We start from the raw sequence: 72,089 nt of genomic DNA, 5'->3' as shown, positions 1-72,089 counted from the left end.
GGAAAGATAACGACCCCGGGCGGATCGGCAAATTTATATATAAAAAGTTGGGACCATACAAGAGGAGGGAAAACCTCCTAGCCATCAATACAGGAAGTCGTAGCCCTAGAAGGTGGCTGTTCTCTCCTATAAAAGTCAGCTGCAAAATGGCTTTATTCGAAATTGCCTAGACATTTATATGGTGCCCGAGCATGGTCCAAGATTGTCTAGGCTGTATCGCCCTTGATATGTGATCCAACATTGCTGTTGGATCAAATATCAAGGATGGTACTTTTGTCGTACCCATTCATTCATTCTATAGCACCTCACACAGATAGGGTGTTCCTAGCAAACCATCTCCATACCATAATCCTAAATATTCGGTCTATAGCAGCCTAATTTCTAACCATCCATTTTAAACCTCCACAAATCATAACCACAACCATAACCATAATCCTAACCACAACCATAACCATAATCCTAACCACAACCATAACCATAATCCTACCTATAACCTACAGAATGAATGGGTTGGATGAGTCAAACAACTATGGGAGATGGTCTATTTAGAGGGCTGCTCAGGCTGCGCGATACCTCAGAAACCTTCTTTCTCTCTCTCTCTCTCTCTCTCTCTCTCTCTCTCTATATATATATATATATATATATATATATATATATATATATATATATATATATATATATATATAGAGGAAAGTGAAGCTACACCGCCGGCTTAAAATACAATGGGCCCACATTGTTTTGGTGATCCAAAGAATTCATTTGATTGGCCCTCACATAGATAGGGTGTCCACCAAAAATCAGCTCTATAGGATCATCCTAACCCTTCAAACTATGGAGGCAAAAATGGACAAATTTGTGAAGGTTTTTACACGTTCATTTTTGCCTCCACAAATCGTAGGGTTGGGATGGTCCTATGGAGCTGATTTTTGGTGGACACCCTATCTATGTGAGGGCCAATCAAATGAATTCTTTGGATCACCAAAACAATGTGGGCCCATTGTATTTTAAGCCGGCGGTGTAGCTAAGTTAGCTACACTGGCAGTGTAGCTTCACTTTCCTCATATGTATATATATATATATATATATATATATATATATATATATATATATATATATATATATATATATATATGAGGAAAATGATTGTGAGCTTGAAGCTCATATAGCTTATATGAGCTTGAGGGCCCAAACACATGTGGGCCCACATTGTTAGGATGATCCAAAGCATTCATTTGAAAGGCCCTTACATAGATAGCGTGTGTACAAAAAATTAGCTCAATAGGATCATCCTAACCCATCCAAAAGTGGAGGGCAAAATGGACAGACACCGTTTGCCACATATCTGCCCATTTTTGCCCTCCGCTTTGGAGGGGTTAGGATGATCCAATGGAGCTGATTTTTGGTACACACCCTATCTATGATGGGGCCTTGCAAATGAATGGTTTGGATCACCACAAAAAATGTGGGACCCATGTGTTTGGGCCTCAAGCTCATATAAGCTATATGAGCTTCAAGCTCACAATCATTTTCCTCTCTCTCTCTCTCTCTCTCTCTCTCTCTCTATATATATATATATATATATATATATATATATGAGGAAACATTTTCTGCACGATACATCAGATAAGTTATCTGAGCAAGAGCTCAAAAAATTATGTGGGCCCACATTGTTTGGTTGATCTAAAGCATTCATTTGATAGGCCCTTACATAGATAGGGTGTGCCAAAAAAATCAGCTCCATAGGATCATCCTAACCCTTAGATTTTTGGAGGTTAAAAATGGACAGATTTGTGGAGGTTTATACCTATCCACTTTAACCTCCACAAATCAAAGGGTTAGGATAATCCTGTGGAGCAGATTTTTTTGTGCACACTCTATCTATCTTTGGACCATCCAAATGAATGCTTTGGATCATCCAAACAATGTGGGCCAATATGTTTTTTTGAGCTCTTGCTCAGATAACTTATCTAAGGTATCGCGCAGAAAACGTTTCCCCTATATATATATATATATATATATATATATATATATATATATATATATGAGGAAAATGATTGTACGCTCAAGTGTACCAAGCTTATGGTACGCTCGAGTGCCCAATCACATGTGGGCCCACTTTGTTAGGATGATCCAAAGTATTCATTTGAAAGGCCCTTGCATAGATGGGGTGTCTACCAAAAATCAACTCCATAGGATCATCCTAACCCATCCATTTGTGAAGGTCAAAATGGACAGACACTGTTTGTCCACAAATCTGCCCATTTTTTCCCTCCACTTTTGGAGGGGTTAGGATGATTCAATGGAGCTGATTTTTGGTACACACCCTATCTATGTTAAGGCCTTGCAAATGAATGCTTTGGATCACCACAAAAAATGTGGCACGCATGTGATTGGGCACTCGAGCGCACCATAAGCTTGGTACGCTCGAGTGTACAATCATTTTTCTCTATATATATATATATATTATAGCAGAAGAGAAATTAGAGAATTTTTTGAATATTTCCAAAATTCTGTGAGATTTACACATCCATGTTTCATTTATTTACCATCTAGCCCTTTAATATTATAGTTCATCCCATCTATATATCTCTACAATCAAGGGTAAAATGGTCTATTGGTTTTCACCTACTGCAGATATTTATCTTCTCCTTTTTACCACCTCCCACCTACTATAGATATTATCCATCTCGTGGGCCCATGTCTATGATGACGTTTCTGGTTAATATGTGTCTCTCTCCCTCGGTCTTACTCTCTCTGTCTCTCTGTCTCTCTCTCTCTCTCTACACGTAAGAAAATAGAAGCAGGAAGTAGTCTGGCAGCCACCGCCTCTTTGTTGGAGAAATCCAAATCCCATGAAAAAAACACAGAGAGGATGGGCCCCTTTTAGTTATTGAAAAAAAGCTAACTCTCTCTCTCTCTCTCTTCACAACAACATGTATGGCAGCCACCGCTTCTCTCTGACATTTCAAGATCTTTCCCTGCGCAGCGGATAGGTAATTTTTTATTTTGTAAACTCTTTTTCTCAGGTTTTTCTTTATTTTACAAAGATTTGTTTTCCTTTTTTGTGAAGATGGTATTGTTGGATTTTAAGGTTTCCTTCATCTCTCTCTCTCTCGATCCTCTTTTGACAATACCATTTTTTTTTCTTTTGGGCATTCAATTTTTTTTAATTGACAATATAATCATTCATTTCTTTCCTGGATCCAATTTTTTTTAAAAATTTCTGATACTCTTTTGTCAATATAAACCCTAATTTCTTTAATTTCCGTACATTAGAGTTTACCGTGTACTCAATTTCTTATTTTCGGAAGAGTTTATTGACGATATAAACTCTACTGTTTAATTTCTTTTCTGGGTTCAAAATAGATAAATTAGGGTTTTTTTATTTAATTTTTTTAATACTCTTTTGACAATGGATTCAAATTTTTTTATTTCCAATACTCTTCGAGGTTTCTTTCTAGGTTTCAAGACTCAACGGCTGTGAATAGCATAATGGACTTGGCTGTCCCATGTAAAGAAAAGGGACCAATTTATCATTTTCACGGACAAACTTTCCCAGAAATCCAAAAAATCCCTGTGTTTTCCAGGAAGAGATGTGAGCTCTTCACTTCGTGAAAGACTCTTCTTCTCCCAGGTTCTCTTTTATCCTTGTTTCATTTTTTTAAGGCAGTGTTGCAAAAGACATCATGTGCTCTCCACCAACGGCTTCAATGGCTCCACGTCGTCTTTCAGCTAAAAATGGTTTGGTTTTTTAACCCTTTGACAACGAGATTTTGAAGGAGTAGGGTTGACGTGTACTCTAAGTTACTCGAAGTTGGGACTCCACACGCTTTTTCATGGTTACTTTTCAATCCTGGGCATTCCTGGCTGCCATAGCCATGCCCCACTCCATCCATGTTAGAGTAGATATTGATTAAAAATAGCCTGCAAAGCTGTTAGAAATGGTAAAAGTGGATGCAATGGCTTCAAACTGTATGTAATTTGTCTGTCCACACTCCCTCACTTCTCTCTTTAGTGAAAATGTTAGCCCAGTTTGATTTATCTGAAATATTTGAAATTGGTTTATTTTTTAAAGCTTCAGGTGAGTTTAGTTTTGGAGCGACAAAATATATAAAAAGGTAGGGTATCAAGTTTTATGAATTTAAGAGATCGTACATCATTCGATTTAATGATGAGCACCATACTATTTGATCCCTTTGATTCATTTTTTTTCCTCTTGGAGTCATATTAATTTTGAATTTACCTATCCTCTGTGGAAAAGATTGCTTTTTTCCATTCCAATAGCTTTTCCCATTATACTATTTTTTCACAGGCATCTTTGTAGACACCCACATTTTGCCTTACTTTAACCAACAATAACCTAATATATTGATCCGTAGAATTTCATTGGTAAAGTATGCATCCTCAAATTTTTTGAAAAAAACAAAATGATAAAGAGATGTACCTGGTGAGATGATTAGACCCGAAAAATTGAAAAATACCCTGATTGGTGAATTTAGTGTGTTAAATCCATGTGAGAACCCCCTCTATCATTGATTTATATGTTTTAGGTCATTAATATCTTGATCTGACTTTACGGATCATCAATCGGGACAAAATAAGCTAGGGTCACTTCATAGCCCGGACCCTGATTCCATTCCGAGACCCGATTTCCGTAAATCGTTAGATCAATGGCAGATCTCGACCTAGGTCTAACCATCCAAAATCACCTAACCTCTCCTCTCATCCTAACCATCCAAACCTCACCTAACCTCACCTAACCTCTCCTCTCATCCTAACCATCCAAACCTCACCTAACCTCACCTAACCTCACCTAACCACCTAACCTCACCTAACCTTACCTAACCTCACCTAACCTCACCTAACCTCACCTAACCTCCTATCCCATTCTCCTATAAATACCCTCTCATCCCACCATCCAAAGGGGGAGAAGGAAGAAGAGAAGAAAAAAAAGAACCCCTCTCTTAGAAAACTCATCCCTCTCCCTCATCTCTTCAAGGGATCGGCCATCCTTGCCGGATCGGGTGATTTTATACGTTGGGTGATATATATCAAAAGCGGTCATTATCAAGCAAGGAATCATCTTCAAGGAATTAACATCAAAGAAAAATCAAACACAAAGTGGGTTTTCAAAGAGGTAGGCATTTATTTTAATTTTATGTAGGGTCTGTTTTCATGCATATCTTTTACTTTAAAAGAAAAACCATGTTAGGAAGCATCTAGGATCAATCTTTACTCATATTCTTCTTGATGGTAGACTTTGAAGTTATACATGTTTCCCTCTTCTCTTAACCCATCTGATCTTCATTTTTATTTTTCCCTAATGGTTCACACCCTGGTTCCCCCTGGTTAGCCTCTGGTTAGCTCCTGGTTGCACCCAGGTTCGCTGCTGGTTGCACCCAGGTTCGATACTGGTTGCACCCTGGTTCCCTGCTGGTTCGCACCCTGGTTCCCTGCTGGTTCGCACTCTGGTTCCCTACTAATTCGCACCCTGGTTCGCACCCTGGCCAGCCCCTGGTTGTACTCTGGTTCGTACCCTGGTTCACACCCTGGTTCCCCCTGGTTAGCCTCTGGTTAGACCCTGGTTGCACCCAGGTTCGTTGCTGGTTGCACCCAGGTTCGATACTGGTTCGCACCCTGGTTCCCTGCTGGTTCGCACTCTGGTTAGACCCTGGTTGCACCCAGGTTCGCTGCTGGTTGCACCCAGGTTCCCTGCTGGTTGCACCCTGGTTCCCCTGCTGGTTCGCACCCTGGTGCACCCTGGTCCGCACCCTGGTTTGTACCCTGCTTCCTCCTGGTTAGACCATGGCTAGTCTCGGGTTTGCTCCTAACTTAGACCCAACTCACTAAACCCCATACCCATAAGCCTTAAACCCGATAACCGAGTCACATCAACCCAAGCCATACCTTTGTCCACTCACTGAGGCACACCATTTATCCATAAATCTGGTTACATTAAATCTAACCCAGCCAGGCCACCTGCAGCTTAAGTCAAATCGCCCCAATACAATCCAACCAAGTGGGATCCCAACCCAGCTCAACTGAGTCAACTCTAGCCAACCTCCCTAGTCGAGTTGACCCAACTCTCTAGTCGAGTATGCTCAACCTCTTTAACCGATTGGACTCTCCCCTTAGTTGACTCAATCCAATTCCTTAATCAACCCATCCCAATGCAACCGAGTCGCATTCGACCAAGTGGCGGCCTTCCATGTCACAACCGAGTCATTCCCCTATTCTACTAATGCCCGTTTACACCTAATAGAACTTCCTCCCTTTTGCCTAACCAAGTCATATCCCAACACAATCTGAGTCGCATGTCTGAATCCATTTGGCCGAATCTCATAAGCCCGCCCATTTTGAATTCCCAAAATTCAAACCCTTGATGATTCCTATATGCTCAATTCTTTGATGCAAATTCCCAATTCCAAAATCCCATTGATAAATCAATGTTTCTGAATCTCAAGTCCAATGCTCAAATACAAACCCGATTCCTGATCCAAATACCAATTCTGTTTTCCAAAATCCAAGTAACCTCCCCAGCGGAACTACGTGTGGCTTGATCCCCATCGCGGGGTACGTAGGCAATTTGGCACTCCCAAGTTCAGTCGCACCTTTCTCTATCTTTCTCATTCCCTCACACTATTTCATCATCTCTTCCATCCCTTTTTTCACTAACCTCAAGAACTGAAATCGATTCACCTCGTGTCTCTCGGAACCGTTGGATTACGGTTTCCGTCGTAAGGACCCTTAGAGCCCAATTTAGGAACACCGGTGTCGTGTCGTGTCCTAAGTTTTAGGGAGTCTTAGGTTTTAGGGAGTCCTAGAGTTAGGAGTCCAGCCTCATCACGGACGTTTGCTATGTATAGCAACCGTGCCATAGGTCTAGTTACACTAGTCACCCAATCTTTCCCTAGGACAAGCCTAGTAAACTAGGATGTAGGCAAACCTGCATTAGTCTAAGGGACCATTTGCATTTAGATGAGAATCATATAGCATCTTAGATGAAATCTTAAGATAATAAAATCCTCAACTTGAATTAAATAACTTCTCCTAAAACTGTTGAAACAGTCAATCCCGTCTAGGTCGGTGTCCTAGTTGAGTTAGGCATAAGTAGCTTAGCTTAGGTGCACCGAACTACGTCGACTCTGATCCCAGTGAGGCTTGGGTACGTAGGCAGCTTGGATGTCTGATGGCATACCACCCGCGAGTCGGCACCACAAACAAATTGTGGTGTTTTGTATATTAATTTTCTTGTAAATGCTTAATCAAATCACTTAGGACTTTCCATGAAATTAGAATTTTAGGAGAACTTTCACTTAGATTGAATCCAGACAAATTAATAAATCAAGATACACATTTAGGATTCACATTGAAATTAGATCATAGGATGCATGTCACTTAGTTCGCACATTAACATAGAGTTGAATGAGCCATTTAAAATAAATTTAAAAGAGTTAGCTTTTGGAATCGAAGACCGATTATCGGGCAAGAATGGTGCATGTGGTGGATAACTCCCCATACCTTCCATTCTCGTAACCAGGTAGCGAGTCTAGATTTCTGGTTAATTATGGGTCCTAGATCCCACATCTAGGTGGCGACTCTGTCAGTCTCTTTCGTGTGGAATTCGGATTGCCTTAGTGATCCCAAGTTCACATAAAAGACGAATTACAATCAACAATTAAAAAACACACGCCAATCGCGTGGATACGAGAGACCAAGAGAGAGAGCGCGGCGGCTCGCGCCCCACCCCTCTCGCGGGGATCGGGTACCACAGTTTGGCGACTCTGCTGGGGATCACCTAACTTCATTAAAATTTCAAAAGATAATTCATTTGAATTTAATTTAACTGGCTCATAAAAACTCTATACTTGATAGATTACTTTGTCTTGTTTTATTTTCTCATCACATTTTACTTGAACTTAATCTAACAAAACCTGAAGGCATCGTAGATTGCGCAAACATATTGCATACACTTACATCACTTGCATCTAAACCCTTGCATCTCACGTGCACACACATCCTATTTTAGGAACCCGGAGTGTTATCTAGCATGGTTGACTGGGATTTCATCACCTGGTGCCTCTGTGCTAGAGAAGCATTCCACCCTTAGCCTAGTACCTTTATGGTACGTAAACGGATCTCTTGTTCACGTACTGATACGCCGGACACTGGTACAGTATATCGAACATGGATTCGCGCTAAGGGAACTCTTGGCCTTACCCCTAGATTAACCCACACATGCATGTAGTATACGAACACATGTGCATCACGTGTGTGAGCCTAGTTTAGGATATCCTACCTATTTGTGTCTAGATTAGGCCGTAGTCCATCTTCCAATGGCTACGATCGGTCCTTAGATACACGAACAAAGTCATGAGTCGAGATCCTCTCTCCACTCCGCTAGACTAGGATTAGGGTTGATTCCCTCAGGTAACACTGTTAAAATGTGTGAAGATTAAAAACTTTCCCTTTGGGGTTAGGATATAAATCCCATCATTTTCAAAGATCTCATAGGATTAGTCATTCATGATCTATCCGTTGAAAGCAATCTTATGCTATCTCATCTAATCTCTTGATCGTGCGTCTTTCATTCTTCTGTCATACAATTCGATCGTATCTTCATGCCATCCCCTAACTGGCAGGAGCAGAATCTCACAATCTTTCGATTATGCAATCTCATGATCTGATCATGCCTGGTCCAGATGATCCAATCTTACTTGTACCCTTAGTCCTTTCTTACTCTAAGGGCAACCTTTTTCAAGAATATTTTGCTAAGTCCTTCAGAGTTCACTATCATAATCCTTGAACTAGGGGCATTCCCCTATGCGAATCAGTCATCATGGTCAGTACAATTGTTGAGTCCGGTCTTACATTTCAAGGTCAATGCCTAGTCCAGGCAAATCATCTCTCTTTTTTATTTAGAGTTGTGAATCCTGAGCATGTTCAGGATAGGTCGTGTCCAATAATTCACTTGTGTTTGTTTCTTAAGTGTGCTTCTGATCTTAAAATAAGACTCCCTCCTCAAATGAGGACAAAATTGACGAAACTCCACTTGAGTCACAGCAATTACTTGAACAAGAGGAGGAGCGCCAATCCCAGCTTTTCAAAAATGAAATTGAAGTGGTAAACGCTGGCACTGAAACTTTGATTCAGTAAATGCCGATTGAAAATACATTACCCTCTGAAGAGTGTGAAGAATTGATAAAATTATTTCAAGAATAAGATGATTGTCTAGAAAAGCTACAACCGATACCAGGGGCAAGACATAGTTGGAAAGCTCAAAGAAAATGAAGAAAGTGAGAAGATATATGCTATACAAGGGGCATAGAGTGGAAACAACTTTCATATTTCCAATTAATGACCTTGGTTCTCAAATTCATAACATAAAGCCAACAAATTCAAGATAAGAAGTTCAAGAGCAAGCATTGAAAAGTGATCATCAGAACGAATCCATAGATGGAGGATGTCAAAGAACAAGTTTCGCTCTATGAAAGTCGAAAGCACACTTTAGAATCTTGGAAGAAGAAGATCCATTATCTCTTACCTGGAAATGCCGTCAAACTCCGTAAAAAAAAAAAACAAAACAAAACAAAAAAGAAAAAAATAATCAGTACCAGACGGACTCTAGCCAATCTGAACATCGGAAGGCCCCCTTTGGCCGAATAAATCCCAAAATCAGAACCAATGTCAAAAGAATACCGGTTTGCAAACCCTTCGAGCCTGAATAAAATTTTCTTGAAAACCCATCAAACCAGGGGCATTTCCCCAAACTACGCGAGACCTGATCCCTATACTGGGGTAGGTAGGCAACTCGGTTGAACCGAGTTCGGTCGATTCAAAAAGGAAAAGAAATTCAATCATTTCAAAAAAAAAAAAGAGGGACAAGTTCCAGTAGAAGAGAGGTCAATTATTCCAGAAAGAAAGAAAAAAAAAAGGAAAAAATCAATTAACCTTCAAACAATTTATCTTCAAACTAAGGGCATTCGCCCTGAACTACACACGACCTGATTCCTACCTTGGGATATGTAGGCGACCTGTTCACAGGTTCGGTCGAAATCTTTGTTGAGCCTTAAGCCATTCTTTGAAAAGCCCTATCCTACCTATAAAAGTCCTTCTGGTGTTCAGAACTAATGAGCTAGATCCCGAGACACAATAAAAAAAAAAAAAAATGATGAATAAGAAAAAGAGCGGAGTTTGAAGATCTGCTAGACTGAAAACCTGAAAGGGCGGTCTAGGCAAAATTTAAGATCATTCCCCTGCTAAGTTGAAAACCCGAAAGGGCGGCTTAGGCAGAAGCTAAGGAGATAGCCTGCTGGATCAAAAACCTAGAAAGGTGGTTCAGGCAAAAGTTAAGGCTAGCACGGTCCGCCAAGTTAAAAACCCCGAAGAGGTGACTTGGTCACGGTAAGAGAATCAGTATAAGAAGGCTACAGCTGGTATCAAGACTGAAGATCAACTGAAGTTCAAGCAAATTCAAGTGATATCCTCAAAACTGGGGGCATTGAAGCTAAGCAATCTTAGGGGGCGTAATTAAATCCTTGAGGCATTACTGTTTTAAGGAAAAAGTCCAGTGTTTACCAATTGAAAAACTATTCCTCGAAAGGATAGACTTACCAAACAAAATATTAACTAAGTCAGAAGCATCACTGTGTTTGTCAGTATAGTCAGTCAATCTTTGTTATTCTAAGTTCACTCCTTCAGGGCTGCTCAATCCTTTGAGTAGTGCCTTTCATCTAAGTTTTCTCTTTAGAAAGAGTCAATCGTCGTTCCTATGTCCAAATGATGTAACTGTCTTGGTGAAGGAGGCCCGGCCTAGGCAGCTCCCTGCAATTATACCTGAAAGGGTTCGAGAATCTAGTCAAACAGCTACATTTCAAAGAAGATCAACTCAGAAGAGTTCAGAAGTAGAAACATCAGAAAGCCCAGCTTCCGTAAAAAGATCATACCCCAGGAAGGCACCTTAAGCTTGGAAGAGCCCCAGATGCAATGGTGGTTGAGCCAATTTCTCAGAAAGATGAACCATTAAAATTCAGAATTTCCTTCCGGTTAGTTAAATACTATCCTGGTCAAGAAATGTTCATCTAAGCACCTGTCAAAAAACAGATCCCGCTTTTCCATGTTAGAGAGCCGTTGTTCTAAATTACCAATTTCAAGTATCTTGTTCAAGGTTTCAGTTATCAAAATCCCCAGAAGACAAGACCAACAGTCTCATTGAGAAAAATCTTGTTGAAGTTTCATAAAAGTGTTCCTAATCCATTCTTGTTACTAATGGTTCTTCGTTCATAAGGTTGGTCGTCTCATCATTCGTCAAAGTCTTGGTTTCCAATATCTTTACTGGGCACGATCTATAATGTCCCCGATTTCATTGAGTTCAAAAAAAAAAAAAAAAAAAAAATCCAAAATTCATCAAATCCAATCCCCGATTCAAACAAATCCAATCTTACGTCAAATTCAAGTTCATGAAAAATCTCATGTCCTCTTTGAGCCCTTTTCTGAAAGGTGCCTCATTTCTCGAGTCCATTTGTGAATGGTCTCGTCTTCTCCTTGAACCCGTTTGTGAACAGGTTTCTCATTCTCTGAGTCCATTTGTGAATGCTCTAATGTCCTCTTTGAGCCCGTTTGTGAACGGTGCCTCTGTTCTCGAGGCCATTTGTGAATGGTCTCATCTTCTCCTTGAGCCCGTTTGCGGACGGTACCTCATTTTCCAAAAATAAAAAAATTTATCAAATCCAAATCCTTAATTAAAAAAAAAAATAAAAAAAATCCAATCCTACGTCAAATTCAAGTTCATAAAAAATCTCTAAATTCTTCGAGCCCGTCTGTGAACGGGGCCTCATTTCTCAAGTCCATTTGTGAATGGTCTCGTCTTCTCCTTGAACCCGTTTGTGAACGGTGTCTCATTCTCTGAGTCCATTTGTGAATGGTCTCATCTTCTCCTTGAGCCCGTTTGTGAACGGTGCCTCATTTTCTGAGTCCATTTGTGAATGGTCTCGTGTCCTCTTTGAGCCCGTTTGTGAACGGTGCCTCATTTCTCGAGTCCATTTGTGAATGGTCTTGTCTTCTCCTTGAGCCCGTTTGTGAACGGTGCCTCATTTCTCGAATCCATTTGTGAATGGTCTCGTCTTCTCCTTGAGCCCGTTTGTGAATGGTGCCTCATTTCTCGAGTCCATTTGTGAATGGTCTTGTCTTATCCTTGAGCCCATTTGTGAATGGCGCCTCTTTTCTCGAATCCATTTGTGAATGGTATCGTCCTCCTTGAGCCCGTTTGTGAATGGTGCCTCATTTCTCGAGTCCATTTGTGAATGGTCTTGTCTTCTCCTTGAGCCCGTTTGTGAACGGTGCCTCTTTTCTTCGAGTCCATACAACTATGGTCTCTTATCCTCTTTGAACATCATACATCTATGATGTCTCATTTCCTTGGAATCCGTACAAATACGGTATTTCATTCTCTTCGAGTCCATACAACTATGGTCTCTTATACCCTTTGAACATCATACAACTATGATGTCTCATTTCCTTGGAATCCTTACAAATACGGTATTTCATTCTCTTCGAGTCCATACAACTATGGTCTCTTATACCCTTTGAACATCATACAACTATGATGTCTCATTTCCTTGGAATCCGTACAAATACGGTATTTCATTCTCTTCGAGTCCATACAACTATGGTCTCTTATCCCCTTTGAACATCATACAACTATGATGTCTCATTTCCTTGGAATCCGTACAAATACGGTATTTCATTCTCTTCAAGTCCATACAACTATGGTCTCTTATCCTCTTTGAACATCATACAACTATGATGTCTCATTTCCTTGGAATCCGTACAAATACGGTATTTCATTCTCTTCGAGTCCATACAACTTTGATCTCTTATCCCCTTTGAACATCATACAACTATGATGTCTCATTTCCTTGGAATCCTTACAAATACGGTATTTCATTCTCTTCGAGTCCATACAACTATGGTCTCTTATACCCTTTGAACATCATACAACTATGATGTCTCATTTCCTTGGAATCCGTACAAATACGGTATTTCATTCTCTTCGAGTCCATACAACTATGGTCTCTTATACCCTTTGAACATCATACAACTATGATGTCTCATTTCCTTGGAATCCGTACAAATACGGTATTTCATTCTCTTCGAGTCCATACAACTATGGTCTCTTATCCCCTTTGAACATCATACAACTATGATGTCTCATTTCCTTGGAATCCGTACAAATACGGTATTTCATTCTGTTCGAGTCCATACAACTATGGTCTCTTATACTCTCTGAACATCATACAACTATGATGTCTCATTCCCTTGGAATCCGTACAAATACGGTATTTCATTCTCTTCGAGTCCATACAACTATGGTCTCTTATCCCCTTTTGAACATCATACAACTATGATGTCCCATTCCTTTGGAATCCGTACAAATACGGTATTTCATTCTCTCCGAGTTCATACAACTATGGTCTCTTATCCCCTTTGAACATCATACAACTATGATGTCTCATTTCCTTGGAATCCGTACAAATATGGTATTTCATTCTCTTCGAGTCCATACAACTATGGTCTCTTATCCCCTTTGAACATCATACAACTATGATGTTTCATTTCTCAAAAATAAAATTTTAAAAAAATAAATTAAAAAAAATTCATCAAATCCAATCCCCGATTCAAAAAAATAATAATAAATCCAATCCTATGAAAAATCTCTAAATTCTTCGAGCCCGTTTGAGAACGGTGCTTCTTTTCTTCGAGACCATACAACTATGGTCTCTTATCCTCTTTGAACATCATACATCTATGATGTCTCATTTCCTTGGAATCCGTACAAATACGGTATTTCATTCTCTTCAAGTCCATACAACTATGGTCTCTTATCCCCTTTGAACATCATACAACTATGATGTCTCATTTCCTTGGAATCCGTACAAATACGGTATTTCATTCTCTTCGAGTCCATACAACTATAGTCTCTTATCCTCTTTGAACATCATACAACTATGATGTCTCATTTCCTTGGAATCCGTACAAATACGGTATTTCATTCTCTTCGAGTCCATACAACTATGGTCTCTTATCCCCTTTGAACATCATACAACTATGATGTCTCATTTCCTTGGAATCCTTACAAATATGGTATTTCATTCTCTTCGAGTCCATACAACTATGGTCTCTTATACCCTTTGAACATCATACAACTATGATGTCTCATTTCCTTGGAATCCGTACAAATACGGTATTTCATTCTCTTCGAGTCCATACAACTATGGTCTCTTTTCCCCTTTGAACATCATACAACTATGATGTCTCATTTCCTTGGAATCCGTACAAATACGGTATTTCATTCTCTTCGAGTCCATACAACTATGGTCTCTTTTCCCCTTTGAACATCATACAACTATGATGTCTCATTTCCTTGGAATCCGTACAAATACGGTATTTCATTCTCTTCAAGTCCATACAACTATGGTCTCTTATCCTCTTTGAACATCATACAACTATGATGTCTCATTTCCTTGGAATCCGTACAAATACGGTATTTCATTTTCTTCGAGTCCATACAACTATGATCTCTTATCCCCTTTGAACATCATACAACTATGATGTCTCATTTCCTTGGAATCCGTACAAATACGGTATTTCATTCTCTTCGAGTCCATACAACTATGGTCTCTTATACCCTTTGAACATCATACAACTATGATGTCTCATTTCCTTCGAATCCGTATAAATACGGTATTTCATCTTGCCCAAGCCCATTCAAAAATGATGCTGCGTTTTCATTAAGAATCTTTCAAAAGTCATCCATTATTCTCTCTGAGACCATTTGAAAATGACGTCTCATTTCCTCTGAAGCTGTTCAAAAGCGATATTCCTTTCCCTCCGAAAATCCATTTGAAAATGGTATCCCATTTCTCTCGTTGCCAGCGGCACCGCAGCGGGTTTGTTTTATTGCATTCCAATTCTAGGATTTCATCTAAGGTCTTGCATTATATTAGGTTGCATTGTGTTTAGGGGGTTCTTTGTCGATTAAAGCTACGCAAAATGGTTCTGTCATTTTGACTTTGGTATTCGATGACTACGTCGTCTCTACCAAAGAGGGGCATCTGTAGACACCCACATTTTGCCTTACTTTAACCAACAATAACCTAATATATTGATCCGTAGAATTTCATTGGTAAAGTATGCATCCTCAAATTTTTTGAAAAAAACAAAATGATAAAGAGATGTACCTGGTGAGATGATTAGACCCGAAAAATTGAAAAATACCCTGATTGGTGAATTTAGTGTGTTAAATCCATGTGAGAACCCCCTCTATCATTGATTTATATGTTTTAGGTCATTAATATCTTGATCTGACTTTACGGATCATCAATCGGGACAAAATAAGCTAGGGTCACTTCATAGCCCGGACCCTGATTCCATTCCGAGACCCGATTTCCGTAAATCGTTAGATCAATGGCAGATCTCGACCTAGGTCTAACCATCCAAAATCACCTAACCTCTCCTCTCATCCTAACCATCCAAACCTCACCTAACCTCACCTAACCTCTCCTCTCATCCTAACCATCCAAACCTCACCTAACCTCACCTAACCTCACCTAACCACCTAACCTCACCTAACCTTACCTAACCTCACCTAACCTCACCTAACCTCACCTAACCTCCTATCCCATTCTCCTATAAATACCCTCTCATCCCACCATCCAAAGGGGGAGAAGGAAGAAGAGAAGAAAAAAAAGAACCCCTCTCTTAGAAAACTCATCCCTCTCCCTCATCTCTTCAAGGGATCGGCCATCCTTGCCGGATCGGGTGATTTTATACGTTGGGTGATATATATCAAAAGCGGTCATTATCAAGCAAGGAATCATCTTCAAGGAATTAACATCAAAGAAAAATCAAACACAAAGTGGGTTTTCAAAGAGGTAGGCATTTATTTTAATTTTATGTAGGGTCTGTTTTCATGCATATCTTTTACTTTAAAAGAAAAACCATGTTAGGAAGCATCTAGGATCAATCTTTACTCATATTCTTCTTGATGGTAGACTTTGAAGTTATACATGTTTCCCTCTTCTCTTAACCCATCTGATCTTCATTTTTATTTTTCCCTAATGGTTCACACCCTGGTTCCCCCTGGTTAGCCTCTGGTTAGCTCCTGGTTGCACCCAGGTTCGCTGCTGGTTGCACCCAGGTTCGATACTGGTTGCACCCTGGTTCCCTGCTGGTTCGCACCCTGGTTCCCTGCTGGTTCGCACTCTGGTTCCCTACTAATTCGCACCCTGGTTCGCACCCTGGCCAGCCCCTGGTTGTACTCTGGTTCGTACCCTGGTTCACACCCTGGTTCCCCCTGGTTAGCCTCTGGTTAGACCCTGGTTGCACCCAGGTTCGTTGCTGGTTGCACCCAGGTTCGATACTGGTTCGCACCCTGGTTCCCTGCTGGTTCGCACTCTGGTTAGACCCTGGTTGCACCCAGGTTCGCTGCTGGTTGCACCCAGGTTCCCTGCTGGTTGCACCCTGGTTCCCCTGCTGGTTCGCACCCTGGTGCACCCTGGTCCGCACCCTGGTTTGTACCCTGCTTCCTCCTGGTTAGACCATGGCTAGTCTCGGGTTTGCTCCTAACTTAGACCCAACTCACTAAACCCCATACCCATAAGCCTTAAACCCGATAACCGAGTCACATCAACCCAAGCCATACCTTTGTCCACTCACTGAGGCACACCATTTATCCATAAATCTGGTTACATTAAATCTAACCCAGCCAGGCCACCTGCAGCTTAAGTCAAATCGCCCCAATACAATCCAACCAAGTGGGATCCCAACCCAGCTCAACTGAGTCAACTCTAGCCAACCTCCCTAGTCGAGTTGACCCAACTCTCTAGTCGAGTATGCTCAACCTCTTTAACCGATTGGACTCTCCCCTTAGTTGACTCAATCCAATTCCTTAATCAACCCATCCCAATGCAACCGAGTCGCATTCGACCAAGTGGCGGCCTTCCATGTCACAACCGAGTCATTCCCCTATTCTACTAATGCCCGTTTACACCTAATAGAACTTCCTCCCTTTTGCCTAACCAAGTCATATCCCAACACAATCTGAGTCGCATGTCTGAATCCATTTGGCCGAATCTCATAAGCCCGCCCATTTTGAATTCCCAAAATTCAAACCCTTGATGATTCCTATATGCTCAATTCTTTGATGCAAATTCCCAATTCCAAAATCCCATTGATAAATCAATGTTTCTGAATCTCAAGTCCAATGCTCAAATACAAACCCGATTCCTGATCCAAATACCAATTCTGTTTTCCAAAATCCAAGTAACCTCCCCAGCGGAACTACGTGTGGCTTGATCCCCATCGCGGGGTACGTAGGCAATTTGGCACTCCCAAGTTCAGTCGCACCTTTCTCTATCTTTCTCATTCCCTCACACTATTTCATCATCTCTTCCATCCCTTTTTTCACTAACCTCAAGAACTGAAATCGATTCACCTCGTGTCTCTCGGAACCGTTGGATTACGGTTTCCGTCGTAAGGACCCTTAGAGCCCAATTTAGGAACACCGGTGTCGTGTCGTGTCCTAAGTTTTAGGGAGTCTTAGGTTTTAGGGAGTCCTAGAGTTAGGAGTCCAGCCTCATCACGGACGTTTGCTATGTATAGCAACCGTGCCATAGGTCTAGTTACACTAGTCACCCAATCTTTCCCTAGGACAAGCCTAGTAAACTAGGATGTAGGCAAACCTGCATTAGTCTAAGGGACCATTTGCATTTAGATGAGAATCATATAGCATCTTAGATGAAATCTTAAGATAATAAAATCCTCAACTTGAATTAAATAACTTCTCCTAAAACTGTTGAAACAGTCAATCCCGTCTAGGTCGGTGTCCTAGTTGAGTTAGGCATAAGTAGCTTAGCTTAGGTGCACCGAACTACGTCGACTCTGATCCCAGTGAGGCTTGGGTACGTAGGCAGCTTGGATGTCTGATGGCATACCACCCGCGAGTCGGCACCACAAACAAATTGTGGTGTTTTGTATATTAATTTTCTTGTAAATGCTTAATCAAATCACTTAGGACTTTCCATGAAATTAGAATTTTAGGAGAACTTTCACTTAGATTGAATCCAGACAAATTAATAAATCAAGATACACATTTAGGATTCACATTGAAATTAGATCATAGGATGCATGTCACTTAGTTCGCACATTAACATAGAGTTGAATGAGCCATTTAAAATAAATTTAAAAGAGTTAGCTTTTGGAATCGAAGACCGATTATCGGGCAAGAATGGTGCATGTGGTGGATAACTCCCCATACCTTCCATTCTCGTAACCAGGTAGCGAGTCTAGATTTCTGGTTAATTATGGGTCCTAGATCCCACATCTAGGTGGCGACTCTGTCAGTCTCTTTCGTGTGGAATTCGGATTGCCTTAGTGATCCCAAGTTCACATAAAAGACGAATTACAATCAACAATTAAAAAACACACGCCAATCGCGTGGATACGAGAGACCAAGAGAGAGAGCGCGGCGGCTCGCGCCCCACCCCTCTCGCGGGATTAGGGTACCACAATCTTTGTCGGCCCGTGCATCGCACGGGGTTTTTTACTAGTATATATATATATATATATATATATATATAGCAGAAGAGAAAATGAGAGAATTATTTGAATTTCTCCCAAAATTCTATGAGAATTACACATCACTTTTTTTGCTTTTTTTAACAAAGGCACCCATTCAACCCACATATGTTCAATCCCACCCCTTCCTTTATGCTTTTTAACAAAAGGCACCCATTAAAGCCACATAATTTCAATCCTACCCCTTTTTGGAATTATTTGAAAAAGCAAATCATGATTTGCTAGCCACCTTCTCCAAAGGCCACGTCTCGCTCATCCTTTGCAATTGTATGTGTTCAGAGTTTGTCTTATTAGACGTGGTGAAAAACTACATGGAAATATTATTTCTTGAAAGGTGGCTAACAATAATAAGTACCGAAAGAAGCTAGCAATAATAATCATTACGTAGTATAGTTTTGGAGGAAAATTAAGGACAACGGGTACTTGTATATGATAATTACGGAAAAAACTACAAATAAGAGGTATCGAAATATGACAATTACGAAAAAAACTACTTTTCTTTAGTAATTTTTTCAAGGATATTATGAATTTTGCACTCCTTTAAAAATATTTATGAATTCCGGGCACCTTAAGAGGAACAACATATTATGGAAACCTCTATAGATTGGAGGGCTAGGATCAGCCTATGGAAATGATTTTACGGGCACAACGTATTGATGTTGTGTTCTATCACATGGGCGGTTTGGATCAACCTATAATGTCATCCGTACAGTTATTTGCCGGTTCGTGGTTTTTTACTAGTGTGTATATATATATATATATATATATATATATATATATATATATAGAGAGAGAAAAGATTGTGCGCTCAACCGTTTTCTCTCTACTGTGCGGTCGAAGAGAGAGGTTTGCTCTCATTGGCTAAGAGAGTGGGCCCAGGAGGCGACGAAAAGACGACTGTAAGTCTTATTTTTCTCTCCCGTAAGAAACCAAAATCCAAAAAAATATCGATTTGGATTTGATGCCTTTATTTTTTTCGTACGGGTTTCATACCAAAAACCCAAGAAAGAAATCGGTTCAGCTTTTATCTCCTTCCTCTCTTCTCGCTGAAAGCTGTGACAGTGGAAGAAAAACCCACCCAAAATCGTACCTCGCCGTCACCCAAAACCCTTCTCCGGCCGCCCCCTAAGGTTAGTTTCTTGTAACTTTTCTCTTTTTTTCTCTTTTTTTTTTTATGAAAATGAAAATCAAATAACGTAGGGAGAGGGTTTCATTGTGAGGAGGGTTTCATTCCTGTAGAAAGAAAAAAAGAGAAGATGGTAAGATTATTTTACTTTTTTCTTGGTAGTTTTCTCGGTAATTGTCATATTTTATTACAATCATTTGGTATTGTTTAGGTAATTTTTCTACTTTGCATCCTTTTTGCGGTAATTTTTCATTTCAAACTTAGTATTTCTACGATTCTTTGCCAAATCTGTAATGATTACTTCTCTTTTTATTATCGTTTATTGCTAGCCACCTTTGCCCGTAAGTTACTTCACCCAATCTTTGCAGCTAAGGAGGGGCTACAAGCTGAAAAATAGCCCCGGAGAAGGTGGCTAGCAAATCCCTAAAAAGTGATATAAATATTGGGAAATGTTATCAGCGCTACTGTATTTTGATGAATGCACTCCTCACTTTATTGAAAGTACGGTAAGGCCCGCCCCATAGGATGATCCAAACCGTCCATTAGATGGGCCACAGCCTAAATAGGCCGTGCCCAAAAATTCATTTCCATAGGTTGATCCTAACCCTCCGTATGAGGAGAAAGAGTATATGTTGTTAAAGCTGCTGAAGCAAAGAAACCCAAATCGATTCCGACGATTCATGCGGTTTCTCCTCCCACGGGTTAGCAAAAAACCCCAAATCATTTCCATAGGCTGATCCATGCGTATGAGGAGAAAGAGTATATCTTGTTAAAGCTGCTGCAGCAAAGAAACCCAAATCGATTTTGACGATTCCGACGGCTTCTCCTCCACAGGAATCGTCGGCTTCTCCTCCACAGGTTAGCAAAAAAACCCCAAATCGATTCCGACGGCTTCTCCTCCCACAGGTTAGCAAAAAAACCGAAATCGTCGAGCAGCAGCACCAAAGGAAAAAAACCCAAATCGAAGCCGACGGCTTCTCCTCCCACAGGTTACCAAAAAAACCCAAATCGAAGCACCAGCAGCAAAGAAAAAAAACCCAAATCGAAGCTGACGATCCATCCGACGGAAACGCTCGAACGATCTTCTCCTCCCACAGGTTAGTGCCTTCTTCCTCTTTTCCTCCTTTTTTTTTATTTTTTCTCCCTACGGATTTCTCTGTAACGAAGAGGGTTTTTCCTTTTCTTTTTTTTTTTGCCTAAGGATTTCTCTGTAAAGAAGAAATTTCTTTGCTACGGTTTCAGCTTTATTTTAACTTCTCTCTCATTTTCTATCTCTTTGCTGCAAAAATCTTTCAGAAATTTTTGATTTTTGATTTTTGAATTTTTCAGCAGGAAAAAACCAAATCCTCGAGGTCTCGAAGCCGACGATCGTCCCTACCCAGCCGGAAAAAGGAGAAAGGAAAGGAGAAAGGAAAAACCCAAATCCTCTGTGAGATAATTTTCTTTGCTCCGATTGCAGCTTTATTTTAACTTCTCTCTCATTTTCTATTTCTTTGCTGTAAAAATCTTGCAGAAATTTTTGATTTTTGATTTTCTCTCTTTTTTATTTTTCTGCTGAGAAGCTAATCGATTTAGGGTTCTTTCTCATGAAACCCCCTTCGACTGGAAACCATAAATCCATGAAACCCCCTTTGGGTTCTATATTTTAAATTTTTTCTTCTGTTGATGCTTAATTTCTAACGGTTCTCTCTGTTTTTTTTTTTTTTTTTTGTACAGTGGGTTGGTAAAAGCTAATCGATTTAGGGCTTTTTTTTTCATGAAACCTCCTTCCACTTTAAACCCTAAATCCTGTTTCAAATTTTAACACAGAAGCTTATTGCTGCAAAAATCATGAATGTTGCACAAATTTTTGATTTTCTCTCTCTTTTTCTCCTTTTTTCCTGCAAAAACCCTACTTTCAATGTACCCTTATAACCCTACTTTAAGACACACAGTAGAAAATATCTGTAATATTTTACCATTTCTTATTATGCTGATGGGCCATGTATATGTTGGTTTTTTAGGTATAAAATATGGACCCCTCTATTGACGACGTACATGCAAATGGTTTAATTGAGTGTGACAATGGGTTTAATCTGAACGATGATAATTTAGTATGGGATGGGAATATAATTGACATTAATGATGGGGTGAATGTCAATGATGATGATCTACAATGGGAGGCTACTGATGGGAAAGACGGAGATGAGGGTTGTAGTCATACAGTTACTACTCCCAACAAGGTTGTCGGTGAAGATAGTATTGCGAATATGCCGTTTGAGGATCAGGTTTTTCAAACTTGGGAAGCTGCATATGAGTTCTACAATGCTTATGCGTATGCTACTGGTTTTGGACTATGAAAATCTAGTACTACCATATCAAATTTAACAAAGACGGTGATATCGAGAACGTTTGTATGTAATAAAGAGGGAGAGAAAAAGGATAAGGAGAAGAGAGATGATGTTAAGGACTTGAGGGAGCGTCGTCTTGCCAGAATGAATTGTAAAGCAAGGATGATCATCAAATTGAGAGATAAAGAGTGGAAAGTTACAACATTTGACGACATCCATTCTCATGACCTTACTTCACCACTTAAAACGCAAATGCATCGTTCACATAGTCAGTTCCGTAAAAACAAAGGCTGTAAGAATTTGATTGAACAACTCAGTGGAAGCAATTTCAAGCCTGCTCAGATAAAGAATGCCATTAACTCTACTTCCAATGCTCCCGTGGTCTCAACAAATCAAGTTATTGCCCATTTGAGAGCAGTTAGGGAGAGTAATATGGGTAAAGAAGCGGTGATAGTGGCGAACCATTTCCAAAAGAGAAAGTCTGAAGACCCGAACTTCTATTTTGAGTTGGAGTTAGACGCGAATGGAACTTTGCGTTCGATGTTCTGGGCTGATTCCAGGGCAAGACAAGCATACCTTACGTTTAGTGATGTGATCGTATTTGATGTGACTTATAAAACGAACAGGTTTAAAATGCTGTTTGCACCGTTCACTGGGGTTAACCATCACAGGCAGTCGATTCTTTTTGGATGTGCACTTCTTGCGGACGAGACCGAGGAGACTTTCACCTGGTTATTTGAGCAGTGGCTCACGTGTATGTTTCGTAAAGCTCCAGGTGCTATAATAACTGATATGGACGGGGCTATGCGAAATGCAATTCGAAAAGTATTTCCACATACCAGGCATCGGTTTTGTTCGTGGCACATAAAGAAGCATCTCCTTGAGCATGTTGCGGACATGAGAGATGTCGACACTGATTTCTACAAGGATTACAATCACTGGTTTTACAGGAGGGAAATAGAGGATTCTGAGACAGAATGGAAATCTCTGGTTGATAAATATGACATTGGTGAAAGTCATTGGTTAGGAAAAATGTGGGATATCCGCGAGCATTGGGTTCCCGCTTATTGGAGAGACACATTCACAGCAGGAATGACATCTAGTCAACGGAGTGAAAGCATAAATTCCTTCTTTGATGGTTATGTTAACCAGAACACCTCCTTAGTTGAATTCTTGGGTCAATACGAAAAGGCACTGGTTGAGCGGCGTAAAGCCGAATTGGAAGAAGATTTTAAGTCTAAAAATACAATTGCCAAAATGAACACAACCAGCCCATTGGAACTAAAGGCTGGGGAATTCTATACAAAGAAGATGTTCACCATATTCCAAGATGAGATTATGGGTAATTTTGCCTTATGGAAAGACAAGTTGGGAAAGAACGGCAATGTTGTGGAATACAATGTAGGAATCAGGACAGATGACAAGAAGAAATACCTTAGGGTTCTGTTTGACAGTTCCAACGATGTAACTGCGACATGTCAATGTGCTAAGTTTGAGAGGGAAGGAATATTATGCAGACATATCCTTCACGTTATGGATAGAAAGCAAGTACCTACTATCCCCAAACGCTATTTATTAAAGAGGTGGTCAATTGATGCAAGGAGATACTAGTGGCGTGAATGGACTGAAGAGGTGGTGTCTAATGTCAACATGGCAGTAACTGATTGAAAAAGTTGGTAATGACGAGATTCTCTTCAAGAAGATGACTGATTTTTGTACAGAGCTTGCTGTAGAAGTTGAAAAGAAGGAGAAGGAGATTGTCTCTCCGCAGAGTGACTTGGTAACAGTTGGTAGCCAAGTGCAGTCAAACATTGGTCCTAGTGAAATACCTCAGTCAAACATTGGTCCCGGTGAAATACCTCTGTCAAACTTTGATTCCAGTCAAATACTTGGGTTTACAATTCGCGACCCTGAAGTTGTAAGGACGAAGGGCAGGCCAAAGCATGCAACGCGTCATGTATCTGGCATAGAGGCCACTCAAGCACAAAAACAGCAACGCCAGTGCTCAAAATGTGGGGGATATGGACATTACAGAACAAGCTGTCAAAAGAGGACTAAGGTTTGGAAACGTTATTATTGGTCTTGTCAATTTATTATGCTCCGTTTTTTTCCTTATTGATTTAAATCTCTACTACTGTGCTTGCTAATAGGTGGCTGCAAATGAGCAGCAAAATGCCGATACCCAAGATGGAAATGAGTAAGATGAAGAAAGTTAGACTCTTGCTGTTGTACTACTGTTCTTCTTTGTCATAGCAATAATTGTTATAGGTCCACTACTTATTACCTTGATTAGCCTTTAATTGGGCTTTCTGTTTCTCTTTTCTAGGTCTTCCACATATCGCATTTGTTTTCTTTTTATCCATATAGCTATTGTTTGAATTTGCGTTCCTGCAGGTGAATGGCAAAACAAAAGTTCTACGTTGTTTTCAAGGGAAGGCAGATTGGTGTATTTGAAAATTGGCAGGATTGCCATCTTCAGGTCAACAAGTTCAGTGGAGCTTGTTATCAATCATATGGGACTAGGCAGGAGGCAGATGTTGTCCTTCATGCCTATTTACATGGCAGTACTGGGTGCGTACAAAAAGGGGAAGAGGAGACCAGCTCTCACGGATATTCACTAGCGTCAACAACTTCTGCCGGGTCAACTTCCTCTTCTACTTAGATATGGTTCTTATGTTTGGTGTTCTTTTCATTTTACTGGACATGTCTATTGGCTGTAAATTTGGTTCGGATTGTGTTTTAGTGGACATAGCCCACATGGTGATCAATCATCAAATCCGTTATGACTATGTTTGTAACTATAATCTAGATTCTCAAAAGTCTAAATCATGCACAACACATGAATATTTTTGTAACTATAATGGACTGTTTTACCTACGTGAGTAATGTTTACAGATGGATATACAATTCCAGCAGGATGGGCGATTATGGTGTGTCCTCCAGCCGTCCACTTGAATCCTGCAACTTATGAAGATCCACTTGCCTTCAATCCATGGAGATGGGAGGTGTGCCATTATCAGTTTTCTATGAATCATGGCAACAAAAATGCGAAACTTCCTTTCTTGCTAACAGAATGTAGTGTTCTAAAAATGGGTCTTGGATTTTCTTTCATGTTCTTTCTTGCTGTTCAAAAATTGACAAACATGAACAAATACTTAACAGGGCACTGATGCACGAGGTGGTTGGAGCGCTGAAATCATTTTCCTTTGGGCAAATGACATTCACATTTCTCTTTCAAGGGATCCAATTTGAAGTGTAATAAGGCCCTGTCTGGATTGCTGGAATTTTCTGCAATGCTTTGAAGAAAGAATTTTGTCCAAAATTCCATGCTTTTCCCTTGCTTGTTTACACATGAAAAAAATTATAATGATATTGCTAAAATTTATCATATGCTTTTAAAATGTGGAAACAGAAAAGTTTCCTAAGAAATGTGTTTTTCCTAGAATCCAATACAGGGCCTAATCTGATTATATTTAATTCCATGTGATTGCATTCTCTCTCATTGAAAATTAGTTTAACAAGTGGCGAGAGAGGGCTAGTGAGGATGGGAGGAGGAAAAGTAGGGAGAGGGCAAGAAAAGGCAGAAAACAAGGAAAAGAAAATTTCTATTTGTAGGGTGTAGCGCTCTCTCAACATAGGGGGGGGGGGAGGAGGGAATCCATGGTTGCCAAACATGGCCTCAATGTTATCACATTGTTTTTAATGAATGTACAAATTTAGGAATTTTATCTCCCATCTCAATAAGTGACTGTTTTGAATCCAATTCATTTTTTTTTAGCAAGAGCTCAACTTGACCGGACTCAAGTTGTACCCTGATGCAAAAGAGAGATCTTATTTAAGAGAGGGGCACTGCTAGGAAACGGGATTGGCTTTAACCATTAGAGCCACGTCCACTAAAAGACAAATGTAAGGAGCTTAAATCGCCTATAAAGGTAATAAATACACATTTAAAAGGGTCAAATCAAGGGTGATTTAAGTCCTGTCATTATTTTCCAAACGGAATACAATGAGGCCCACAAGAATCAATGGCTTAAAAGACATCATTTTCATCACATTTGATCAATGATCTATAATGGACATACAGTGATGCAGCCAACCCAACACAAGATGGAGATTACACAAAAGAGAAACTAAAAATAACTGGGCAGTGATAAATCGACTCCCATAAAGTAGTAGTGGCCCCTCAAATCCACAACCCCAATTAAAGGAAATTATATATTTGTAATTTGGCTCCCTACAGGGTTCTGCTGTCAACAGGTCGACTTCTGATTGGATCCAACTATCTGATAGTCGCGGTCCATTCAAATTTCTGATTGGTCAGATTGATGTCGGAGTGTTCTTCAGATCCTACTTGAGAATAAGAAGTGGCATCAGAGTACAAATTCAATCTAATTGCCCCCATTGAGTGTGGAGCAATTCCTAAGCAAAACAAGCTAGTAGACTGGAAACGTTGCAGGGGCATCTTTTGGCTACTTCTATACTTTGAACTGACTAAGTAGTGAAGAGTTGAGTGAAAGGAGAAAGGAAATCAAATATTTCCAAGCTCGTGAACCAAAGCCCTGTTACTTTTGGATTTTGAGAATCGATTGTGAGCCCAAAACTGATCATCACACACAAATATGTGTTTACTTTCTAGTCCAATAATCACTTTTGGACTTGCAATCGGTTCTCAAATTCAGTGGGACCAATCTGAGCCCATCACTATACATGTGAACACTCGACTGCCCCACAAATAGAAAGTTAAAAATGGAAATGATAGGCACTTCTCACGTTTTCATTAAAATTTAATATTCGCTCCTAAAGAACGATAGCAAATTAATCCCAAAAAACAATCCAACTTGTCAAATGTCTGGCTCATTTTCGAACGTTCAAATGAGAAAAAAAAAATCATTAATTTGATGAATAATAGCTGTTGGATCATTGTTAATTTTGTGTGAAAGCCCATCCATGGTAGGGCCCGTCACAAATAGTTCATATGATCCTATAATCATACAAACTGAGCAAAATTGAAAAAACCCATCGTCGGAGGGGACGGGAGTTTTGGGTTTTCCGGCTGGGTAGGGACGATCGTCGGCTTCGAGACCTCGAGGATTTGGTTTTTTCCTGCTGAAAAATTCAAAATTCAAAAATCAAAAATTTCTGAAAGATTTTTGCAGCAAAGAGATAGAAAATGAGAGAGAAGTTAAAATAAAGCTGAAACCGTAGCAAAGAAATTTCTTCTTTACAGAGAAATCCTTAGGCAAAAAAAAAAAGAAAAGGAAAAACCCTCTTCGTTACAGAGAAATCCGTAGGGAGAAAAAATAAAAAAAAAGGAGGAAAAGAGGAAGAAGGCACTAACCTGTGGGAGGAGAAGATCGTTCGAGCGTTTCCGTCGGATGGATCGTCAGCTTCGATTTGGGTTTTTTTTCTTTGCTGCTGGTGCTTCGATTTGGGTTTTTTTGGTAACCTGTGGGAGGAGAAGCCGTCGGCTTCGATTTGGGTTTTTTTCCTTTGGTGCTGCTGCTCGACGATTTTGGTTTTTTTGCTAACCTGTGGGAGGAGAAGCCGTCGGAATCGATTTGGGGTTTTTTTGCTAACCTGTGGAGGAGAAGCCGACGATTCCTGTGGAGGAGAAGCCGTCGGAATCGTCAAAATCGATTTGGGTTTCTTTGCTGCAGCAGCTTTAACAAGATATACTCTTTCTCCTCATACGCATGGATCAGCCTATGGAAATGATTTGGGGTTTTTTGCTAACCTGTGGGAGGAGAAACCGCATGAATCGTCGGAATCGATTTGGGTTTCTTTGCTTCAGCAGCTTTAACAACATATACTCTTTCTCCTCATACGGAGGGTTAGGATCAACCTATGGAAATGAATTTTTGGGCACGGCCTATTTAGGCTGTGGCCCATCTAATGGACGGTTTGGATCATCCTATGGGGCGGGCCTTACCGTACTTTCAATAAAGTGAGGAGTGCATTCATCAAAATACAGTAGCGCTGATAACATTTCCCAATAGTTATATCACTTTTTAGGGATTTGCTAGCCACCTTCTCCGGGGCTATTTTTCAGCTTGTAGCCCCTCCTTAGCTGCAAAGATTGGGTGAAGTAACTTACGGACAAAGGTGGCTAGCAATAAACGATAATAAAAAGAGAAGTAATCATTACAGATTTGGCAAAGAATCGTAGAAATACTAAGTTTGAAATGAAAAATTACCGCAAAAAGGATGCAAAGTAGAAAAATTACCTAAACAATACCAAATGATTGTAATAAAATATGACAATTACCGAGAAAACTACCAAGAAAAAAGTAAAATAATCTTACCATCTTCTCTTTTTTTCTTTCTACAGGAATGAAACCCTCCTCACAATGAAACCCTCTCCCTACGTTATTTGATTTTCATTTTCATAAAAAAAAAGAGAAAAAAAGAGAAAAGTTACAAGAAACTAACCTTAGGGGGCGGCCGGAGAAGGGTTTTGGGCGACGGCGAGGTACGATTTTGGGTGGGTTTTTCTTCCACTGTCACAGCTTTCAGCGAGAAGAGAGGAAGGAGATAAAAGCTGAACCGATTTCTTTCTTGGGTTTTTGGTATGAAACCCGTACGAAAAAAATAAAGGCATCAAATCCAAATCGATATTTTTTTAGATTTTGGTTTCGTACGGGAGAGAAAAATAAGACTTACAGTCGTCTTTTCGTCGCCTCCTGGGCCCACTCTCTTAGCCAATGAGAGCAAGCCTCTCTCTTCGACCGCATAGTAGAGAGAAAACGGTTGAGCGCACAATCTTTTCTCTCATATATATATATATATATATATATATATATATATGAGCATGCATTTGCTGCGCTTGAGCACAGAAATAGGGTTGGGCCACATTTTGGATGGGATCCAAAGCACTCATTTGATGGGCTCTTTCATGGTAGGGTGTCCACCAAAAATCAACTCCATTGGATCACCTCAGGGTGTCCATTTGTGGGGCAAAAAATGGACAGATTTGTGGACAAACAGTATCTGTCCATTTTTTGCCCCACAAATGGACACCCATTAGTGATCCAATGGAGCTGATTTTTGGTAGGCCCCCCATCCATGATGGGGCCTTCCAAATGAATGCTTAGGATCACCTCCCCAAAAGACCCCACCCCCTGTTTCTGTGCTCGAGTACAGCTAAGCCTAGCTGCGCTCGAGCGCAGCAACCTTTCTCTCTCTCTCTCTCTCTCTCTCTCTCTCTCTATATATATATATATATATATATATATATATATATATATATATATATATATAGAGAGAGAGAGAGAGAGAGAGAGAGAGAGAGAGAGAGTTAAGTGAAGCTACACATACGTGTAGCTAACTTAGCTACACCGACGGCTTAAAATACAGTGGGCCCACATTGTTTGGGTGATCCAAACCATTCATTTGATAGGCCCTCACATTGAGAGGGTGTGCCCAAAAAATCAGCTCCATCGGATGATCTCAACCCTTCAAACTGTGGAGGCAAAAATGGACAGATTTGTGAAGGCTTTTACACGTCCATTTTTGCCTCCACAAATCGTAGGGTTAGGATGATCCTATAGAGCTGATTTTTTGGGCACACCCTATCTATGTGAGGGTCCATCAAATGAATGGTTTGCATCACCGAAACAATGTGGGGCCCATTATATTTTAAGGGGTCGGTATAGGTAAGTTAGCTACACGTATGTGTACCTACACCTTCCTCATATATATATATATATATATATATATATATATATATATATATATAGAGAGAGAGAGAGAGAGAGAGAATAGAGTTCCTAAGGTGTCACCTCATATAGCTTATATGAGGTGGTGCTCACAAAACATATGGGGCCCATATTTTTGGGGTGATCCAAACCACTCATTTGAAAGGTCCTTAGATGGATATGATGCCTACAAAAAATCAGGTCGATAGGATCATTCTAACCCTTCCATTTATGGAGGTTAAAAATGGGCAGATTTATAGAGGTTTATACTCATCCATTTCAACCTCCACAAATGGAAGGGTTAGGATGATCCTATGAAGTTAATTTTTTTGGCACACCCTATCTATGTGAGGGCCTATCAAATGAATGCTTTGGATCATCCAAACAAAGTGGGCCCCTTATGTTTTTAAGCGCCACCTCATATAAGCTTAGGAACTCTATTCTCATATATATATATATATATTGGATGGGGTTTCACGCCAACGTGGACAGCTCCCCCATCCTGGGCATCCACAAAAGACGCTAAGAAAAGCTAAGACTCTCTCTTGCGTTAATGTTAAGTGACGTATCAAAATGCCAAAACGCCCAAGGATGTTAATGGATATATGTCACGCCCAAGGAATTGTTTCCAAAAAACGCACCGTTAACGGAACCAATTTCAATTAAATTGGTAACGTTGCCAATAGCATTTTCCTCTCCTGTTTTCCTTAAATAACGGTTCAATTCCAACCAAGCTATCTAAAAAGCTTTTGTTTCTACTTTTTCTTCGGTTCTCCTTTTTTAATTGTCCTATTTATAGCTCTTCAATAGTAGATTTCGATTTCATTCTTTACCTTTTTGCTTTCTGCTGGTTTTTCCATCAAATTTGCTAGGCAATTTCGAAGAAAGCCATTTTCTCATTGCAGCTATTTTCTAAGGAGTAAGGACTACTCTTACGTTTACTTATCTATTTCTATTCGTCTCTTTTTACTATTCAGGAGTTAGTACATGAAGAATGCTTTGATTTCACCAATAGAGAAAGACTGCAACCTTGGGTATCCATGCAAGCCATGTAAGTATGGCTTTTCAAATAAGTGTCCTCGGTGGGATCATTAATCAGTGCAAATTTTACACCGCTTTCAAAGTATAACCTGTGGGTTCCAGCATGTTACCTATATGAATATGATACATCCAATTTGACTTTTTTATTTGTTTCCAGTCCTTATTTCTATTTACTGGCTCAGATCTTGGCAATTTGCATTATGCCAGGCACCTACTTTGAAGAGAGCCTTGAGATGGTTCCTTGGTATAGCTAACGAATGCTTTTTGTTCATGTACATATGCCATTTGGTTGATTTTTCTGTCTCAACCATATTTTTATTTGTTGCACTCCCGTTTCTACATAAGACTTTATTGTTAATGCAAATCCCTCAAAATTAACCCAAAGCCAGCCACCAAATGTCTTTCTGCGAAATTGCCTAACAAATCCCCCAAAATTAACCAGTCTTTCTTACCTTACTGTTACTATCATAGTGTCTTTTACTGTGTGTTCGCCTTCTATTTTCAGGATATTTTCCGAATAGGTAGCAGGATCTCTCTCTCTCTCTCTCTCTCTCTCTCTCTCTCTCTCTCTCTCTCTCTCCCTCTCCCTTAAATAAAATTCGGAATCTACTCTATCTCCAATGATCGTTTGATCGTTTCTAATCTCTCTCACGCATAATTGAGAATAGTGATATGGTAACCGAGCTGTAGAATGAGAGAGGAACCGAACAAATAGCCCCCCAACACATTAGAAATCTTCCCCTTGATTTTTGGTTGTTTTCTACATGGAAATAGTAAAACTACCCCTCCCATGCCATGCCACATGTGAAGATTTGTTGATCCCACTCTTGGTTCCACTCAGCATCCATAGCAGTACTCTATAATTAATTATGAGATGGTCCATTCATAGGATTATCCTAACTGTTCATTTGTTGGGCCAATATGTGCACCCTGTAAGTCATCTCCATAGGATGATCCTAACCCTTCAATCTATAACGGTTAGGATCATCATTTGGAGATGATTTACGTTGGGCAGCCTATTTACGTTATGGCCCAACAGATGAACGGTTTGGATCATCTTATGAAGTGGGCCCATATTAGTTTATGAAATATACTAGACTACATGCACAAACATATAAAGTCTTGAGAATTATTGGAATTTTCAATGTAAAAAGTGTCCCCATTTGAGGAACTTGGAATTTATAAGATCACTAATAGCATGGGTGTAAAATAGTGGGCCCCACTAGATCAAAATATGAGGTGTAAATTGTGGACTCATGGTTATGGGGAGATTGTGAGCCTCACCTATCAAAACATGAAATGTAAAATGGTGGTCCCAACATGCTATAACAATCATTCTTTGCCTCCCCTGGAGCAAATTCCAGGCCCTGCCCCTGCCCCTGATATGTTGTATAGGTTTTGGTTTTTGTTCTCTTTGATTTTGGTTTTTGTTGCTTTTCATTGCATTGGATTTTACCCCTGTTGTAGGTTTTGAGATTTTGTTCGCTTTGATTGGAGAGGGTTCTCAAGCCACATTAGATTGGAAATCTCCGTCATGGATTTTGTGGACTATCTGATGTCCATATGAGCAAGTTTTTTATTCCAGTTCTGAGCCTGTAATTTAGATGGATCTTCTATTTCCCTGAAAATTGTGGAAAGTAATTTTTTCCTTGCAGATAAAAAATGTATGAGGACAAGTGGGAAAATAAAAAAATGGGGAGGTCGGTGTCTTTGTATGTATAGTCTCTTCAAGTCTCTTCAATTAGAGAGCATCGAAACATGGATTTTTTGTTTTTGTTTTTGTTTTTGTTGTCGTAGACTTCAGCTGTTCACTAGATTTCATGCTTACACTTGAGAAATGGTTTATTAATAATGACTGGGGCACATTGTTTCATATGTAAGGCAAGTATGCTTGCTCCAAGTAAACTCCGCTCCTAAAGTTTTAATCGATTCCATCACATTCATGTTCTAGCTTTTTAACCTTACATTAAACTTTAAAATATTCTTTTTTGCTTTCTCTCTCTTTTTTTCAATATACATTTTTCCTCTCATTTTTTTGTATCCAAAAAGCGTAAATCTCTTTTTGTTTATTGCATATCATTTTTTTGAACAAATTATTTTCTCTTGAAAAATGATTAAATGCTTTTAATCTTTTCATTTTTCTTTTCCATAGATATCTATTTTTGATCTTTTGGTTTTTCCCATTTACAGTTTTAAATGACCAAAATGCTAAAACCGTTTGATCTTTTCCTTAGACATATCTCTATATCCAGTTTATTTTTTCTTCCTTTTTTTTTTTTTCAAATCTTTATGTTTTCATTGAAATTGAATGATGGAGAAATTACAGTCTAATTTTGTATAATTTGCTTATGAGAAGTCAATGACCGCTAACTATATTCCTTTCCTCTTGCTAATTGATAATGTTTATGTTTGGTGACAATTGACAATTGACAATTGATTGCACATATAGAGATGATACACTATTGAATTGCAAACTCTATGAACATGCTGGTGAAAATACATGCTCAACCATCTGTCTGGAGTGAATAACAAAATATGAAGAATTATGGTGATTTAAATATTGAACTAATGGGTTAAAAATGCTGAAATAGTTTTGTCTCTCACTGCAAAAAGTAAAAAGTAATACTCATTTTTCTGCAATCAGGATTATCCATGTATCTTGATAAAAATTTCTCCATGATGCATCATGGGTTTCTATTTTTTGTCGCCCCGTGCGATTTGCCCACTTATATATATATATATATATATATATATATATATATATATATATATGTGTGTGTGTGTGTGTGTGTGTGTGGCAATTTTGTAAAAATGTGTTCTTGTGTAGGTGTGGGTGGGTGTGGTGTGTCTGACGAATTGCCATAAACCCCTCTACGAAAGTAACTAGCCATAGTGACTTCAGTCTGTAATTCCCATGTAATCTACAGAGATCACTTCCTATGGTTATCATTCCCTTTACGTGCAAGACCATGTTTCTAGATTTCTACCATTGCCTCAATGGTTCCTGATAAAAGTACGGAATGGGGCTCATGTTTCGAGAAATTATGGATTTCGGGTACCTTTTAAAACAAGAATGAAACACGAGCTAATCTTCAAAATCAGGTGGTCAAAAGACCCTGATACCCTTCTGACATCGACAAGAGTCCTCCTTTTTCATTACTGCCTATTAAATTGGTGCGCTTCACGAGGCTTTTTTTGGTTGGTTTGAATGTGTTTTTGAACCAACAGAACCTTGGGTTCTTTTTGGCCATCGGAAATAACTAGAGACGGATGGATGCTTGACACGTGTTGGAAAACTTATTGGAACGCTGACGTTATTGAATACTTTTTGGAATGCTGACGTTATCTTTTCTCACTTTTCTTTTGGCTTAGAATGGTAACGTTATCGAATACGTCTCTTTTGGCTTAGAATCTTTTCCCTTCTCTTTTGGTCCTTATTATTTACGCCGGCTTACCCCATTATTTATGCTGGCGTACCCATTATTTTCGCTTACACCCTATTTCCGCAATCATACCCATTTTTTATGCTGGCGTACCCATGAATTCCGCCAGCGTACACCCTATTTACGCTTGCAACCTATTTCCGCCGGCGTATTCCTTTATTTACGCCGGCGTACATCATATTTCTGCTTACACCCTATTTCCGCCGGCGTACCCCTTAATATTCTGGCGGCGTACTCTAGAATCCGGCGGCGTTCTCAGCCAAAAGAGACGTGAGCAATAATAAAATATTCAATAATGTCGTCGTTCAAAGCCAAAAGAGACGTATTCAATAATGTTACCGTTATAAGCCAAAAGAGAAGTGAGGACCAAAAGAGAAGTGAAAAGATTCTAAGCTAAAAGAGACGTATTCAATAACGTTACCGTTCTAAGCCAAAAGATAAGTGAGAAAAGATAATGATTGACTTTGGGTTGTCAGTGTTCCAAAAAGTTTTCCAACACGTGTCAAGCATCCATCTGTATCTAGTTATTTCCGACGGCCAAGATAGGAACGAACCCAAGGTTCTGTTGGTTCAAACACACATTCAAACGAACCAAAAGAAGCCTTGTGAAGCACGCCAATTTAAGAGGCAGTAATGAAAAAAGGAAGACTCTGTCCATGTCAGAAGGGTATCAGGGTCTTTTGACCACCCAATTTTGAAGATTAGCCCGTGTTTCATTCTTGTTTTAAAAGGTGCCCGAAATTTGTAATTTCTCGAAACATGAGCCCGCATTCCATACTTTTCTCATGGTTCCTTCTCCTTATATGGTCTCCTCAGCTCTTGATTGGGCAGATATATTGTTGAGGTCATTAAGATCTTATTCTAAGTATAAAAGATAATTATTTCCTTTCTTGCCTTGGCTTTTTTAAACTTTCAATTGTTTGAATTCCATCATCTTGACGTGAGAAAGCCATTCTATTTGGACTCTTTCTAGCCCGGAATCAAAAGGCACTAGTCAAAGATAATATTTTTTTTTATACAATACAGCTTCATTTCATACAAAACTTATGTTGACTGAGTCTGAGTTCTCATGTCCCTATTGAAGCATTATTCTTCCTTTCTGTTGTACGAACATTGATTATGATATGTTGTGAATAAAACCCTTGATTTCAACTCCTTCCTAACGACAAAGAGAACAATCGAAATAGTAAGTTACCCATATTGAATTAGTGTCTATATATGCTCTTTTTGTACGTGTTAACACTATGAAATGAGGAAACGCCAAGAAATTAAAGACCCAGATATATCTAATATAGATTCTCCTACCTAATCAAGACAATACAGCTCATGGCTTGAAATCCAATTCAATTCCAAGAAGGGGAATCCTTGAAATCTGATCTTTTGTTATAGAGACCCATTTGATATTTAAATAGGATCTGACTCCAATTTTATTTTTTCCTTTGGATGGCTAATTTGGCAACATTGAATCTAAAGAAATACTTAGACGTAAGAGTTGTTCTCGGAATCTTGATGTGTATTACAGGCACGAACTTGCAGGTGGGTCACGAGTATTAGGCCTTCAGCAACTGATAATATTATATTTAGTGAATGTTTTGGCCTATATGTTGATGGGTCTTCTCTCAGATGCCCGGCCATATGGAATCCCATACTTAATTTTAAGAAGCTAATTATAATTTTGTGCCATGTACGTTTTGTGGAATAGAACCAAAGTTAAACTAACAAATTATACAGAATCCTTGCACAAGAATGAGCAGAGGTTGAGATAGAGGAGCTCATCTGCAAGTTTTTCTTTCTCTTTCTAGAGGGAGATAGTGTCTTCCTTTTTGCTTATTCCATACAAAGTTCCAGCAAGTACACTGGTTTCTTGTCTTGGTTATTGTGTTTCAAGTGGTTTCAAATTTTCCTAAAATTTCTCCCAAATGAGCAAAATGTTTCCGTTCCATCTCCACCAAAACAAAATCTCATTGAATTTCTTCCACGTTATTATTTAGACCAAAATTACTGAAATTCGACCAAAATAGTCAGATTGACAAAGAAAAATAGAAAGAAGTTGTGATTTGCATTTCATTTCATTTCATTAATGCAGAGAGTGATATTTGGTAGGAAACATCATTGAACTGTATAAAAAAGTAACAGTATCTTATGCATTGGATGTCGGATCGACATGGGACCAATAATACCTCGTAACCCTATGTGGCATTGACATATTTGGGGTCCTAGGGCTAGGAGGGGAGAGTACTAGAGGGGAGAGTACTTTCTTATACTCCATTACATTGTCTTTCTTTATTGACTTTATTGTTCCAGACATGAGTGACAACGCATGTCACTAGGTGTTTGATGTGAATAAGCTACTATGGATGGCTTTCTTGCTTACGCAGTGGTTTAATTTCAAAGTATGTATTTGTGCTTATTGTGCATTTCCCAAAATTTCATCTTAAAAATTTCATCATTTGCATATGTTTCCATAAATTTTGATGAGTTTACAAAATTTTCACCGAAACTGAAATGTTTCCATTTCCATGTTGACGGAAACTGAAATTTAAAACTATGTTCATAACCAACAAAAAAGTTGATAGCTTGCAAACTACAAAGGGGTTTTGTGTAATGCTTTTATGATTTGCGGCTCCATAACCATTTTAGCTTCCTCTTCGTCTTTCATAAGCTCATAGCCAATTGATCAAAAAGAAAGAAGAGTGTAACATAAAAAAAAATTTATTCAACACAGGCAATTGTCATTCCCAGATCTTTCTATAGGTAATTGAGTTTGTGGCATGGTTTTAAATTTCAACCGAAATTTTGAGTTTCGGTCGGGACCGACACCGAAATGTCACATAGCCGAAATGGTATTTTATTTCGTCCGAAACTTCGGAATGTTGGTCGAAATTTCGTTTTCTCCGAAAATTTCGTCCGAAATTCCACCCAAAAACCTGTTTTTTTAAAAATTAATTTAATATTTTACCTAAATTTCGACCGAAATTACCGAAATTTGGTATTGAATAAAATAATGTTTTTATTGTTTCGGCTGATTTTGGCCGAAATTTCAAAATTTTGGTCAAAATTTCAATTTCGGTGGGGTCCGAAACCGGTACTGAAACTGAAATTTAAAACCATGGTTGGTGGGGGAAGAAAGATCTCATATTCAAGTATCTTTGGGAACAGTTTCTCTCCTTCATTCATAAAAAAAAATTACATCTTTCTCTACACAAAAAGGAGCCAACAATAGAAGGCCCAACAAACAAATATCACCAACACCTTCAAATGACTAGACAACTTACAGAACCTATAGGTGATCATTGCTGTGTGAAAATCATAAATTAAATTAAAAGAAAAAAAGAGAGCTCTAGAGAGGGTTAGCCTGCAGTGGAAATTCACAGAAAAAATACAATTGCAACCATAACTAATAGAGAGTCATCCCTTCCATGGAATTCTCTATGTGAAATTCTGTAGTATGACTGTTGAGAGGGAGAGAGAATGCAGATACTTATCAATCACAATGCCATGCAGAGGCTGTTATTAGAAACCTATCTTGCCACCCTAAAGAAAGAGCCCTTCCTTCATCTCTCTCAAAAACATTGAACCCTCCTACGCTCCTAATCTTCAAAAGAAGCTTGGCCTGGCTTACAGACTGCGAACTCAGTTTAAATCCTCTAAACCCAATGCGCTCCATCCTTCCTTTCCACGCCTCCATGCTTTCATACCTTTGATGATTCTCTTCATCTTTATCACAGTTTATCATACACTTAATCTCTTTCCCCAAATGGTTCTTTTCAATGCTCATCCTTTCCGCACTCTCGATTGGAAAACAATCATCCAACGAATCAAACATGGCAGCGAAATAGTGTAGAGACTCCATGAATCTAGACAAAAAGCTTTTGGGGCGTCGACTACCTTCTTGTTCTACTAGGACTACAATAGAGGGGTTGAGTAAATAAACAGATTTAAGTTCATCAGAAATCTGTGAGGAACTTCCCAATGTATGTAGAAAAAATACCAAGTTCACTGCCACAGTTTCGTTCTTTTTAATCCTCAAACTAACATCTTTTGAACCTCTTAACATCCCCTCAAATTCAAAGTCTAAATTGCTGCAGCCCTTTGCAAAGTTCACTAGCCTTGTCTCTGTTTCTATCAATTCCTCCATGCTTCTACCAAACCCAGTAATGCGAAGATGAATTCGGTTGTTATTCATTGCTTTGTCCGAAAGCGATTGAATTAAGGAAGGCCATTGGAACCCATATGAGACATCAAAATCTATCACATGTAGAGTTCTGTTATTTTGCTTTTCTTCCTTTTCAAAGGCCTCAATTATGGCCTGGTTTGCAGTGAAATGAGCGAATTGGTAATAAGGAGACGCCCGATAAAGCTCGGTGAAGGCCATGAACTCTTCATTGGGCGTGGGATCCTTCATGATCATGTTGTAGAATGGGGATTTTTGGGTCAGAAGCCCTGCCGCTAGACCGTCAGTAAAATAAGCCGCGACCCGTTGGATCGAATCGCCATTCAAAGAAACATTCTTGTACAATTCACTTAGGTTTTCAGCGGCCGAACTGACCTCGTTCTCATCGATAGAGGTAGCAGCCAGGAGTAGCAAATGGATCAATTGTAGGCCTCTCTCATCTTCCACTCCTTGTCTCTTGGGGTCTAGTTTCAACATTTGTTCCCTCATTTCAAGTAAACCAAATAGCTTCCTTTCATTTGCTTCAATTTGAGTGTAAGGATTTGGCTCCTCTCTTCTCTTTCTCTTCCTCTCACTATTTGTGACGGCAAGACGAAGGTCCAAGAGTTCTTCTTCCATGGAGAGAGAGAGAGAGAGAGAGAGAGAGAGAGAGAGAGAGAGAGAGAGAGAGAGAGATGGTTACTTGACCTTTGGTTTCAAAACTAGAAGCATCTCCAATCTAGAGTGGTGTATGTAATTGAAGAAGGAAATGGGTAAGCTTGGATATTAAAGGAAGTGGGATGGGAATTCAATGAAATCCCATTGTGCATCACAAGAGAAACGAACCAAAATTCAAAAGAGGAATTGGGTTTGTTGGAAGTTGAAGAAGGAAATGGGTAGGCTTGGATTTTAAGGGAGGTGGGGTGGGAATTCATGGAAATCCCATTGTGCATCACATGAGAAACAAACCAAAATTCAAACGAGGAATTGGGTTTGTTGGTAATTGAAGAAGGATATGGGTAGGCTTGGGTTTTAAGGGAAGTGGGGTGGGAATTCAAGGAAATTCCATTGTGTCATCACATGAGAAAAAAAACCAAAAAAGCAAAAAGAGAAATTGGGTTTGTCTTGTTGCCATGAGAATTTGAGAAAGAAGGGATCTTTTCTTGGATCCAAGGTTAGATATGGGTTTTGTCAGAGGAATATTTGCAAATTGGTTGGAATGCTTCAATAGATGCCATTTGTAGGGGACAAAAAACAGCGGGAAATCGTGGAATCAAACACCGCCTTCTATGACTTGCTCTTTATTTGTTTCTAGAAGGATTAATGGCTACAGAATTATATTCTCCTTTGTTTATACTAAAATTAAATCCTTTTCTTTCTCATCATCGCCTTGTCCTAATTCGAGCGCCGACATTGTTATTCTGTACGACCGGTGGGCCAGCCCACTATGGCCAAAAAGGGTGTCAATATCAAAACAGAGGGTTAGTACTAGGGGTGCAACTTGGGTCGGGCTCAACCCGAGCCGATGGGTTCAACCCGATTTTGGCTCGGGTTGGGTTGCATTTCCACGGGTTGCGTTGGATTAGTGTTGAGAAAAGCCAACCCGATTTAATTTCAGGTTGGGTTAGAGTTAAGGCCTTGGCAACCCGACCCAACCTCCGTCCTCTAATTTTATCTTGATTTTCTTTGGGCTATTGTCTTTTCTGTTTGGCCTTACGTGAACCCAACTCAACCCGACCCGATTTTGGTTAGATGGGTTGGGTTAGGGTTGAGAGATTTAGAGGCAGGTTGGGCTATGGTTGACCATCTTCAACTCGAGATTTGGGTTGGATTAGGGTTAGGGTTGAGGGAATGCTATCTGGGGTTGGATTAGGGTTGGCCTCAACCCGATCCAACCCAACCCGAGTTGCACCCTAGTTAGTATGCGAATATGTATAGAGCAAAATGTTGTTCTCTGTGTACTCACTCTAATATGCGAATATGTATGTAGAAAATGTTCGTCTGTGTACTCTAAAATAGTAGAATTCTCTTTTAAGGTGGGCCCCATTTCGAAAAATTTCAAAATATTTGACTATGCTTTTGAAGGAGGAAAAACACGGGAGAATAGGTGGACTTTTGAATAGCCGCCCAGTATAACTAACTTGGAAAGGCATGGAAAGATACCCACCCTGCTTTACAGCATTTCTAACACTCTTTTGTTTGTCTTTTCTTGAAAATGACTTTATTTTATTGGGCAAGGAGCTGCTAAGAAGAAACACCTACAGTATTCTTTTAATAAAAGATATGATTGGCAAAACGTCCCTAATCTATAGAATATTTCTTAATCAGTCATTAAAAAAAATAGGGAGGTGATATTTTCACCCCTCTGCAGTATGCATTCGCGCACCCAGTTTTAACGTTATTTGATGCCAAAAAGAGTTAAAGTTGCCCACAGTTCACGGTATAAGGGGGCGAATGCCTGCTGCAGAGGGGTGAAAATATCATCTCCCTAAGCATTTTAGAAATAATTGGTGCAGCATTCCTAAAACCCACCACCGCAAGTTTCAGGTCTGTGGCATGTCAAAGCAATCATGCACGCTCACTTTTTAGCATATTTTGTCTTCATTCACAAGGTGGCTGCTTGACATGCGAAAGACCATCTGCCACGCACGCTCACTTTTTAGCATATTTTGTCTTCATTCATAAGGTGACTGCTCTGACATGCGACAGCCATCTGCGAAATGTCTTTTGCAAGTCCTTTAGGGCGCTAATATCCCCCCCTCGCCTTAAACAGATAAAATCCTCCCCTTTAACGGTTTCTGTGAGAGTGGTTCATTGCTTTAGGATAAATTCACTCCCTCTAACGTTTTTCTTTGCCTTTAAAACCTAACATTAAGAGGGAGGGGGAGGGATATCATTTCCCATCCTTTGTTATTACTTTTAAATTATAAATTTACCCTTTGCCTTTCTTAGTTAGGGCTGTCAACGAATGTGATGGACCCAATGGATACGAACGTTAATGGACTAGATTTGTGCACAACAGGTGGGTCTAAATCTATGCGAAATTACTTCGGGATGTGACTCGATGGAGCATCCTAAATCCGAATGGAGGGTGCCAATATACGAAAATACTCTTCATTTTTGTTCAATTGTCTGAGTGGTGTTAGGTCTAAAATTGGTAACAGGTTATAGTAGGGCCGGAAGGGCTGATCTAGCAAGTCACAGGTGAAGGGCTGGTGGAGTCTTGCGCTGCACAAGGGCACAGACAAGAAGAAAAAGGGTCAGAGGACCAACCCGGAGTGGTGCTCCGGACGGGCGCTTCGACACTCAAGTCAGTATGAGCAGGGGTGCAGAGCAATGTCAGAGCAAAAGCTTAGGGTTTTGATTTTCAGATCCCTCACCTTAGCGCAAATGAGGGCTATTTATAGTGATTCTGAGCCACCTGTCTAGGACAGGTGGTAGTTCTAAGCCACCTGTCCTGGACAGGTGGTGGCCTCTGTATGGACCAGGTCTCATACCTAGGAAGAGTAGGTGGAAGTCCCTGATTGGTCCAGGTGCCACACCTAGCAGGGACATGTGTTGGCTTTCCAGCGGTCCCTGTGAGGGCCACGCGTCAATAGCCAATTGGCTGCTGAGTTCGGACCTCATCAGTGCTGAGTTCGGACCCATCAGTACTGAGTCCGGACCCCATCAGTTGCCCCCTGGTTCTCCGAGTCGTGACAGCGGCTAGGGGAAGCAAAAAGAGGGTTAAAGCAGCATCTGGCCGGCCCTGAGGCCTCTGGGCAGCTAAGGCCGGCCTCAGGTATGGGCCAGAGAAACTGCAGTGGACAGGGGCCTCTGGGCGGCCTGGTCTAAAGGAGCACAGCCGGGCAGGAGCCCCTGTGCAATCCAGTCTGACCGAAATTTGAACTAGAAGTCTGGCCGGGCAAACTTCCTGGACGTCGTGTCCGGGCAGATCTTCTGGACGGGGCGGCTAGGCAGGACAGGTCCTCTGTCGCCTAGTGAGTGCGCCGTATCCGGTCCGGCTTCGGCTAAGCCGTCTGGGCGGCTAGGCCGGGCAGAATTTACACTGGAAGTTTGTCCGTCTAAGCCTTCTGGGCGGCTCGGCCGGGCAGAATTTTGTCCTCCAGCGAACGCGTCATATCCTGTCCGGCTAAGCCTTCTGGGCGGCAAAGCCGGGCAGGTATTTTGTCGCGTAGTGATTGCGCCATATCCTGTCCGGCTCCGGTTAAGGCGTTGGACGGCCAGGCCGGACAGGTATGTTGTCTTCCAGCGAACGCGTCATATCCTGTCCGGCTAAGCCTTCTGGGCGGCAAAGCCGGGCAGGTATTTTGTCGCGTAGCGATTGCGTCATATCCTGTCCGGCTCTGGTTAAGGCGTTGGACGGCCAGGCCGGACAGGTATGTTGTCTTCCAGCGAACGCGTCATATCCTGTCCGGCTAAGCCTTCTGGGCGGCAAAGCCGGGCAGGTATTTTGTCGCGTAGCGATTGCGCCATATCCTGTCCGGCTCCGGTTAAGGCGTTGGACGGCCAGGCCGGACAGGTATGTTGTCTTCCGGGCGTCATCACTTAACGCTTTGGAACTTGTACCTTGCATTTAATGCGGAGCGGTGCATTTAATGCGAGCGGCGCATTTAATGCGGTAGGTGACGTGGCGCACTCCGGCTGGTGGGAAAAGGGCGGGATTTTTCCCGCTCTTCCAAGCCTATATATATCAGAGTTTTTACTCCTCATTTTTCACTTTTTACATTCTCCTCTCCTTCTCTACTGCTCGGCTAGTCAAATTTCTGCCCGCCTCGGATCAGTGAGCCCGGAGATCTTCAGTCAGCACCTCAGTTCGGTAATTTCTTTTAGCTTTTCTTTTGTTCCCTTTTAATGTCTAGCACCAGTTCCGAGTCGGACTCCGGCTCAAAGGAGTCCGGTTCGACTAGTAGTAGTAGTGGGTCCGGGGCGTCGGAGAGGACGGGGCCGGCCTCTCCTGCGGAGGCTGGTGTTGAGGACGAGGAGGTAATAATTGTAGTAGACAAGGAGAGCGGAGAGGAAGAGATTGTGGACTTAGACACAATCCCGGTCCGTGGGGACGGACCGCACCGGGTAGAAACCAGTGACGACGAAGAACATATTGAAGTTCCTCGCTTGCCGCGCGCACCCGTAGAGATAATAGCAGAGGCACGGATGGAGGCCAACCCACAGTACAACGTCGGGGCTCTGTACGAGGTGAATCATCTAGGCCCGGGCAAACTTCAGGCCGTCCGGGGGAAATACTGTATTCCTGACCGGTACCTTTTGAGGGCGGCCGTTGAAGGGGACCGGGCCAGCAATGATAGTGCAGATCTCTGCCTATACGAAGAAGCCTTACGGGCCGGGCTCAGACTTCCCTTGCATCCATTTTTTGTCGAGGTGCTAAATTATTACGGGCTGGCGGTCACACAGGTCGTGCCGAACTCTTGGAGGACGCTGGTCGGCTTCCTGCACCTTTTGGGAGTCCGGGTCCGTAGGAACCCCACCCTGCCCGTCTTCAGGATGTGTGCGCATCTGAAGAGGCATAAGGACGGCGGCTGGATCTACATCAGCCAACGGCCCGAGGTGAAAATGATCACTGGCATACCTACTTCCATTCACACATGGAAGAACAGGTTTTTCTATGCTTGGGACACCGAGCAGAGCTCCCACTGGCCGTTCTCGTTGGAATGGAGAACGCCGGACACCAAGAGTCTTAGTCGAAAGCCGGTCCTCAAAGGCTACGACTACATGACCTTTGTTTTGATCAAAGAAGAGCTGAAGCGCGGTCAAACAAACTGCTCGGAATTCTCCGAGGAGGCCTTCCTGGTGGAGCTCGGTGTCAGCCGTGCGACGCCGGCACGTACGTAAATGTTCTTAGGCCAGCTCTTATATTTTGAACTGTTCCTTTCTTTTCCTTTCTTTTCGTCTGTCTTCTTCGCCCCTTTTTTTTATAGTTCTAACTCTGTTCTGTTTTTTTACGTTCAGAAATGGTGAAGCAGATGTCCATGATGGACAGAATAAGGCAGAGCTCCCAACCGTCCCCAACGCATGAGCAGCCCCAACCTAAGGGCAAGAAAAGGAAGGTGCCGGAGTCAACCCCGGCAATGGTCGCACTGGCTAATCCCCTCAAAAGTAGCCGGGCGACTCACAAGCTCGCAGTCAAGCCGAGCCGGCCAAGCTTCACCGGGCAGAGCTCAGGGTCTGCACGGGCGGCAGAGCCCCGGCACAGCAGGCCGGTTCTGGGTATCCCCGCCGCCACGGCGGCGAGAGCTGATAATGTTTTTCGCCCAAACTGGGCGGTGCAGAAAACGGACACCGGCCTGGGTGATAGCCGGGTGGCCACAGAACTGATGTTCCAGGGCGTCCTCCCGAATGACCGACGAGAAGTCAAGAAAGAGGCGCCGGAGACCTGCGCAGAGGCGATCGCCTCCGCCCTCTATCAGCTCCAAGTATACTCTAGAGACATGGCAAAGAAGAGTTATCTCTTCTCTGACACGCTCACACAGGTACAGTCCGAGAAGGGCGAGCTCCAGAGGGACAAGGACGGGCTTAGTGGAATCGTCCAGGTCAAAGAGGCCGAATGCAACAGCCTCAAGGACGAGGTGCAGAGGGTCAAGAACCAAGCCGTGCAGGATCTCCTAACTGCGAGGGAGAGAGCCGACCAGAGGGAAAAGGCGGCTGTCGAGGTTGCCGTAAAAGTGGCAGTGCGGGAGGCCGAAGAGAGGAAGGACACACAGTTCTTCAACCTGGGCCTCCAAGCCTATAAGGCGGGGTTCCTCCTCTGCTCTGAGCAGGTTAAGAAGGCTTACCCCGACATCTCTCTGGACGGACTGGACGTCCCGTACGCACCTCCAGAGGATGAAGAGGACGAGGAGGAAGAAGGTGAAGTGGGCTCCTCCCAACCCAACGAGGTAGAACAGGAAGTCGCTCTGGCTTCCGAGGTCACCCCTCCAACCGCCGAGGCCGGCCAGGATGCAGCCCTTACTGCAGAGGCGGTCACCGACGAGGCGGCCGACGGGGAGGCCTGAGTGGCCGGGCAGACCTCTTGTTCTTATTTTTTGTAAATTTTTGTAATGGCCCGAGAGGCTCAATCTTTGTAAGCCAGCTCGGCGAAAAGAGCACTTTTGTAAAACGAATACAAATTCAATTTTGTCTAACTGTCTGTACGGCTATCTTGTTTTTGTACGTATGTTGTCTGTGCTTCTTCCTCATCTCTCTGCCGAGCCGGAGTGGTTAACCGGATGTCATTAGCCGGACTGATCCACTTCTGTCTCCGAGTTTGCAAATACTTAGAGTATTTTTGGCGCCTGGTGTTTGCGCCGTATCCTGTCCGGCTAAGGCTGTAGACGGCTAGGCCGGACAGGTGTTTTGGCGTTTAGCGGTTGCGCCATATCCTGGCCGGCTTCGGATGTAGATGGCTAGGCCGGGCAGGTCTTTGAGGAGGTTTTCACTAGGGCGGGTCCATGTGGTCGGAACTGGTCTCCACACCAAATTGGACGCGCCGGAGTGCTCCACTGCTGTTCTCTAAGTCTGCAAACACTTAGAATGAGAGCTAAGTCTGCAAACACTTAGAGCCTTTTGGCTGGAGGAGTTGGCATATATTAGTGACTCAAAAGTGAGGGACACAGTTTAGTGACAACTCCACTTTATTTCTTTTTGAAATTTCATTACAGAGATTCTTTACAGGCCTTCAAAGGCAAAGGAAAAGACTATTGATAGTATATTCGAAGATTTCGGGAATTCCAGGCGTGCGGCAGCAGCTACTCGTCAAGTGTATCTAGGCGGTAGCTTCCTGGACGGATGACCTCTTTGACTCGGTACGGCCCTTCCCAAGTCGGGGAGAGTTTGCCCACCCTTCTTGGCTGGGAGACGGCCGCTTTCCTCAAAACTAGGTCGCCTGTGCGGAACTCCCTTGGTCGGATCTTCGTGTCATGGTATCTAGACGCCTTTTGCTTATATGCTGCGGCCCTGATCTGTGACGCCTCACGGACCTCTTCAAGCAAGTCGAGGTTGGCACGGAGCCCGTCCCCATTAAGCTGTTCATTGAAGTGAACAATTCTTGGGGAAGGAACGCCGATGTCGACCGGGATCACAGCCTCTGTTCCGAAGGAGAGATTGAAAGGCGACTCACCCGTTGCAGTGCGTGGGGTAGTCCGATATGCCCAGAGCACATGGTACAGCTCGTCAGCCCAGCGTCCGGCCTTATCGTCCAGTCTCTTCTTTATCCCCTGCAGCAGAGTCCTGTTCGTCACTTCGGTCTGCCCATTCGTCTGAGGGTGTGCCACGGAAGTGAACCTTTGCTCAATCTTCAGATCTGCACAAAACTTTCTGAAGTTCCTCGAGTCGAACTGTTTGCCATTGTCCGTTATGAGGACCCGGGGTATCCCGAATCTGCACACCACTGATTTCCAGAAAAAGTTCTGGACGTTCTGCTCGGTGATCTTGGCTAGGGGTTCAGCTTCTACCCACTTCGTAAAGTAGTCGATGGCGACAACAACGAACTCGCGGCCTCCGGAGGCCGGCGGAAAAGGACCTAAGATGTTCATTCCCCAGATAGCAAAAGGGAGATGGCTGATGATCAGAGCCATTGGCACGGCAGGCTGGTGAACGGCGGGAGAAAATTTTTGACATTTCTCGCACTTCTTCACAAGGCTCAGTGCATCTTGTCTCAACGTAGGCCAGTACAGGCCTCTTAGAAGGACTTTGATGGCCAGGGCCTTGCCCCCAAGGTGTTCTCCGCAAATCCCCTTGTGGGTCTCTCGCAGGGCAGACAGGGCGTCGGTTGGCCGGAGACACTTCAAGTACGGGAGGGTGTAAGATCTCTTGTACAGAGTCTCGCCGTCAAATGAAACCTTGCTGCCCGCTGTACGACTTTACGGGCCTCTTTTTTCTCCCCGGGGAGTTCTCCGCTGCGCAAATATCTGATGATCTCATCCATCCACATCGTCGATCTGCATTACTACGACGGGTTGGTCATCAATACTGGAGGTCTTTAGGAACTCCATACGGATTTCTTTGAGAGCGGTGTAGCCTGAAGCCGCTAGCTTTGAGAGCACATCAGCCTTTGTATTTCCAGCCCGGGGGACTCTGATGATCTCAAAACTTTCAAACTTGCCGGCCAGGACACGGACCCTGTGCAGATATTTGATCATTCGCTCTTCACGGGCCTCATATACTCCTTGAATCTGACATACGACTAGCTGCGAATCACAGTACGCCTTTAGTTTCTGAGCACGGGCCTGAGTGGCGAGGTTCATTCCGGCGATGAGCACTTCGTACTCTGCCTCATTGTTTGACGCACGGAATCCAAACCTCAAGGCATAATTCAGGACGAAATCATCTGGCCCTGTGAGGACTAGCCCGGCACCGCTGCCACCTTTATTTGAGGATCCGTCAACATACACCTCCCAGAGCGGCTCTTCAGAACACGAAAGCGGACTGGTCGGAGGAGGTGCATCCTCGGGCCCTGTAAGCGGAACCGCTTCGGCTTCCACCTACTGCTCGGATATAGCCGGTTCTGCTGCTGTAGGAAGCGCTGCTTCTGACCCGGGGTCTGAATCTGGCATGGTACATTCAGCTATGAAATCCGCAAGAACCTGGGCTTTGATTGCCGGCCTGGGCAGATATTTGATGTCAAACTCGCTGAGCTCCACGGCCCACTTCACAAGACGACCTGAAGTGTCTGGGCGGTGGAGGATCTGCCTCAGGGGCTGTCCTGTCAGGACTTTGATCGTATGCGCCTGGAAATACGGCCTTAATTTTCTGGCTGCCATAACGAGGGCGTATACGAGCTTCTCGACCCGCTGATATCTTGTCTCTGCATCATGGAGGACCTTACTGACATAGTAGATCGGCTTTTGCTGGTGGTACTCCTCTCTGATCAGTACTGATGCGACTGCCAAAGGTCCCGCTGAGAGATACAGAATCAGCTCTTCTCCTGGCTCTGGCTTCGAAAGTAACGGTGGAGAGGACAAGTACTGCTTCAGCTCCTCAAACGCCGCTTGGCACTCCGGAGTCCAGGGCGCGGTTTTTATACCCTTGACTGCGTTGAAGAACGGAAGACATCTTTCTGCGGACTTAGATATGAAACGCCCCAAGGCAGCTACTAGTCCGGTCAGGCGCTGTACTTCTCTGATAGTTCTGGGCGGAGTCAGCTCCATCACCGCCTTGATTTTCTCAGGATTTGCTTCTATCCCTCTCTGGCTTACCATGAAGCCCAGAAATTTGCCCGCTCCGACGCCGAACGTACACTTGGTCGGATTGAGCTTCATGTTGTGCTCCCTCAAGACTTGAAATGCTTCTTCGAGGTCGGCAACATGATTGCAGGCAGCTCTGCTCTTGACCAGCATATCGTCCACGTAGACTTCCATATTGCGGCCGATTTGCTCTTTGAACAACTTGTTGACGAGCCGCTGGTAGGTGGCCCCTGCGTTCTTCAGTCTGAAAGGCATAACTCGATAGCAATAAGTCCCCTGATCGGTTACAAAGGATGTCTTCGGAATGTCGGACTCATGCATTCTGATCTGATTATATCCTGAGAAGGCGTCCATGAAGCTTAGCAGCTCGTGACCTGCAGTAGCGTCGATGAGCTGATCAATCTTTGGGAGCGGGTAGCTGTCCTTCGGGCAGGCCTTATTCAGGTCTGTAAAATCTATGCAGGTCCTCCACTTCCCATTAGACTTTTTTACCATCACAACATTCGCGAGCCAGTCCGGGTACTGGATCTCGCGGATGAAGTCGGCCTTCAGAAGCCTTTCCACCTCTTCTCTAATGGCCCTTCGCCTCTCTGGTGCAAAGTGCCTCCTCTTCTGCTTCACGGGCTTGCAGGTCTGATCAACCCCGAGCTCATGGGTGCTGATTGCAGGGTCGATGCCGGGCATGTCGGAAGGAGCCCAGGCAAAGACATCTGCATTTGCTCTGAGGAATTGAACAAGATCCTGCTGCGCGGCCTCTGGCAGGGCAGAGCCGACCTGAACAACCCTCTGGTCGTCGCCGCTATACAGCGGGATAGATATAACGTCCTCAGCCGGCTCGTTTACTGTGATCTGGGCTTCGTCCCTTAGATCGAACAGCTCGATCGGCAGAGACTCGGACGCATTTTTCCCTTTCAGCGCTGCTGCATAGCACTGCCTTGACTGGGGCTGGTCCCCTCTGACTTCCCCTACACCCCCTGGTGTACTGAACTTCATCTTCTGATGATAGGCGGAGGGAACGGCTCGGAGGAGATTCTGGCCAGGGCGGCCCAAGATAGCATTGTAGGCCGACTTGGCCCTTACCACCAAGAAGTTTACCATGGCGACGGACTGGCAGGGCGGCTCCCCGATAAGAACTGGAAGCTCGATCTGTCCTTCGACTTTGACAACTTCTCCGGAGAACCCGAACAGATCCGAGTTGGCCAGCTTCAGACGGTCGGTTCCGATCAGCATCCACTCGAAAGCGTGATAATAGAGGATGTCTGCGGAACTCCCGTTGTCGACCAAGATCTTCTTCATTTCCCAGTTGGCCACCAGCATGGTGATGACCAGGGCATCATCATGCGGGAGGATCAGGCCATCGAGATCTGCATCTGAAAAGGATATCTCGTTCTCTAGCCTGGCCTTCTTGCTGCAGGTTTGGACGGCATTTACCTGCTGGGCATAGGTCCTGCGGGCGGATGAAGAGGTTCCTCCTGCGGTCGGCCCTCCTGAAATGGTACCAATAACACCATGAGGTTGAGGTTGAGGTACCTGAGGAGGGGGGCTGGCCGGGGCCGGAGCTTGAATGCGGTCGCCTAGAGGTTGAGCGCCGCGAGGGATTCTGCCTCTGGGCTTCGGCTTTTCCTTGCGTTCACTTTTGTTGTCATCATTCTTCAAGTACCTTCCAAGGTACCCACGGCTGATCAACTGCTCGATCTCCTCCTTCAGATGAAGGCACGCGTTGGTGTCGTGGCCGTGGTCCTTGTGGAACCTGCAGTACTGGGACATGTTTTTCTTCGTCGATGAGTTCTGCCTCTCCGGCCAATGGATGAAGTCCTCTTTCCAAATGGCTGCCAGGATTTGTGCTCTGGACGCGGTCAGCCGCGTGTAATGCTCTCTCGCTTGGGGGCTTCTCCCCTTTCGAGAGGGGCTTCTCTCCCTGCGGGAAGGGCTTCTCTCCTTCTTCTGAGACTTATCGTCCCTACGCTGCTTGGTAGGGTTCTTCTCTTCGGGCCTTCTCCTGCCAGCGGAGTCCAGGGCGGCGAGAGTTTCCTCCACCGAGATGTACTCTTCCGCCCCGGCCATCAGGTCTGCGAGGGACTGCGGGTTGCGCCGAGCCACTGCTCGCTTGAAATCAGTTGATCGGACGCCGGCCAGAAGGGCGTTCGTGGCCGCGGAGGGATCCAGGTTAGGAACCTAGAGAGCTTCCCTGTTAAAGCGACCAACGAACACTTTCAAGGCCTCATCATCTCCCTGCCTGAGGGCCATCAGCGAAGCGGTCGTCTTCCTGGGTCTCCTGCTGCTCATGAAATGGCGGGCCAGGTTATCTCCAAAATCATCAAAATTGTCCACGGACCTGGGCTTAAGTCGCGAGTACCAGTCCCGCGCTGCTCCGGTCAACGTGGTGGGGAATGCCCGGCAGAGGAATCCATCCGACGCCCCGTGGAGGAGCATTGTGGTCCTGAAAGTCTCCAGGTGGTCCACGGGGTCGGTGGTCTCGTCATACTGCGGAACCTGGGGCATCTTCCAGCCCGCGGGGGCCTCCGCGCTGAGCACTCTGTCTGAAAATGGTTGAGCGCTTGTGAAGATCCGGGAGGCAGGTCGGCCCTGCTCTCTGGCGAGCTCTTCGATCCGGTGGTCGATCTGCTGGATCCTTCGCAACACCGGGTCCTCTCTTTCCTCAGCCCGGTGGACGGGCCTCTCTCTCCTTGCTGGCGGGCTCATAGCCGATCCGGACTGACTGGCCGGACTCCTTCGCCGGTGCCGCAATCCCTCTCCGTGCGTGGCGTCTCTCTTGCTGCCATGCCTTTGCACGGAGGGTGATCGTGACCGGTGATGTAAGCGAGGCTCGGGACGCACATGCTTGTCCCGGGAGAGGTGATCTCGTCTTGTGGAGTGGCGAGTCTGCTCCCGGGGCGGAGGCGTGTGCTCTCGGCGGGAGCTTCCCCTCCCCTGGGCGGGCTGAGAGGCTTCGGCTGGGTGCTGCTGGAGTGCGGTGGCCGGATTCCTAAACTGCGCAATTACAGCAGTCATCTCTTGAAAAAGGGCCTGCATCTCCCTCGGGGTCGGGGTAGGGTCTGAACGGTCCGAGCGAGTCGGACTGCGCTCCTCTGGCGCTCCGACCTCTATCTGTGAGGCCAATCGCTCGCTTCTCCCTTCGCGGGGGCCTGTAGCCCGGGTCGTCCGGGAGGTTGGCACATGCTTTCCGTGTTTTCCTACCATTGCTTAAGTGAGGTTCCGAACAGCTTTTTGTTGCGGGGTCCCACGGATGGCGCCAAATCTGTTAGGTCTAAAATTGGTAACAGGTTATGGTAGGGCCGGAAGGGCTGATCTAGCAAGTCACGGGTGAAGGGCTGGTGGAGTCCTGCGCTGCACAAGGGCACAGACAAGAAGAAAAAGGGTCAGAGGACCAACCCGGAGTGGTGCTCTGGATGGGCGCTTCGACACTCAAGTCAGTATGAGCAGGGGTGCAGAGCAATGTCAGAGCAAAAGCTTAGGGTTTTGATTTTCAGATCCCTCACCTTAGCACAAATGAGGGCTATTTATAGTGATTCTGAGCCACCTGTCTAGGACAGGTGGTAGTTCTAAGCCACCTGTCCAGGACAGGTGGTGGCCTCTGTATGGACCAGGTCTCATACCTAGGAAGAGTAGGTGGAAGTCCCTGATTGGTCCAGGTGTCACACCTAGCAGGGACAGGTGTTGGCTTTCCAGCGGTCCCTGTGAGGGCCACGCGTCAATAGCCAATTGGCTGCTGAGTTCGGACCTCATCAGTGCTGAGTTCGGACCCATCAGTACTGAGTCCGGACCCCATCAAGTGGCATTTTTATAATATTTGAAAAACTACACAAAACAACAAATATTTCATGCTTCTCCTCTTTGTTTTGATGATGATTCTCCTCTCTAGAACATAGTAGGACCTATGACAGTACTCCTATGGAAGATCCTATTTAAAATGGATTGTGACAGACACAAAAACTAGGATCCAAAAAGAACTTCAAAAAGGATCCAACCAGTAAGGGGTCTGATCGTGACCAAGACAAGTGAATCCGATCCGAGTAGCTGATAGCCGCTCGAAATTGACAATGAAGAGCGGTGGAAAATTTTCAAAATATTTGACTATATTTACCCTTTGCCTTTCTGAGTAATTGCTTGTTTCACAAATATATCACTTTCCCTTTGGCTGGTGATAAATCCACCCCCTTCTATTATAGTACATTCACCCCCTATTTTTCAAAATAGACTGTCCAGCCCACACCATAGGATGATCCAAACTGTCCATTTGATAGAGGTTGTGCCCCAAAAATCTTTTCCATAGGATGATCCTAGCCCTCCGATCTATAGAGAAACTCCATATAATCAAGCCTCTATAGATGAGACAGCTAGGTTCATCCTATGGAAATGATTTTTGGGGCCCAACCTATTTACATTGTGGCCCATCAAATGGACGGTTTGGATCATTCTATGGTGTGAGCTGTACAATCCATTTTGGAAAAAAAATAGGGGGTGAATACTGTAATAGAAGGGGGTGAATTTATCACTGCCCTTCCCTTTTTGCAACCGTTCTCCAATTTCACCTTCTTTTTTCTTCTTTTTTTTGAATTTGCCTTTTCCTAACATGCCGACCCCAACTAGTTTGGGACAAAGGCTCAGTTGAGTTGAGTTGTCTTTTCCTAACAAGTCTTTTTTCAGGAGATGGCAAAAAGGGATGAAGATATAATTACTCTCTACGAGATTTTATATGGTGGAAGGCCGTGCATGCACGCGTAGCCTAAAAATATAGTGGTGCTTCTTTTCTTTGTTTTGTTGGGTAAGCTGGGGTTAGGCAAGACCCCTACAGATATCATTAAAAAGAGAAAAAGTACATTCAGGGGGGCTCAAAGGCCAACAGTTTGTGGGGCAGGCTCCAACAAAACCAGCAGCAAACAATGGAAGAAACCATTGAACAGATAAAGAGACAGACGAGAGAAGGGCTCCTCAAGAGCATCCCTAGAAACACAGCAGATAAGAACAAAATAGACATGGGAACTACAATCTAGTATACAAAGTTCCAGAGGAGTCATCTAAGACAAGGGCCATCAGATCAAGGGGCAGGTTTGAGGGAGGAAGATCTTCTCCTTTGATGCAACAATTAGTTTTGGATAAAAGATCTGTGGCTGAGTTGGCTTCCCGCCAGATATGAGTAATCTTCCAACTCTGAAATTCACCAAGGAGAGCTTTGAGGTTGAAGAGAATTGAAATTTCCGTCCATAGGCATTTGATTTTCCCATTGATAGCATTGACGGCGAAGAGGGAGTCAGATTCAATCCAAAGGTGATTGAGGCCTAACTTCCTTGCTAAGGCGGTACCAACAAGAATCTCTTGCATTTGCAGCTCCTGGATGGATTTTGGAGGCATATTAATGGAGAAAGATGTAATGATGTTGTTGTTGGAGTCTCCGATTAGCCCTCCAATGGCTGCTTCAGTTTGACAGAGAGATGCCTCAGAATTCAGTTTGAATCTACCCTCATCCGGGAGAATCCGGCTGCAGGTTTTTATCAATTCAGGTTTGCTAAACTTGGGGAGTTTTAGCTTAGCAGTCAGGAAATCGTCTTTGGGGTCATGGTTCCATCCAATCTGAGGAAAAGAATTTTAGATCGTACAATATGGATCATATCCCAGAGGATGCTCTGCTTGTGGCGATTGCATTTGTCAAAGATCCTTCTATTCCTTTCAATCCAGATGCAGTAGATAGCAGCACAAAAGGCAAGGCGAAGAGCAACCAAATATCTGCCTCTAGAATTTATGTTATTTCTTATCCATGATTCTTCTTCAAGCAATGTTTTCTTTGGTTTCCTTCTAATCGAGAACCTCCATAATAAGGATCTCCATATCCAGGAAGTGAAAGAAGAAAAGGTGGTCCGAGTCTTCTCTTCCCGCAGAGCATAGTGGGCAGGAGGTTTCAGTAATGATTCCTATGGATAGGAGTTTAGCTTTGGTGCTAAGTTTACAATGGAGTGCTTGCCAAGCAACCAGGCTATGTCTAGGGATGTGGCCCTTGAACCAAATAGAAGAGGACCATTGAATTTTGGGATGGTGGGTTCTGATACTTTGCCAGGCACTTGTCAGAGTGAAATTTCATTTGGGTGAGGTTACCAAATTACTTGGTTATGGTTCCCAGGGATGATAAGAGCTGAGTTTAGAATGAGGTGAAGGCCAGGAAGAGTGCGCTGGTTAGTTCGGATCCATTCGATGTTACTGAGGAGGTTATCAACTGTGGTAGATTGAGGGAGAGAGTTGAGGATTATTCCTTCTGGGTATAAGTGAGAGATGAGGCCATCAGGGTGCCAAGGTTGTTTCCAAAAATAAATTCCTTTACTGTCTCCAATGACATAGCAAATGAGCCGGTTAGCTTCTTCTCTGGCTTTGAAGATGCTTCTGGCTCCTCGGGAAGGCCTGGATGGCATATTCATAGTCCAAAAGTTCTTTTTTTTCAAGTATTTTTTATTAAACCAATCTGACCATAAGGAGTTTCTGCCATTAATAACATTCCACAGGTTTTTCATCTGGCATGCAGAGTTGATATCATGGAGTCTTCGAATCCCCAAGCCCCCTTCAGATGTTAGAGTGCAAATGGTGTTCCAGGATATTGGATGAATAACTTTTCTTTGAGAGTGCATCATGTATTTAAAAGCTACAAACACCATAGACAATCATGTCAAAATGACAGGCGGTCTTCATGTAAATCTATGTCCTTGTATGCCTAGATAAACGGGTGAATGGATGTAAGGGTGTGTTTACTCTTGTAGTGTATATGCCAAAAAAGCCGGTACACTTGTTGGATTGAAATTAATTTATAAGTAAAAGGTTTCTGTTGGGTACTTACATTTGAATGTGTGTGATGTGCTTACTTTTGACACATGTTCTTCCCTAGGCAGCGGAGTAGGCATATGATGCTCATGGATTCATAGATCCTAAGGTTGAGAAGATATGATATTCTAGCTCTTTGTCCCAGGTAGGGTTGCACAAAAAATTGGCCAAACTAATAAACCGAACCGAAGTGGGCCTTTCGGTTGGTTTGGTTCAGTTTTTCTGGTTTGCTCATGGTTAAGACTTTTACTGAACCGATCCCATAGGTTCGGTTGACAGTTTTTTTGTTATAATCCGAAAATAAACCGAACCGAACTGATGAGAAACTATAGACACCCCATTTTGGCCACCCCTGTAGACGCTCATTTTTTGCCGCTCCCCTTAACTCAAAATTGCACCTTCTTTCTTTTGTCTTCTTATTAGAGGGCTGTTTTGCCATTTTGAGTGGTCTAGGGTAATTCTGTCATTCTAGTCACCCTAAGGGTATCGACCATAGATATAAATGCAACATAAAAGCCTCATTTGAGGGAGGATTTTTTTTGGAGCTAGGGTTATATGTGGAAAGCTACATATTGTAGAGAGAGGAGAGGGTTGGAGTGTGAGAGAGAACAAGCAGAAGAGAGAGAGAGAGCTAAGAGTTGAGGGAGAGAGAGAAGAGAAGGGAAGGAGGGAGTGACCTCATCTCAGGTGGCCTCAATTGGATCTGTATTAAAGCTGAACCAAAAACCGGATAAACTGTGAACTGAACCAAACTGAACCAATCAAAATCGGTTTGCTTGGTTCAGTTATACCCTCCATCGGTTCGGTTACGGTTTGGATTTTCTCCAAACCGATGGGATTGGTTCGGTTAAAAAACCTCCCTAAAGCGAACCGGACCGAACCGTGTGCAGTCTAGTCCCAAGTAAAAAAAGGGCGCAGATATACTGCTTCCTTTTTCAGTTTAGGTCTTATGAGAGGAAGTTGATATGCAAGGGGTCAGGCCGATGCTTAAAATATAATTAAGCATAACTATGAAAAAAATTTAGTTAATCGTCTAACTAAAAACCCACGTGGAATCCTTGAAATAAAAAAATCAAAATCAAAGTAAAAGAAAAACATGCAGGAATTTTTTAATGGATGCTAGTTGTGTCTTAGCCAAGGACGATTTGGGTGGGCTATTTTATTCCTTAGGCCTGTTTGGTTGCACAAAAGCTAGGATTGCTTAGGGGTTCTGCTTGGCATTTGGGTACCGCATCATCAAAACCCCTTGTTTGGCTGTCTATATAGCATCGAATTCCCTGGAGACTACTAATGTCTCCTTTTTAATAGTTGATTTTCTGATGATGTGTCGCCCTTGTGTCCTCTCAATAATATCCACGCCAAAATCCACAAAAAAAGTTTTTTTATGCTTGGATTTTCTGGGAACAACGATGCTTTTTTTTTTTTGCTTAGATTTCTTGGGAGTGATTCTCCCTCTCTTTCTCTATAGTAATGGCATTCCCTACCACTACTCTACGTGGTTGACAACCAAATACTACTCACCACTATTCGATGAGGTAAATTCTAGGTAAATCTAATGCTTGTCTTTACACCACTGCTCTACGAGGTAAATGCCTGAACCAATAACGAGTAGAAAGACAGGTAAATCCAATGCTTGTCTTTACACCACTGCTCTTCGAGATAAATGCCTGCAAGCAATAATGGGTAGAAACATCACCCCATGCATCTTATATGTTTCATCTTAAATTTGGTAAATGACTTTCACATTCCTTCGTTGTGATAATGGCACCCTGTAGACACCCCATTTTGACCATGCCCTAAACCTCCCGTTTTCATGAAAAATCCCATCAAATGAACGAGGTAGGGCCCTAAACTTCACCCTAGGCTAGCTTAAGGTCCCAGCTGGGCCCCTGCAAAATTTCGTCGAATTCCGAGCGCGTTTACTTAGCGAACAAGCTAGGAGAGTGTAAGCAGAAAAGGGGGGCGAATTATCCTGAATATGGTCGAGTTTGGTCCGAATAGGACACAATTCATCGTGCGCCTATCATCTTTTAGCGCAACCGCGCGCCAATCAATAATAAGTGTGCCATTATCATTTTCTCATTTCGCCTATAAATAGGATTTTAACTTCATAAAAAAAAAATTTTAAAATCGCACAGAGAGAGCGAAGCAGAGGAGTTGAAACCCTAATCTCATTTCTCCTCTTCTCCGGCTATTTCTCCGGTCAGATCTGTCTTGTCCGGCTAGATTTCGATCACTCATGCCGGAGGTGGGAGCCCTATTTCTTTTTTCCGATCAAAGCATCTTCTTCTCCGATCGAAACTCCGTCAAGACTCCGGCTACATCGTTACATCGATCTTGTAGAAAAAGAGAAAAAGAGAGAGAGAGGGAGAGAGAGAGGGAGAGAGGAAGGGAGAAAGAGAGTTTGGCTGAATCCCTATCCCAATCTCTATTTTCCGGCGGATCTGAGCTCCAGCCTTCTTATTCTTCTCCGATCTTCATTTTCCGGCGGATCTAAGCTCCGGCCTTCGATCTTCTTCTCCTCTCTGATCAAGCTCCAACCAGATTCTTTGATGTGAATGTTACTGGAAACGAAGGTAATAGTCAAGGAAAATCCAAGATTGTTGAACAAGAAGCCAAAATCTCTGGTAAGGGATTCCATCTCAAGAAATCTCAGGTAATTTCATATATGCTTCTTTTGATTACATTTTGATCGATGTTGCCTGTGATTTGGTGTTCGTTTTCTTCATGAGTAATGATTTGGTGTTATGGATTTTTGAAGCCTTAAGATCATGCTATCAGTTCCAGCTTAATTGATTTTTAGTTCATTTGATCCATTTGCTCTCATAATTGATCTATATATTTTAGGATCATCGAATGCAAATTTCATCTTGTCTGTTACAAATTGCATGGTTGCCTCTTGCATTTGACCTGAATTTGTTAGCAGGAATTGCACACTTTATCCAAAGGATTTGAAAATATCATGCATTTGAGAATTGGTTTGATTGAGTTGCATTGATCAGTATCCACAAAATTTATGTGATTGTGTGGTTGTGGATTTGTACAGTCAATTTCCCTATTCCAATTTTAATCCAGTAGTTCTTTCTTAGTTAGGCTATTATCTTGGGAAGCCTGCAAAATATAATGTTTAGTCAAGCAATTGGGTTATTTCTTGACTGTAATGTTTCTTGGGTTTCTATCCTTGTTTAGTGGAGTAAGGAAGAAAGGGGTTATATTCTAAATATCATCTCATTTGAGTTATTTGAATGTCAACTCTGGACATATATGGGATATGTCCAATATTTTGTACAGATGATTTTATTTTGGGTGTATGTTGGGATGGAGGCAAATAGATGGTTTGGATCATCAGATAATGGGAAGTCTTCCATATTAAAAGTGTTAAATGATGTGAGTTTTGTTATGTTTAGGTTAGTATATTGTGGGAATCAAATAATCCTTTCAATTTCACTCATATAATATATCCTTTGTCATGCTACAACTGGGTGCGCAATTCTTGATGCAAATTATCAAAATATGTTGGTGCTTATACCTGTAGCCCAATCATATGCTTCATTTTATTCTTTTGTGTGTGGTTTCGTTTTCTCATACAGGTTAGAGTCTAGTGCTTGTCTTATAGCTCATGAAAATTACCCAAAGATAGTAATCCCTTGTCATTGTAAGACAAGGGTGATGAAGGTGCTAGCCCAAGCCCACCATAGGAGACTTGCTCAGTCCAAATAGCACTCCCCTCTTTCATTTAAAAGACTTGACCAGTTTTTTAAGATGTATACCCTTGAATATTAGAAACCCATTCATTGCAAGGGCAATGAAAGAGTTCTCTAGAGCCTTCTCAGGGAGACACGCTATGTCTCAGGCAGAGAAAGTTGTATCCTTTAGAGACAAGCTTTGTCTCATTAGTGAGTCCATCCTTAGGAGACATGCCATGTCTCGTCAGCACCTTTCTTGGAGCCCACCTCTGTGTCTAGGAGACTTGCATAGTCTCACTAACACACTTCTTTATCTCATTTTCTTTTACGAGACAGGCTTTGTCTCATTAGCACCTCCTTCTTAGAATCCTAATTTCAGAGTCAGTCCTTAGCATAGGAATCTCTCCTTAGTTAGAGAGTCAGTCCTTCAGTTTCCAGAGTCAGTCCTATCATCATAAGGGTTAGATTTCTTTCCAACCTCTTATCAAATCATGTGTTTTATCCACTCTTGTGAGGTATAGGATGCTGTCCAACCCTTGCAGAGTCGTGATTCTGTCTTTTCCCCCCGCAAAGCATAGGATGCTGTCCAACCTTTGCGGTATATCAGGAGTCTGTCCTCCCCTTATGATGATAGGATTCTGTCCTCTTATGTCAAAAATAACAAAAAATTTCAAAAACCAAAAGTCTCAAAAATCTTGAGTCATTAGGAGTAGTTAGGAAATCTGTTCCGAACTACGTTGGCTTGATCCCTTTCAACAGGGTACGTAATGCAGCTTGGGATCCACATCCCAAGTCCAGCCAAACCTTTAAAAATAAACATTTCAAACTTTCAAAAAAATATATAAAATTCTTCAAAACCTTTTCAAAAAGATCTTCCTCTAGAGCTAGGAGTCTGTCGTAGCTGTTTGGGGTGTTTTAGAGTTAGGAGTTTGTCCTGATTTGTATTGATATGGTGTGTCTTGTCGTGTGGGTGTCCCTAGCCTCGAGTTGGTCGGTTAGACATTTAGTCGAACCGATGGCTAGACTAGGGAGCATATAGTCAGCCCATGATTTTCTTCAGGATGCACAGCCTAGTTACACATAGGATGTAGGGCCCACCTGCATTAGCTTAAGGCTAATCAACTTGCATTAGTTATGGCATACAGAGAGTCCTAAAAATTACAATTCACTTGAACTTAAGCAATTGTGCAAAAAAGCTTTAAAAATCAGTCGAGTCTAGTGGATCGAGTCTAGGATAGCGGTTATAGATAGTTAGGCATCGTAGTTAGAATAGGCCATCGAACTAAGTTGACTCCGATTCTTCCCGAGGCCGGGATACGTAGAGCAGCTGAGATGGACGGCCATCTTGGTCCGAGTCAAGTCGCATTAGAGTTTTAGGATTCATCTTGTCCAGTCATGTATAGAGTTGATTTGTGTTATATGTTTTGCTGTGTTTTCTTACTTTCATGTACAGATCCTATACCTTTAGCTGTAGCATGCATGTGTTTGCGCACCAGAATTCAGATACCAATTAGGTATGACACTCATAACTTAGCTCTTTAGGCTTGTCACTCAGAATCTAGCTACCCATAGGTGACACTTATTTCATTTCTTTTGTGTGTGCTTATTATTCATCTCCGAGACATGCATGATTAGATAGACGTCTTCTCGGAGATATTAGTTCCCATTTCATATGACTTTCGCCCAAAACTCTTCAAAATTAATAAACAAATGGCATAAGAGACCAGGTGCTTGCACTTGGGCGGACGAGGTGCTCTTCAGACCTTCCAAATTCGTAACAAGGCACGAACCTTCTTTTATATCTCTGGTTATCCGTTGCAACAGAGCATAGTATGGGATCCTTGGCCCACTTCCTTGGATGACGACTCTTCTTTGTTTAAGGTACGCCTCGAATCTGGGCTAGTCCCTGAATCGAGATGTATCTTACATTTTATCGCCACTCATGCTGTGAGGGGCACTTCTTTCGAGAGTTCCTTGGTAGAGCTCTTCATTCACGTGGATGATCCTGAGACCTAGTGTGGGAGCCTGTTTCCCCCACCTCTCTCGGATCGGTGTCCACACACCCTTTCATTATTTATATTTATTGTTTCAGGGAAATGATAAATGCGCCCCTTTTCATTACTTGGGACACCAGGTACACTTTATCTATGACTGCAAAGATCCATCTGTAAGACTGTCAATCGGGATGGGCAAGTTCGAAGCCTGCCCGTTCGGCCCACTAAAAGCCCGCCCATAATTAAAATGAGAACAAGCCAAACCAAGCTTGGTCAAAAGTTGAAGCCTGAACTCTAATTTGGGCTGAGCTTGATCAAGGGGCGTCCAGCCCGTTATAGGTCCGGGCCTGATAATATATTTACTATATAATTTTTCAAGATTTTTTATGCCCTTAAAAATCAGTAGATAGTAATTAAATAGGTTACTTAAACATCAATATCCTATAGGCTATAGTTCGACATTAAATAGGTTTTTTTTCTTTCTTTATTTTGCCTCTCTTCAGCCCATTCCATATGAACGGTTTGGATCATTATATCCTATAAGCTATAGTTCGACCTCAGATTTATTAAATGAATAAGACAAAATATGGCAAAAAATCAATCGGTGTGGCTTTTCTCACATGCCAAAGCCAACAAGTTTAATGGCTTTCTATGAAATTGGCTTTTCTGTGCTTGGCTTAGTCTTTTCTTGTGCAGAAAATAAGAGGTGATGGGCAAGCCCGAACTCGGCCTGCTCAAACTCAGCCCGATTGACAGTCCTAAGCATCTGTACGGGAAGGAATGAAGGGACCTTATTGCCATCGTACACTGCACGTGGGTGTCTCAAGTAATTATGAAAAGGGGCGTATTTATCATTTCCCTTGTTTTAATGTTTTAGCTTTTAAAATGCTAATGTAATTCTCAAAAGCCAACCATAGGTATATTTCATACTTTTTGTTTAAAACATCACCCCCTATCGTCTATGCAAACTATTTACTTTAATTTTGGGAGATTGATAAATTCGCACCTCTCATAACGTGAATTGTGACAGACTTTAACGCTTTTTTATGTCAAATCACATTCCAAGGGGTGCGAATTATCCTACAGGAGGTGCATATTTATCATCACCCTTAATTTTGTTTGTATATTTCATACTTTTTTCGTTACATAGTTTAATTTATTTTGCCTCGAGTGAACACGTTATTGTTCTTCCTGTCTCGCTGGATCATTAATTACAAAGTAAAAAATATTAGAAAATAATAAAAAGAAAATTACTTTAAGGCTCCTTCCTAAAAGATATTGGGCCCTACTTCTGCCATGTTTATGTAATTGGATCCGTTGATCTGAACAGCAACTATAAGGGCACAGGATAGATGAGAACAGAGATCAGATGATCCTAGGCCTTTGATCCCACAAGCCTCAATCAAGCATAGTTTAAGGGGTCCATCAATAAAAGCTAAACCATTGAATTATGTAGTCCTTTATCTTACTCATAGGCTGACTGTTTCGGATGGGAACAGACCATATGGGCCGCCTGATGACTACAAGATCAACGGTCTTAATCTCCCATACATTTACTTGTATCCTCCCTTGTAGCACCCCAAAAATTGTGTTTTTACCATTGATTGTAAAAATGACTTTTTGAGTGTTTTGACCAGATCAAAAATCAAGGGCTAGGTGGCAACAGATTTGACGGTCGGCCACCATATAATTTATCTTCGAGATTTTATATGGTGTAAGCCCTTATAGTCCTGTATTTTTCAAAAAGTACTGTAGGGAAGCACACTACAGGGTGATCCAAACAGTCCATGTGATGGAACACAACGTAAATAGGTTGTGCCCAAAAAATCATTTCCATAGCGGAGGGTTGGGATCATCCTATGGAAATGATTTTTTGGTCACACGCAATACATGTTTGGATCACCCATAGTGTGGTCCGTATAGTACTTTTTGAAAAATACGGGACTATAATGGCTTACACCATATAAAATCTCGCCATAATTCTTCAGAACTAGCGAACTAATAACCTACGTCTAAACAATTTCGCAAAACCCATTTTGCAACCCTTCTTTTTTAAGAGAAATTGCCAAATGAGTATTGCAAAATTGCCATGGCAATTCACAAAAGCAATTTCGCATTCTATCTTCTCAGGAGAGATAATATTAAACCTCTAATGAATTAAATAAATAAGACAAAATCACCTATGAGGTGGGCTATTATCTCCTAAGAATAAGGGGCAGGGAAATGTCTTTGTGCCAAAATTAAACAAACCAAAATCGAACCAACCAAAGCAATAAACCAGAAAACATAGGTATTGAGATTCTTCAACAGATAGAGAAACGACGGATGTCCATAACAACCCTCCCACATTGCACAACTTATCTATGACCACACTAATCACCATTTTCTCATCACAACAATGTCCCCTTTTTATGATAAATGACAAACATACCCTTACTCAGGGACCTTCTAAAAACATGCTTACCCTTACAGGCATTCTAATGCATTGGAGAAAAAAAAAAGATCAACAAAAAACTTAAGGCTTTAATCCCAAGACAAGGAAGATAAAATCAAGGGATAGGTGAGCTTGTTGTCCTTAGAATTCCGGTGGATGGAGGGAGCTCCGGTCGCGGAGAAGGGAGAATTGTAAGGGCGACAATTCCACTGGCCATGGCCGCAATGGATCCCACGACGAAAGCTGGAAGGTTACCACCTCCGAATAGTGCATCAAACGGCCCGCTTAATACAGACACCAAAATCTGTTCCACAATCAAATAACCATGTCAAAATATAGAATAATCTCATCAATGAACTTTCGAAAGAACTCCATCTTTCATTCAAAACCTACCTATGTGAAACAGCCAATTACTCTAAAAGCGTAAGCTATTAGAGTTTATTTTATTTAATCATTTATACTTCAACACTCCCCTAAGACGTGGCTGCTTTATTTTTTGGTTGTCCGTATACGGGTTGGCCATACACGTGGATTTTTAATATCAAGGACTTGTTAGGTTTTGAACAATGGACCCGCTGTAAGGAAATGCTCTGATACCAGGTGTAACAACCAATTACTCCAAAAGCGTAAGCTGTTAGAGTTGGTGTTATTCAATCATTTATACTTCAACAGTCTACAATAGTTTGTTTAGCTGCGGTGAAGAATTTTTCATTGAAATTATTTCCTTGTGCCGTGGTTTTTTTGTCCCAAGAAAGAAGAATATATGTAGAGATTTTTTTTTTCAAAGTTTTTTGAAGGAAATTTTTTAACATCAAAAAAGGTTGCCAACTAATAATTGGAAATCTGATCTTCATGGAGAAAAAAAAATCAGGAGTTTGAGCGTATGGTGTTCATGATGCGGATAAATACCATAGTTTCACAGTCCGAATTTGGGATTGTTTGGTGGAATCTGGAAAGGTTTGAGAAGAACTCAAAAAAAAAAAAATTTGTTAGAGATGTTATTACTTTAAAAGGAAAGTCCTTTGATAAGGTTTTGATTTCCATTTTTAACCTTTATTTTATTTAGATTCTACAAAATCAATTTAGGGCATTCTTATATATTCATCACATTTACGAGCTTTGAGTTTTGCTCAATTAAGGGTCAATTTGGTTGCACATAGCTGCCTTGTAGAGCATGAATTAGAACTGGAGTAGTCTAACACGTGTAATAGCAATGAAGTAGACTTCTTGTAGAGTAGTGGTAAACAGTGTTTGGTTGTCAATTGAGGTAATTTTCTGGTGTGAGTGTCATTACCAAAATAAGGGACAGTATGGAGTCATTATCAATAGAAAGAGATGAGAGAAAAAGAGAGCAGAGTGCTAATTCCCAAGACTCTGCTAAACATGAAACCACCTCTTTTCAAGTCCATACTTTGGTGAGAAAGAAAAGTCATCCTCCATGGGTAGACAAGGGAGAGACAAGGCATTGGTATCGTAATTGTTTGAATCAAAACATGCAACCAAACACTACTAGTAGATGACGTCACACCCTAAAGCCGGTCAAAACACCTAGTAAACTGCAGAAATTGCTCAACCAAAGAGAGTGGGTCCGTTTGGATGTGTCTTATATAGAAGTAAAAGGAAACAGAAATAGATTCCTACTTCTTTACTTTATTTATTTTTCCTCTGGATTTGAGGAGTGTTAAACAGGAAAAAATGGCTAGCCTTTGAAAACTTAGCGATCGACAAGGACCGTAGTAAATGGCAACCATAACACTAGGAAGAGGAAAATATGTCCTTTTATGTTCCTCGAAAACCACGGTTTGACAACAATGCCATTTTCAATATTTGTTGAATTTCTCACAATATTTACAAATAATATATGAGAAATTGATGAATTATTCATTATATTCATGTTTAATTAGGGGGAAATGATTTAATTAGTAGCTAGGATTCCTCTTAACTAGGGCTGCAACTCGAGCCGGGTTTTACCCAACCCGCATTGACCCGACCCGAAAATAACCTGGGTTGGGTTCAGGTTTCATGGGTTTCGGGTCGAGCCGGGTTGAGCATTCAAAAGCCCGCATGAATCTCGGGTCGAGCCGGGTTTGAGGGGCCCGACCCGAGTTACCTAAGTTATAGTATGTACATTTTTTTCTATTGTTAGTTAAAAGTTAAAAGTGAAAACCCACGCACCCACTGTTATTGTATGTGAGTGTAATTTCTGCTTCTATGAGTTGAGTTGATTCAAGTGTTTGATTCAGCATTGTTTGATTGTAATTACAACATTGTTTGATTACAGCATTGTTTGATTCAAGTGTAATGTGAGTGTAATTACATCATTGTTTGATTCAAGTGTACTGTGAGTGTAATTTCTACTTCTATGAGTTGAGTTGCCTTGCCAAACAAGAATTTTCCTTAAAAAATTGCGTCAACGTGAAAAAACCCGACCCGACCCGACCTGAGATTTATCATGGGTAGGGCCGGGTTTGGGAATCGTGGGTTTTCCGAAAAAAACCCGACCCGACCCGACCCGAGATATTTCTCGGGTAGGGTTGGGTTCTCCAAAACCCGACCCGTCCGACCCGAGTTGCAGCCCTACTCTTAACTGATTTGGTTTCAAGGGATTCTACATGATAATTAATGGAGTATTATGTGCAATGCCTAAATGATTTTTAAAACTCAAGTGTCATAATTTCTAGTGAAATAAGCTTACAATTGACTGTTGAATGCAAAATTCTTCTAACCTACCTCAAAAAAATAAAGGGATTGTAATATCGAAGGTCTTCTGACCCTAGGTACCTCAAAAAATAAGGACTGTTTGGATTAAGTAAGAGAAAAAATGCGAGGTAGTAAAGATATTTAAAAAAGCTTACCTGTGGTATAACTATTCCCAGATTTAGAACTCCCATTGAAAGTCCTATAAATTCCAACACAGAAATTATTACAGAAAATATGTAAATATAATTTCTAAATTTTTCCTAAATTAGATTCAGCTTACCTTGACCAGCTCCTGTGGAATTAGAGAAGATAGAAGCTAGAGCAAAGGGAATGCTATATGTCACCTGAAAAAATAATAATGTAAATATTTTACATCAATCTCTACTGCTCAACTATATATCTAAATTTTAGTAGTGATGCTCAAACCTATTAATCAAAAGCTTCAAGTCTTATACTTTGAAAAACATAATCTTCTTATTATGAACTCGTTCCTGTCACCAGAGAGCTGGACCCATCAAGATGAAGAACTTTATCCTTTATCCTAGGAAACATCAATTTTGCTGGCTAATGGCAAAAAATGCAATAGGATCATCCTAACTCGACTTTCTATTTTGATTAGTTTCTATTTTAAACTAGTTTATATTTTTGAAAAAAAAAACCCTTTGTTGCTGTCCCACTCAATTTAAACGTTCGCGGATCAGATTGTTAGGATCATCCTATGGAGAAAATTTGTGGGGGAATCGCCTAACAATGAAGAAAAGATGCTGCAATATCATTTCCAGGTAAGATCCCAAGAATGAAAAGAAAGAAAAAAAAAGATTGCACATCTCAAACTTACCGCTAACGGTATTCCCATGATCGCAAACAACGCCATCCCCAAGATCCTTACATCGACCGGCGGCTGAAGCCCCAACTCACGGTTTCTAGAAGACTCGGCCATCTTTGTTATCAGCACAGTCATCGCAAGACAAAGAGACAACAAGAAATTAACACCACCCCACAATTTCTTCACCCCACCAGTTTTCACCGCAAGAAACTCAATCCCCAAAGACGTAAAACCCAACACAATCGAATTAAACATCAAACCAAGTGACCCTGCTCGAACCCCAAGATTATACAGCCTATCTCCCACTTTCCCACCATAAACCTCTCTTCCCATCCAATCCGTATCAAACAGCATGAAAGGAAACCAAGCCAACCAATTAAGGGCAGTTACCTGTTGAAGTATAAATGATTAAATAACACCACCTCTAACAGCTTAAGATTATGGAGTAATTGGTTGTCTCACATGGTATCAGAGCAAAGGTCCTGAGTTCAAAACTCGTTCAATATTAAAAATCAACATGTAATGACCAAACCCAAAAGAGGGGTCATATGTGCCACGTGCCAACTCTAAAAAGAGGGGCCAAACGTGAGGGGGAGTGTTAAGTCTAAATGATTAAATGACACCAACTCCAACAGCTTAAGCTTTTGGAGTAACTGGTTGTTTCACATGTATGAGAGCAAAGGTCCTGAGTCTAAAATTCCTTGATGTTAAAAATTCACATGTAATGGCCAACCCAAAAGAGGAGTCATATGTGCCACGTGCAGGCCAACCCTAAAAAGTGGTGCCACACGCGAGGAGGAGGGTTGAAGTATAAATGATTAAATAACACCATCTCTAACAGCTTAAGCTTATGGAGTAATTGGTTGTCTCACATTACCAATAACAAAACCCACATGGGTTTTGGAAGGTCTCTCAATGCCATGAAAATCTCGCTGAGAAATGGGGTGGGAACATGTTCCGGTGGCTCGTCGTCGTCGTGAGCGGTGGGGCCAGCGGCCGGAGAAGGTGGTGGGAGTGGTGGTTTTTCTTGGACGGAGGTGAGGGCTATGGTGGTTAGGGTTAGGAGGAGGAGGATTGCTAGGAAGAAACAGGTTTTGAGATTGGCACAGTATATGTCACAAGCTGGGGTTGAAGTGAAGGGGAGGAGTTTGTGGAGGTGGGTGAAGGATCCCGCAGCGAATCCAAGAATGTTGCCTACGGCCATGAAGAATGAGTAGAATGAGTTTGCGCTCCGGACTCTTCTCTGGTTCTTGCCTGAAAGATGAGTTTTAACCATTAGTGGATCGGAAAGTACAGACAAAGGAGAGTGGAAATATCATTTATGGTGTGGGTAATATAGTGGGGGACTGGTGGTAGGGGTGCAACTCGGTTCGGGTTGGATTGAGTTGAGGCCAAGTGGCCAACCCTAGCCCAACCCAAGATAGCATTCCCTCATATCAATCCTAACCTGACCCAACCCGAACCTCAAGTTGAGGATGGTCAACCCTAACCCAAACCCAACCCGCCTCTAAATCTTTCAACCCTAACCCAACCTAACTAACCCGAAATCGGGTCGGGTTGAGTCAGGTTCAGTTGGGCTGGGTTTGGGTTCACCTAGGGCAAATAGAAAAATACTAGAAAAAAACGTTACCCAAATAAAATCAAGATAAAATTAGAGGATGAAGGTTGGGTTCGGTCTGGTCGCCAAGGCCTCAACCCTAACCCAACCTGAAATTAAATCGGGTTGGCTCTTCCCAACCCTAACTCAACCCAGTCATAGGAAATGCCAACCCAATCCGAGCCAAAATAGGGTTGAACCCGAGTTAGGGTTGATCCCGACCCAAGTTGCACCCCTAACTAGTGGGCCCTAGAAGCGGATCATTTCTTTACTAATGAGCATATATACTTATGGTGGGCCCTTTCGTGTGTTGGATGGACGACCCAGATCGATGTAGTACTATTCGGCCAAAACATGAGTGATGCACCATACCATAATATGATGCAGACGTGCATGAAAGACAACAGGTTTAATTAATATGGGAAATGATATATTCTCCCCCTTGTCTTCCCTGGGCAACCCCTAAAAAGAGTGGGAAACTACACTAGATGGGGTGGCGAAGGGAAGGGAAAGAAAGGAACGGAGGACAATATATCCCTTCCCTTATGAATTATGATAAAAAAACGGTTGTCTGTATTTTGTTTCAACCCATCGGACCGGTGGGATTGTTTGATGAATGAGAATTGGCACAAAAGGTGGGATACTGGGATTAACATTTGAGACCCAGTACAATTTTGGAGAGATTTGATCTGAACCGTCCATCTAACCGAACTTGGTTTTGTGATAGGAGATCTAAATGAAGAACTACTATCGAATGAACGATTCAGATCAATCAAAAGCTGTGACCCACTGTACTGCAACAGGATTCTCCTCGCAAGGAGACACCCCATAACCGTCAATCGCCAAATCTCAAATGTACACGTGTCATATCCAATAATGCCACATCCCCAATGACATGACACGTGTAATCCACGTGTAAGGTGGAGATTGAGAAACGTACGTACCTGCAAGATCGGCGAGGAGAGCCCGGCATGGGCCTTGTAACATGTTATTGGCAACATCAAGAATCCAAAAACCCACCACGAAAATGATAATAGCCTTAGTCTTTCTTCTTCCCGGACCCAGTGGGTCCCCTAAGACCCGGCCCATATCAGCAGCAAATGAGATGAGAACCACCGCGACCGCCACGAGCCCGGCCCCACTAGCGATAAATGGTTTCCGTCGGCCCCACCGACTCCGGCATCGATCACTATAGTAACCAACTAGGGGTTGAACCACCATGCCCGAAACGGGCCCACAAAGCCATATGAAGGAGGCCCATGAGTGTGGGATCCCAAGTAGTTGAACGTATGGTGTAAGAAGAGATAGCTGTAGGGCCCACCCGAATTGAACTCCGGCGGCTATCGACGACACGAAAGCGATCTTCTTGATCGGATTCCGGTGAGGGGGAGTTGTTTGTTCTTCATCTAGGGTTTGCTTAGTCTTAAACCCATCTAAGGAAGCCATTGAAGAGAAGGACTTTGAAACAAAAAATACACAGCTTTCACTATGGTGTGGGCTCTCTTTTAAACTGCACTGGGGAGATTTGGTGCTTTTTGGGTCAGTACACAAGTAGTCAGTTTTCTAACTATGTTGGGCCCACCGACATGTATGGTGGACCCTTTGTTTTCTGTGGATAAGAAAGAACAATTCCACTTTCTACCTCTGTAATCGTGATGGGCCCACCACATGATCACCGTCCAATAGTGGGTCCCTAATTGTGGCTTCTCCGGATAAGATAACAAATTCGATCGGATCGATATATAATTAATTATCTTTACCATTTGGATTCTATCTCCACTGTTGCATTTATGGGAGAAACTGAGAATTTCTTAGTTGGAAAGATAACTTCATCCTTCATTTTGATAGATACACCACTTCCGCTTTGTCTCAGCTCTTCGTTGGCAGATGAAAAAGAAAGCACGAGAACCGGTGTAAATGTTGTCACAGAGATTTTATATGCTGTGCGGCCATTTGGTAAACTATAATATATGCTAAACAAAAAAAACAAAAAAAAAGAAGAAAGGGGCGCGTGCGTGGGTGGGTGGGTAGGGGGTGGGCGTGGGCGTGGGCGTGGGCGTGGGCGTGGGCGTGGGGTGGTAAAGGGAGCCCTCATTAGTCGAATTCCTTTTAAGATGACACAGAAAATGTTAGAGAAAGTAACAATATGAATATTACGATTCTTAAGAGGGATTTGCTAGGGACCATCGCAGAAGGCATTTCGCGGACCGCCTGTGTTACATAAGATGGCACAGAATTTGGAGTTATTCGAACCCATACTTTATGAACTGTAGAAATGAGGACCCTCATTACTCAAATTCCTTTTAAGATGGCACAGAAAATGTTAGAGAAACTTTAATATAAATATTAGGAGGGTTTGCTAGGGACCATCGCAGAAGGCATTTCACGGACCGCATGTTGCATGAGAGAGCAGCCACCTCAGAGAACAAGATAAAATATGTTGAAAAGTGAGCCTTTGTGGCTGCCCTCACATGCAACAGGCGGACTGCGAAATGCTTTCTACGATGATCATTGAGTCATGCCATATAGTTACTCTCCTTATGAATCGTATCCACCCCTTACGGTGAACGATCTACGAATCGACACTCCAAGAAAAAATAGCCTCAACAGGCTCTAGTAGATGCACATTTGCTTACTGGTCCACTTCGAATCACTTTAGAAGTGTGCTCAATCACGGAACGAAACGGAGGAAGGAGGGAAGGAAATGACAAGGAGAGAAATTTGTAACAATATGTTTCTGTTTTGTAAAATTTGTGAACTTTTTTCTTCCTTCTCCCTTTTATAGAGAAGAATATGACTGTTGGGAGGAGGAAATGCACATTGAAGAGAGTAATCTCTCTCTCTCTCTCTCTCTCTCTCTCTCTCTCTCTCTCTCTCTCTCTCTCCAAGAGTTGCTTTTGTAGCTATTGGAGAAGATGAAACAATTCAAAACACTAATAAGAATTAAGGGCGGTAATTACAAAACTGTTTTAGGAATAAAATCCGTTTAAGAGTTAATGGATCACGGCCAGGCTCGGCGTGCGCATGTATGTTTATATGAACATTATTTCATGTAAAACCGAGTCACCCAATAAATTCCAATGTTCCTGAAAGGCCCAAGCTTTTCCTCCACTATGCTTCTTATAAGGGTGTGAAAGTTTCTTGAACTTTCCAATGTGGGGCTAGAAATCTTACATTGAAGTTGAAACCACTTCACACACCTCTATGTTTTAGGTTCAAGTCTCAAAGCAGCATAAAAGACAAGCTTTTGAAAACAAGAGGGAGATTCTTATTTTGATTCTTACCTCCAAAATTTTGGTTCAAAAGTAACTCTTTGACTTCGAAATTTCTAATAGAAAATTACGATCATAATTGTCTTAAATGGAATTTAACCAATGGGGATGCCCTTTACCCCCTTTTTTGCAAGGGCGCCTTTGAATCTGACAT

General features: G+C 42.2%; 2 protein-coding genes and 2 long non-coding RNA genes across 4 annotated transcripts; 2 read left to right on the top strand and 2 right to left on the bottom strand.

The window, feature by feature from the left end:
* The first annotated feature begins 2,794 nt into the window (after positions 1 to 2,794).
* On the top strand, positions 2,795 to 4,030 carry LOC143888300 (uncharacterized). The gene is made up of 2 exons (XR_013254525.1): positions 2,795 to 2,993; positions 3,462 to 4,030. It is a non-coding gene; the product is annotated as an uncharacterized LOC143888300 (long non-coding RNA).
* A 15,793-nt stretch (positions 4,031 to 19,823) lies between these two features.
* Positions 19,824 to 25,063, top strand: LOC143888301 (uncharacterized). Its single transcript, XR_013254526.1, has 3 exons — positions 19,824 to 20,859; positions 21,092 to 21,191; positions 24,487 to 25,063. It is a non-coding gene; the product is annotated as an uncharacterized LOC143888301 (long non-coding RNA).
* A 12,361-nt stretch (positions 25,064 to 37,424) lies between these two features.
* LOC143887380 (GRAS family protein RAM1-like) lies at positions 37,425 to 39,401 on the bottom strand. The gene has a single exon (XM_077391476.1). It carries the CDS (start codon positions 39,060 to 39,062, stop codon positions 37,755 to 37,757), a length of 1,308 nt encoding a protein of 435 aa, XP_077247591.1. The 5' UTR covers positions 39,063 to 39,401; the 3' UTR covers positions 37,425 to 37,754.
* Positions 39,402 to 63,379: 23,978 nt separating this feature from the next.
* On the bottom strand, positions 63,380 to 70,192 carry LOC143888299 (sucrose transport protein SUC8-like). The gene is made up of 6 exons (XM_077392675.1): positions 69,608 to 70,192; positions 67,944 to 68,320; positions 67,079 to 67,456; positions 66,521 to 66,584; positions 66,396 to 66,439; positions 63,380 to 63,844 (listed from the first exon to the last, which is right to left on the bottom strand). The coding sequence occupies exons 1-6, from the start codon at positions 70,107 to 70,109 to the stop codon at positions 63,656 to 63,658; spliced, it is 1,554 nt and encodes a 517-aa protein (XP_077248790.1). The 5' UTR covers positions 70,110 to 70,192; the 3' UTR covers positions 63,380 to 63,655.
* Between the last annotated feature and the right edge of the window lie 1,897 nt (positions 70,193 to 72,089).

The sequence above is a fragment of the Tasmannia lanceolata genome, unplaced genomic scaffold (assembly GCF_043159265.1).
Source record: "Tasmannia lanceolata isolate RefF3 unplaced genomic scaffold, GAP_Taslan_0.1 ptg000012l, whole genome shotgun sequence".
Lineage (NCBI taxonomy): Eukaryota > Viridiplantae > Streptophyta > Magnoliopsida > Canellales > Winteraceae > Tasmannia > Tasmannia lanceolata.
Note: the sequence above shows the minus strand (reverse complement) of the source record. Positions and strands in the feature narration are given on the sequence as shown.

Bases quoted from the DNA above. Each gene is read 5' to 3' on its own strand.
- LOC143887380 (XM_077391476.1), bottom strand. From the start codon at position 39,062: ATGGAAGAAGAACTCTTGGACCTTCGTCTTGCCGTCACAAATAGTGAG.
- LOC143888299 (XM_077392675.1), bottom strand. From the start codon at position 70,109: ATGGCTTCCTTAGATGGGTTTAAGACTAAGCAAACCCTAGATGAAGAA. The intron at 68,321-69,607 runs GTACGTACGTTT...CTCATCTTTCAG, and splicing joins TCTCCTCGCCGATCTTGCAG to GCAAGAACCAGAGAAGAGTC. The intron at 66,440-66,520 runs GTAAGCTGAATC...TGGAATTTATAG, and splicing joins TTCCACAGGAGCTGGTCAAG to GACTTTCAATGGGAGTTCTA.